This window comes from Pan paniscus, chromosome 11, assembly GCF_029289425.2.
Source record: "Pan paniscus chromosome 11, NHGRI_mPanPan1-v2.0_pri, whole genome shotgun sequence".
Classification (NCBI taxonomy): Eukaryota; Metazoa; Chordata; class Mammalia; order Primates; family Hominidae; genus Pan; species Pan paniscus.
Genome location: NC_073260.2, coordinates 85,304,743 through 85,376,831, shown reverse-complemented (window position 1 = coordinate 85,376,831; position 72,089 = coordinate 85,304,743). Strand labels below are relative to the sequence as shown.

The 72,089-nt window shown below is 41.3% G+C and overlaps 1 protein-coding gene across 3 annotated transcripts; it reads left to right on the top strand.

The window, feature by feature from the left end:
• The first annotated feature begins 15,952 nt into the window (after positions 1-15,952).
• C11H9orf153 (chromosome 11 C9orf153 homolog) lies at positions 15,953-47,761 on the top strand. Of its 3 annotated transcripts, XM_055091999.1 has the most exons (5): positions 15,953-16,193; positions 18,522-18,571; positions 37,020-37,111; positions 38,621-39,107; positions 44,921-47,761. In XM_055091999.1, the coding sequence occupies exons 3-5, from the start codon at positions 37,046-37,048 to the stop codon at positions 45,157-45,159; spliced, it is 792 nt and encodes a 263-aa protein (XP_054947974.1). In that variant the 5' UTR covers positions 15,953-16,193; positions 18,522-18,571; positions 37,020-37,045; the 3' UTR covers positions 45,160-47,761. The 3 variants fall into 3 exon arrangements, with proteins under 3 accessions (XP_054947974.1, XP_054947975.1, XP_003809218.1); XM_055092000.1 differs by lacking the exon at positions 44,921-47,761 and having other exon boundaries at positions 38,621-40,280; XM_003809170.4 differs by lacking the exons at positions 15,953-16,193; positions 18,522-18,571 and having other exon boundaries at positions 37,019-37,111; positions 38,621-38,796.
• Positions 47,762-72,089: the final 24,328 nt, after the last annotated feature.

Genomic DNA, 72,089 nt, shown 5'->3' with positions numbered 1-72,089 from the left:
AAGTGAATATAAGTTTAACCTAGACCAGAGTCACAACTCCTCAATCAATTCCCAGATTAGAGCCAGTTTATAGCCCCAGAACCCCCTGGAGGGGAGGCCAAGTACTCTTGAGGAAGGAGCACCATACACTGCAAAAAAAATTACACTGTTAAACTTCCTCACAACTTCCCCAAAAGTAAGGTACCATTTAGCAGGGTAACTATGCAACGAGGAAAAGGAAATAATCAGACCTATTAGAAACTACTGGACACTGGCCCTGAACTGACACTAATTCCAGGAGACCTAAACCCCCTCTGTGGGTCACCAGTCAAAGTAAGGACTTATGGAGATCAGGTGATTCAGGGAGTTTTATCCCATGTCTGTCTCACAGTGGTCCCAGTGAGTCCCGAAATCCATCCTGTGGTTATTTCTTGTTTTCAGAATGCATGATTAGAATAGATATACTCAGAAACTGGAAGAACCCTACATTGGTTCCTCAACTTGTGTAAGGGACAAGGGTTATTATGGTGAGATAGGCTAAATGGAAGCCGCTAGAACTGTCTCTGCCTTGGAAAGTAGTAAATCAAAGTTAGTACTGCATTCCTGGAGAGGTTGCAAACATTAATGCTACCATTAAGGATTTGAAATATGCAAGGGTGGTGATTCCCACCACATCCCCCATTCAATTCACCTATTTGAACTGTGCAGAAAACAAATGAATTTTGGAGAATGACAGATTACAGTAAGCTTAACTAGATAGTAACTCCAATTGCAGCTGCTGTATCAGATGTGGTTTCGTTGAATAAATTAACACATCCTCTGATATGCAGCCATTGACATGACAAATGCTTTTTTTCCTCTGTATCTGTTCATAAGTCTCATTACAAGCAATTTTCTTTCAGCAGACAAGGCCAGCAATCCATCTTCGCTATCCTGCCTCACAGATATGTCAACTTTCTAGGCCGATGTTAAAATTTAGTTGGCAGGGATCTTGATTACCTTTTACTTCCACAAGATATTACTGGTCCGTTACACTGATGGCATTACTGGTAAGACATACATGTCAGGGAGTGGTTAACAAATCCAACTAAAATGCTGGGGCCTTCTACCTCAGTACAATTTCGAGAGGTCCAGTGATGTTGGGCACATCAAGATATTCCTTTTAAGGTGATGTTGCTTCTGGTCTCTCCTACAACGAAAAAAAGAGACTCAACACTCTGTGGACCTCTTTGGATTTTGGAGGCATCATACTCCTCATTTGCGTGTGTTACTCTGACCCATCTACTGAGTGACCTAGAAAACTGCTGCTTTTGAGTGGGACCCAGAATAAGAGAAGGCTCTGTAGCAGTCCAGGCTGCTGTGCAAGCTTCTCTGCTGCTTGGGCCATATGATCTAGCAGATCCAATGGTGCTTGAAGTGGCAGTGGCAGATAGGATGGTGTTTGGAGACTTTGACAAGCCCTATAAGTGAGTAACAGCACAGGGCCTTAGAATATTGGAGCAAAGTCCTGCCATCTTCTGCGAATAACTCCTCTCCTTTTGAGAAACAACTCTTGGCCTGATACTAGACCTTAGTAGATACAGGACTCGTAACCCTGGGCCACCAAGTTGCCATGTGATCTGAGCTGCATGTGATGAGCTGGGTGTTATCTGATTCACCAAGCTATGAAGCTAGGCATGCAGAGGAGCACTCCAGCATTTAATGGAAGTGGTATACACATGATTAGGTCTGAGCAGGCTCTGAGGCACAAGTAAGTTACATGAAAAAGTGACCCAAAAGCCCATGGTCCCCACATCTGCTACACTGACCTTTCTCTCGCAGCCTGCACCTATGGTCCCATGGGGAGCTCCCCATTATCAGTTGACTAAAGAAGAGAAGACTTGGGCCTGGATTACAGAGGGTTTTGCATAATATTCAGGAATCATCTGAAAGTGGATAGCTGCAGCACTGTAGCCCCTCTCTGGGACATCCCTGGACAGTGGTGAAGAGAAGTTGTCCCAGTGGACTCAACTTCAAATAGTGCACCAGGTTGTTCACTTTGCTTGGAAAGAACAAATGGCATAATGTGTAAACATAATTAGAAGATTGGTGACAAGGAAACCTGGGAAAGAGGTATGTGTGGGTGGACCTCTCTGAATGAGTGACAAAACCATGGTGATATTTGTGTCCCATGTGGATGCTCACCAAAGGATGACCTCAGCAGAGAAGAATTTTAAAAATCAAGTGGATAGGATGACCCATTCTGTGGATACCTATCAGCCTCTTTCGCCAGCCACTTCTGTCATCTCCCAGTAGACTTAGGAACAAAGTATCCATAGTGGCAGGATGGAGACTTAGCCTACATGGACTCCCACTCACCAAGGCCAACCTGGCCATGGCCACTGTGAGGGTCCAGTATGCCTGCAACGCAGACCAACTCTGAATCCTTGGTATGCACCTGGGGTAATAAGCCAGCTACCTGGTGACAGATTGATTACATTGGGCCACTTTCATCATGGAAAGGGCAGTGTTTTATTCTTACTGGAATAGACACTCTGGATATAGAGTTGCCTTCCCTACATGCAATGTTTCTACCCAAGCTACCATCCATGGGCTTACGGAATGCTTTAACCACAGTCATTGTTTTCCATACAGCAGTGCTTCTGATCAGGGAATTCAGTTAACAGCAAAAGAAGTGCAGCAATGGGTCCATGTTCGTGGAATTCACCGACTTTACTATGTTTCCTACCATCCTGAAGTAGCTGGTTTGGTAGAATGATGAAATGGCCTTTGCAGACTCAGTTACAGTGTCAGCCAGGTGGCAGTACTGAGCTGGGGAAAGATTCCTCAGGAGTCTGTATGCTTTAAATCAGCATCCAAAATATGATGCTGTTTCTCCAAAAGGCAGAATTCACAGGTCCAGGAATCAAGGGAAGAAAGTGGGAGTGGTCTCACTCACTGTTATTCCTAGTGACCTACTAGCAAAATGTTTGCCTCTTGATCCTACAACTTTATGATCTGCTGGCCTAGAAGTCTGTTTCAAATGAAGGATTGCTTCCACCAAGAGACACAACAGTGCCTTTTTAGAACTGGAAATTAAAACTGTTACCCAGTGGCTTTGGATTCCTCATGCCTGTAAATCAATAGGCAAGGAAGAGAGTTACTGGGCTAGTTCTGGTTATTGATCTTAACTGGCAAGGGGAACTTGGACTCGTACTTCCAAATGGAGATAAGGAGGGGTGTGTCTGCAATATATATACCCTTAGGGTGTCCTTGGGATTATAATATTCTGTAATTATGGTCAATGGAAAATGACAACCACCTAATCCAGGCAGGACAACTAATGGCCCAGACCCTTCAGGAATGAAGCCTTGGGTCATCCCAACAAGGAAATAATCACGACCAGCTGAGGTGCTTAGTGGAAGAAGTGAGGTGCTTAGTGGAAGAAGGTAGCTATAAATACCAGCTATGACCACATGACCAGTTACAGAAATCAAGATTGAAATTATTATCAGCATTTCCTCCTTTTTTGTTATGAATACATACAAATGTGTGTGGGTGCATTAAGCAAATATTATTGTTTTTCTGCTGTCTTATTCCCTTATAAGGGATGTATTGACTATATCATTGCATTTAAGTGTTGTTGATTTTATATTATAACATTTAAGTTGCAGGATATCAAGGAGAAAACTAAACATCATTCGAGGATTATACCTCCTTTTCTGGGGAAGGGGTAGGTGTGTCTTCAGTGGTACATGGGATGATGATATATTAGACAGAAGCATGGCCTTGCTATTTTCTTTATTTGGAGATTAAGTATAGTTTAAGGAGATGTGTATGGATGCCAAGTTGACAAGAGGTGGACTTGCGATGAATAATTTCATGTGGAAATTTGACTATGTCATGAGGTGCCCAGATGTTTAATGAAACATTATCCCAGCTATGTCTGTGATGGTGCTTTTGGATGAAATTAACATTTGAATCAGTAGACTGAGTAAAGCGAGCTTCTCTCCCTAATGTGAGTAGCCCTTACTCCATCAGTTGAAGGCCTGAATAGAACTAAAATTACTCTGACCTTCCAGTAAGAAAGAGAAAACTCCTGCCTGGCTGTTTGAACTGGGTCATGACTTTTTTCTTGTCTTCAGACTAAACTGAAATATTGGCTCTTCTTGGATTTTGAGCCTGCCAGTTTTCAGACTGGAACTTCCACCATTGACTCTCGTGGTGCTCAGGCCTTCAGACTCAGACTGGAACTCTCCCGTTGGCTCTCCTGGGTCTCCAGCTTGCCAACTGCGAACTTGACTTCTCAGCCTCCAGAATTACATAAGCTAATTACCTATAGTAAGTCTTTCTCGCTCTCCCTCTGTCTCTGCTATTGGTTCTGTTTCTCAGGATATTCCAGATAGTACAGTCACCTCTGGCTGAGAATTCCAACTTCTTCACTTTATAGATTATTCTTTCTCTATGATTCAAACATCCTAACTCATAAATAAGATTTATTTTCTCCCTCAATTTTCACCAAAAAAAGACACATATACATATAACCCATTAGTTTATTTTCAATAACCTTACAGAAGATATGGAAGTGTAACAAAAATTACTGTAAACATAAGCCTTATATTCTTTCTTTTTGTTTTGTTTTTTTTGAGATGGAGTTTCACTCTTGTTGCCCAGGCTGGAGTGCAGTGGCGCAATCTTGGCTCACCACAACCTCCACCTCCCGGGTTGAAGCTATTCTCCTGCCTCAGCCTCCTGAGTAGCTGGGATTACAAGCATGTGCCATTACATCTGGCTAATTTTGTATTTTTAGTAGAGATGGGTTTCTCCACGTTGGTCAGGCTGGTCTCGAACTCCCGACCTCAGGTGATCCACCCGCCTCGGCCTCCCAAAGTGCTGGGATTACAGGTGTGAGCCACTGCACCCAGGCCAAGCCTTATATTCTTTAAAAGTTAATTCCCCACTGCTTGGCCAGCTAATTCCCTCTGAGCTTCTCTAGCATGATCCTGGCTCTCCTTCCTGCATCTCCCTCCTTCCCCTCCCTTCTCTTCTGTCTTTTCTCTTCTCAGGAGCAAAAACTAAATTGGTCTCCTTTTCTCACACAAGATAGTTTTGGTGCCCCCTTTGCTGCTTTAACTCTTGCCAATTGGCATAACTTTGAAGTTTCAATTTTATCCCAAGCAGCTCATCAAACTAGTACTTCAACATTAGGAATTCTTCTGTAATAGGAATTCTAGTGCCAGCTATTCAAGTTATAAACATCTCAATCTCTGTCACAATCAAAATAACTGCCATTGACTGAGAACTCATGCTCCAATCACTGTTATGATGTGCTTCACTGACATTCTCTCATGTTCTTACAGAAACACCACATAGTCATGCTTTTTCTAACTGTGGCAGATGCTGCTGTGTTTCTAATCAATATCCATTTTCTTCTTCTTTTAAATTAAAGGGTGCTGCTCCATTCAGTCCCACTTTACTAGGCCTCTGCATTGCACCCCCGCATACTATTGTTGGTAGCTAAGGGCTCACAAGTGCCCTGTTCTCTCCTGAGCACTTCTCCAGACTTAAGGGAGCTGCCTCGCCTGGACAACCTGTAGCCAGTGACTGACTGACACATGGTATAAAGGGCTATTCCTCTAGCCTCAACGTCAGGCCAACTCTGTAATGCAATCCATGCTCCAAAACTCTGGGTGTCAGGCTGAGCCAGTCTTGTGTTGAGATCATCCTGGCTTAGGTAGATCTCACCCTTGTCTCACCCTACTTACTATTCCCCTCTCATAAGGTTATTCTCTCAAGAAAAGTTGCTCAATAATTGCTATTGCAGGCTCTGCTTCTAGAGAACCCTACCTGACAGACTGACTGTGCTGCAGAAAAAGCAATGAAGGCCATTAACAGAAGGAAACCAATTAGGGTATCACTGGAGCCTGGGTGAGTGGCGACCTAACAAGAGCTCACTCCAAAATGGTAGCAGTGGACACAGACAGGAGTTGGATCAACCAGTTCATTTGTTTTCCATAATCATATTTTATTTTCTTTGTAGCAATTATCACTCTCTGCTATTATAGCATTTTGTGTCTTTTAAAGTTTCTTTGTTTTTTGTTTTTGAGATGGAGTCTTGCTGTGTCGACTAGGCTGGAGTGCAGTGGCATGATCTCCACTCACTGCAACCTCTGCCTCCCAGGTTCAAGTGAGTCTCCTGCCTCAGCCTCCCAAGTAGCTGGGATTACAGGCACGTGCCACCACACCCGGCTAATTTTTTTAGGGGCGGGTATTTCTAGTCCAGACAGGGTTTCACCATTTTGCCCAGGCTGGTCTCAAACTCCTGACCTCAAGCAATCCACCCACTTCTCCCTCCCAAAGTGTTAGGATTACAGGCATGAGTCACCACGCCTGGTCTCCTTTAAAGTATTTTTAAATATTTACCTTGTTAAAAGTTTTTATCTTCCTTTAAAGAGATATAAGAATGAGGGCCTTTCTTAGGTACTATCATATTCTTTCTGCCCCTAAAACAGTGCTGGCAGACAATTCATGCAAAATACATATTTGTAAATAAGTGAATGAAAAATGAATGGAAGAAGAGTGATTGAGATTAGCTTGATGCCTATGTGGGATCGAGGGAGCTGATTAGGTTATAAGTTGACAGAGATCTAGAAATATCAAAAGAACTCTGGAGAATGATCTGTTTGGTATAATAAATTATATACTGGGAACTCAGGAGAGATACTATAAGGCCTAAGACGGTATTTGGGTGACTAAGCCCTTCACTTTAAAAGCTCAGTGTAGTACTTTATGCAAAACCTTGAAACTTACCGTATTTCTTTTTGGCATTTTGGGTGATGCTTAAGAATGTTAAATAATGAAAGACTCTTTGTGTTACCTGTACTGTGTGTGTATTAGAATTGTAATCTATTTCAGTTTTCGTCTCATCACCAACAAGCTTTTCAAAGTAGTAGAAACTACTTTTTCAGAAGGTGAAGTGATGCTGTTTTGTCCAGTGGGTGATTACTTGCTGTGAATACTTAGTGATCATCTGGCTTGGAAACATGCGTAGGTGTGTATAGTAAATGAGACCGCTACTACCTGTTAATTGTACTTTATAATTGCAGTTTATCTCCTCTGTACACCTGCAGAGTCCTGGCTCATATCACAGAGAAAAGGTCGTTACTGTGGCTTGACTGAGAGAGCTCATTTATTAAAGCTCTAAGGGGTTGTATTATCAACTTCATCTCATGTCTTTCTACATTATCTAATATTCTCCATTCAGATGTACACAAAAAATATCCATCTTTTAATGCGTAACTGATGTACATATATGCTGTTATCGTTATTGTTGAAGAACTTTAGTTATTTAAAGTTAGTAAATTAAAGTTATTGTTATGGTTATGCTGTTAAGTTATTGATGGTTAAATCAATAACTTTTAGGCAACAAATTGGTTGATCGCTTATTGTTGATTTTAGGCAGTTGCCAAGCAATATTAATGTCCTAACATTAAGATTAATGGAGTGTATCATTCATTGACTTGATCATTCCCCTCCCATTTCTATTGCCCTGTGCCTTGGGGTGCTGGCATTGGGTTGGTATGTGTGCAATCGAATCTTTTCCGTGGCAGATGCTGAGGAGCAAGTCCTGACAGTGAATAGCCGTGTGTTTAGTCAGCTGTTTACACAGGCTCAAGTAAATGAGAATTTTATGGAAAGTTGATAAGACATCTCACTACTTTCAAATTCATTTTAGAAAAGTATAGTATGAGAAGAAGAGCTTCGACAAATATTGTGTCTAAAAAGCTAAAAACATCCTGATCTTCGTAACCGAGTGGCTAACAAATAAACTAAAGAAACTCACACAACGCTCAGCTAAAGGAGTCAAAATAAACTGTCATAGAATACACATCATGATGAGGTCTTATTTAGCAATATTATATTCCCTTTAATTGCATTTGTAATGTTGACTTAAATGGGAGAATACTGCATTCCTTTGCCTTTTCCTCTCTCTGAAGATTTTGAGAGAAGAAACAGAAGAAGTTGTAGAAAATCAACTCTGCTTCCTTTTACTAATTGTGAATATAAGCTCACCGTACTCTGGAGTGAAAATAAAAACAATGTTTTAGTTGATTGTATCTACCAATGCCATCTACTCCACATTCTTGCTTTAATTGATAGCTTATTTTAAGAAAACACTATGACTTCTTTGTAGAAAATGTACTTTAAGATCCCAGAAGCATTTAATTCCTCAGGAAAACTTATCAGGATGTCATATAATGATTAAAAAGACATTGAAAATCAGTAATTTTCATCAGCTGATCTGCTTTCTTGGTATTTTATACTGTAATACCCTTTACTACATGTGATCTCTGAATAGATAAGTCAACTTTCAATGCTCACAGTTTTTAACATAGAGTATTTTTTTTAAACTTTGAGTATTGTATAGATTAGGGACAGTGACTTTCACTGAATGAAACTATACTTACTTCTGGTATAAAGAGAATATATACTCATCTACACATGCTCCACTTTGCACTACAGCTGAAGGACTCTGAAAGCACACCGCTCTGGGTTTTAGCTCCAGGGCATCCCGTGGGTGGGTCACTGAGCAAAAGCATTATAGGACATCCCGTTCTACAAGGAATGAGGACAAAGCCCAGGCTTTTCTGGAAAGTTCCTCTATATATCAAGATACTGCATTCTTAGCACATTCTACAGTTATTCTAAAACTGCAAGCCAGGAAATGGGGAAGGGGAGAAGAAAGCTGGGTCCGCTGAGGCCATCTAGGGGCCAGTCCTCCTCCAGAGGCCGTTAAATTGGTCCAGGAAAGAGAAAAATATGGCTTTGATCAGGGTGGTGACGATGGAGTTCTTAATCAGTGGTAGGGTTTTTGATAGGTTTTGTAAGTGTGATAGAACCAATAAAATTTCTTTCCAGACTGGATGTAGAGTGTGAGAGAAGAAGAGTGGTGATCCCAAAGTCATTAGCTTGGGCACCAGATGGAATTGCCATCAACGGAGATTAAGGAAGAATGATTTGTCCCTTAAATTGCACAGTTGTAGCAATAGATGAGTTTACTAGGAAATAAAACATGTGTTTGCAAAGGACTGGTCTATTTCCTTAAGAAAACAGAAACTAGGCCGGGCGCGGTGGCTCACGCCTGTAATCCCAGCACTTTGGGAGGCCGAGGCGGGCGGATCACGAGGTCAGGAGATCGAGACCATCCTGACTAACACGGTGAAACCCTGTCTCTACTAAAAATACAAAAAATTAGCTGGGCGTGGTGGCGGGCACCTGTAGTCCCAGCTACTCGGGAGGCTGAGGCAGGAGAATTGCTTGAACCCAGGAGGCAGAGGTTGCAGTGAGCCGAGACTGCACCATTGCACTCCAGCCTGGGTAACAGACAGAGACTCATTCTCAAAAAATAAAATAAAATAAAACAAAACTATCAATATTTCTAGTGAAATTCATATCACTCTAATACCTTAAGATATATTATCAAAATCTCCTACTTAATCAAGCCCTGTAAACTCCCATCAGTGAAACTCATACATACGTGGGACGGGGAAAAAAACAAAAAAACACCTTTTCTTATTGCTGGAAACCTAGAGTAGTTTTGAATTAGAAATTCAGAGTTGCTTTGAGTTACTGTTATTCCATGAGAAAAACAGTATTTTATGGATATTTCTAAACTTAAAAAGATAGATCTAACCAAAGATGGCTTCTCCCAGTGATTTTTGATCTTTCTAGGGGCAGTATATAATCCATTGCAGGAAGCTGTGGTGCTATCAGAAGCTGAAACATCAAGAACCCAGATTATTCACATTCCCCTGCCTCCTATCTCCTCTGTCTCTCCTTCCCCCACTGCCCCACTCATTGATCATTTACTATTTCTTTTCACAGTGAATTATGCTTTTATCATGAATAGTATCTAGGTTTATAAGTGTACAGTAATATAAATTCTAAATTCTTCGGTTTAAATGTATTAATTTTCTCTCATACTTTACATCCTAGAACGATTATCTTGGATTATGGTGTTCCTAGACATTCTTGGAGTATTCTTTATCCCAAACTATTTCAAATTTAGAGCTTCAATCTCTAAAAGACTGTTAGTAAAATTAATTTATTATTTTACCTGCTCACCTCTTTGCTACAGTGGTTCTTTCCTATCTATGGATTCTATATCCATGGACTCAAAGAGACACAGATTTAAAATATTTGAGGAAAAACAATAAAAATAGCAATACAACAATAAAAATAATACAAAAAATACAGCATAACAACTATTTACAGAGCATTTACATTGTATTAGGCATGATAAGTAATCTAGAGTTTATTTAAATTATATAGGAGGATGTGTGTGAGTTTTATGTAAATACTATACCATTTTTTATCAGGGACTAGAGCATCTGCAGATTTCAATGTCTGAGAGGTCCTGAAACCAATACTTCACAAATACTAAAAGAAGATTGTACTTCTGTATCTATCTGTTTTTTGTACAATTGAAAGATTCAGATTCTTCCCTTTTTATCTCAGTTTATAAGCACCCCCCATAGTTTTTCTTTCATCTAAACAAATGATGGACCATTTAAAACAGAAATTTCATGCCCACATTCTTAGTGTTTAAACCTCTTCATTTATGTTCTACCTTCCATGATGATCACAAGTACTGGATCACTGTACCAATTTTTTTTCTCTTTCTGTATCTTGATATCAGAATGCCATTAGAGGAAACCACGTATTTGTGTAGATTATGACACTCTAAACCTCATCTGGTCTATATGAACTAGTTAAACATGATCTTTATCAGTCACCTTTTCCATTTCCCACATAAGTTATTCCAAATGGATACCAAGCACCTCAAGTCCCTTATATTTCCACCGCTACAAATGCAAAGGGTGAATATAATCATATGGGAAATTGTGGTTATTAGTAAGATTCCTTCAATGTCCTGTCTGTATCTCTTTATATAACAAATAAAAAGAAAAGCAACCGAATTAGAATTTTACTCATTTTCACATCTTTTTCTATAGGCCACAGGATGAGCTTTTCACCATTCCCTTTTTAGAGGGGATTTTTCCACCAGTGACTTTGATTTCTACACTTTCATTTCTACCATAACCTGAATTCTGATCTCAAGTATTTTCAACTAATGTTCAGACACGGTGGCTCTGTCATAGTTCTTACAGTCAAGTCTCTTATTTTTCTCTCACAATTTCCACCTCCGAGTAGAAACTACCCTAAATCCTCGCCTTTCATTTTCAGTCAAGTTTCTGAAAAGAATATTCTATGAAATGTTTTTCAAATCTGGCTGCACATTAGAGTCACCTTGGGGAGGTTTTGAGCCACACTGATGTCCTTTTCCCTCCTCAAGAAATTCTGATTCCGTTGGTCTAGGGTACAGTGACAGGCATAATTTTTGTTGTTGTTGTGGTTTTTTCTTTTGTTTTTTGTTTGTTTGTTTTTAAACTTCCCATGGGATTCTTTTTTTTTTTTTTTTTTTTTTTTTTGAGACGGAGTCTCGCTCTGTCGCCCAGGCTGGAGTGCTGTAGCGCGATCTCGGCTCACTGCAAGCTCCACCTCCCGGGTTCACGCCGTTCTCCTGCCTCAGCCTTCCGAGTAGGTGGGACTACAGGCGCCCGCCACTATGCCCGGCTAATTTTTTGTATTTTTTAGTAGAGACGGGTTTCACCGTGTTAGCCAGGACGGTCTCAATCTCTTGACCTCGTGATCCGCCCGCCTCGGCCTCCCAAAGTGCTGGGATTACAGGCGTGAGCCACCGTGCCCGGCCCTTCCCATGTGATTCTTATACGCAGCCGTATTTTGAAACCACTGTTGTACTAACTCAGACAATGGTTTCTCATTCCTCTCTCATGTACTCCAAATACTTTCTACTTCTACTTCTCCCCTAAAACAGTTCTTTTGAAGGGCACTAATATCTCCCTTGATTTCCAAGTCCAGTTAATTATTTTTAGTTTTTGTATTATTTTTTCATACTGAGTCTCAACTTTTCTTTAAAAGCCTTGCTTTCTATGACATCATTCTTTCCAAATCCATTTCTATATTTTTCTCAGTTTTCAGTTCTGGTTCTTTTTCTCCTTCCTTCCTCTCAAAGGCCACTGTTTCCCAACCTTCTGCTCTTCGCTCCTTTTTCGTTCTTCTTTGTAAGCACCCTCATGACTCCCTCCTCTTGCAGGGTTCCATTATTATACATTATGTTTCTGTAGCCCGTACAGACTTTTGCTGTATAACATCAGATTCATATTTAAGAACGTACTAATGGCTGGGCACGGTGGCTCACGCCTGTAATCACGCCCAGCACTTTGGGAGGCCGAGGCGGGTGGATCACGAGGTCAGGAGGTCAACACCATCCTGGCTAACACGGTGAAACCCCGTCTCTACTAAAAATACAAAAAAAAAAAAAAAAAAAAAAAAAAAAAAAAAATTAGCCGGGCGTGGTGGCGGGCGCCAGTAGTCCCAGCTACTTGGGAGGCTGAGGCAGGAGAATGGCGTGAACCCGGGAGGCGGAGCTTGCAGTGAGCCAAGATAGCGCCACTGCAGTCCAGCCTGGGCGAAAGAGCGAGACTCCGTCTCAAAGAAAAAAAAAAAAAGAACCTACTAAGTCCTTCCAGAATGGTGTTCCAGATCCACCTCAAATACCACGTTTCTGTCAAACAGCAGCTTCTCCACCTGAACTATTCTTTCTTTAGTATCATGATTCCCCAGCCCTGACACTCATGAGAATCACTTGAGGAAATTTAAAATTCTGAGACTGGGCTGGGTGCAGTGGTTCAGGCCTGTAATCCCAGCAGCACCTTTGGGAGGCCGAGACGACAGGATCACCTGAGGTCAAGAGTTTGAGACCAGCCTGGCCAGCGTGGTGAAACCCCATCTCTACTAAAAATACAAAATTAAGCCTGGCATGGTGGTGCACGCCTGTAATCCCAGCCACTAGGAAGGCTGAGGCAGGAGAATCACTTGAATCCAGGAGGCAGAGGTTGCAGTGGGCCAAGATTGTACCACAGCACTCCAGCCTGGGCAGCAGAGGAAGAAAGAGACTCTGTCTCATAAAATAAAAATATAAAAATAAAAATAAAATTATGAGTCTGACTTTCAGAAATGTTGATGTAATTGATCTGGGGTACCTAGACATTGAGATTTTAAAAATATTTCAGGTGCCCCTAAGGTTCAGGCAATCTGAAAGTTAGGAAGCACAAGAATGAATTTTAGTATCAGGGTATTCAAAGGTGGTTTCATATTAGAATCACCAGGAGAGCAATTTTTAAATACTATTGTAGACCCAAACCCATTTCAACTGAATAAGAATCTCTGAGGTTGGATTTCAGGAATTCGTATTTTTTTAAAGTTCCCCAGGTGATGCTTATGTGTAGGCAAGGTTGAAAACCATTGCTTTAGTAGTTTCATCTCAATGAATGGCACTGTTTGGTTTTTTGTTTGTTTGTTTGTTTGTTTTTTTTTGAGACGGAGTCTCGCTCTGTCGCCCAGGCTGGAGTGCAGTGGCGCGATCTCGGCTCACTGCAAGCTCCGCCTCCCGGGTTCACGCCATTCTCCTGCCTCAGCCTTCCCGAGTATGGCACTGTTTTCCACACAATTGCTCATCCAGGACCGGGAGTCATGTTAAACCCAGACTTTATCCTCACCTTTCTCTTATTCCACACTCAAATAAAATCCACATCCTATGAGTCCTACATTTATAAAATATTCCTTTTAAACATCTTCTCTTGAATGTCTAATGGCCATTTCAAGTTTTAACATACATAAAATTAAGTTTTTGACATTTCTACCCAAAACAGGACTTGCAAAGTCCAAAATATCATTTTGACATTTTTTCCTAAAATAGTACTGCAAATAAAAAATCAGTATTGCCAATTTTTTGAAGCGAACTTATTTGAATAATATAGACTTTTTAAAAAGATCTTTGGATTTTGTTTTTCTTTGTTCCTTTAGGAAAGAGTATTAAATAATAATATTTAAGATTATAGTACTTTGAGTATGTTTAGATAGAATGATAGAACAAGAAATTTAAAGAACTTCTGTTGTTGGAAGAAAAAAACTTATAAAAAGATTTCATCTCTTTGTCATGAGTTAAAAACAAACATTTTAAATGTCAATAAATTTCCAAAGGAAATTTGGCTTATAGTAAAAAAAAGGAAGAAGTAGTAGTATATTGAGAGTTAGTCTCAGCTCCTTGAACTTGAGATGTTTCTGTCTATGCCTGTTTCTTGTCTTTTTAAAAATAATTTAAATTTAGAGCAATAATCTGTTATATTATCCTCTGTTTTTAATATTGATTCATATAATTTCTTAGTGTGCTGCTTCTTTTGTTCTTTCAAGAAAAATGAAACTACCCAGAGATGGATTTCCAATCTAAGTTTTCACTACCTTTTGTGCCCCTGAGAGCCAGTAAATCCAGTCTGTTTTGATAATATTTTAGCCATGACACAGGCCAGTCATGGCAAGGAAAAAAAAAATGAATTCATAAGAAAAAAATCTGTATATTTGTGAAAAAATCAGGATCTATCATATCCCAAGTTTATTTGGTGGCATTAACATATAATAGTCCATTTGCTTACTCCCCATAAATATGTAAAAAGGCAAAGAGAAAGTAAAAAATAAAATTATTCTTCCACTCACACAAGTGGCTGAATAGGCCTAATCAATATTAACTTCATTGTTCCCCCATAATTCTATATGTTTAGCTTTTAAACATCTATCTTTTAAATATGCTATTTTTATTAATTTGAAGTTAATCAACTAAAATAGGTTCATTCCTTTCACTTTACCAGTATTACAAGTGACTGTCTAGGAGCCTGAGTTCTAATGAGGCAGCCATTCCAAACATGTACAGACAAAGCAGTGGTTTCCCTGGCAACGAGAACCATGAAAAAGCTCTTAGAATAGTTATTCCCACCCTTACACACAACTCCTTCTCATTTCAGTAAAGCTTCCTGTCAGAACACATTCATCAATGTAATTTGCCAACAAAGTTTAAGACATTAAATCCCCCTCCCCACAAGAATGTAAAAATAAAAAAACAAAATAAAACCTACAATCAAAAATCAACAGTTATGCTGAAATTGTAGTTAGGTCATCAGGTAATGCTTCAAAGGAAGTAAAGGACATCATAAGACTCCTGAATACAGTTAACACCACTTTGAACCTGAGATTAATTTTCATTTGATTTTTATCAGAGGATACAGAAGGTAGATGCATCAGGAGGAGGGGCAGGTGCCTTTAATCATTACCTCTAGAATTATCACTTACAACCTCAAAGCAGTTTTTATTTAATTTAGTAAAAGTTTATAAAAATTTAAATTATTGTATGCATCAAATTAAGATTTAAGATGTCCTTCATAAACATTAACCTTTTGTTGGTGATGTTTACCAAGAAAGGTAAACTCTGAAAACATGATGTCATCGTTTCAATTGGTGGAATTAAGTAAAAGATTTTCAAATGAGGCACTTGAACCTATTTTCTATCTATGCATGCAGTAGAAAAAAGCACACAAAACAGGCAGCATTTTGTGTCATGCGGCATTTCAAACAAGAGGGAAAACACATCTGGAAATAAAAGGTGTTTAGTTGAAAGAATTGACCTTAAATAAAACAATTGCAACACTTGATTTGGGCTTCTTACTGGAAATCAAATTCTTTGAGCTTAAAATACACCTACTAAATGTAATACAAAACCAAAATAACACACTTTCAGCATTTCTCAAAATGTTAGCACCCAGCAAATGCAGAGTTTACAGTTCTAGTGATTTTCCCTGTTCTTTTCATGGAATGCATATCTAACCTGTTTTTCAGCCAGCATGCTACAGCAAAGGAAGATTCATGTTGTCCAGGGCTATTTCTTTAAAACAGTATGGAATTTACTTTTACCATAAATTAGGTTGTGCTTCAATGCTGAGAAAGGTCTATTTTGCCTTCATTTTGACCCATGACATACTTAGCCTTATAACAGCATAATGAGCATAATGAGGTCAAAACTAACACTGCAAAATAAAACACACACACCCACACAAACACACATTATTTCTCAAGGAAGATGAAAAAAAAAAAAGGTCACATTGATTTTTTTTTTTTTTAAGTGGGACATTCTCACTACTTTTTTCACCTGAAGATTGAAAAGGAAACTCATTTCAGTTTGTAACACTGCACTGACTGTTCTAGACACAAAATGAATCAAGTCTCCTGTTGGATTATGTGGTTAGCATTTCTTCTCTTCTCTGGTGAGATAATTCGTTACTTACAGCTGTGTTATAAAAACTCAAACATTGTCTTTTGCAGAATGGATTTGAAAAGTGGGCCCTCATTCTATTTTTGTTAGAAAATAATAAAATCACAAATTTTATCATGTATCAAAAATGAAAAGTGAAATATAAATGTGAAAGGTCTGATATTTACTTAATGAATATTTACCAAATACTTAGCATTTGCACAGTAAGTACAAGCCTCAGGGAAAAAAATGTAGCCGTGTTTAAATCTCAACTTTATTTCTTCCCCTTGCTTTATTTTTTGAAAAATAAGAAATATTCACATTAAAGAAAAAAGAGAACATATTTAAAAATATTTTCATCTATATTCTAGTCTAACCAGAGTATCTATAATTTATATTAGTTACCAAATGTATTAGACAAATTAAAACACAAGAGTTTTTATTATTATAATGCTTTTTTAAAATACGGACATTCACAATTTTATGCTTACAAGAGAATATATAATTCAAGTACTCCCATGAAATAAAGTACCAGTTCTCTACAATCAAACCTACAGTGCAAAATGTCAGCTGAAAATTACTTATAAAACTTTCAATTAAACTTTTACTAGTTTAGGTATTCTCTTCATAGTTGAGAAATATAATGCAAATAGAAGTTGAGTATGCCTCCCTGCCTCCAACTAGGACATAAAGTTGATCTTCCATGTCATGTTTCTTAAAAGTAACTCTAAAATAAGTTTCTTTCAAACCTTCTAAATTATTCTCTTTCCCTAATGGCTTGTTGTATTCTTCCCCAGCAGAAATGACTAAAATAGCCCTATTGCACTTAATCTAATTAGGGATTTTTGGAGAAATGGTGGTTACATAGTTCTCATTAACTGACTAAAAAACTGTACCATCTCCAGAGGTATAGATATTAAAAAGCGGGGGAGGGGGATGATTCCTTTTAAAGCTCCAGAAATGAATGTAAGTGTTCATATTCTGGTACATTAACAGTTCGTTCCAGTACATTGATATTTTATGTGGAAGCCCTACTCTGCAATTAATATGCCTGATGCAAATTGAAAAACCCATAATCCATCCTTCTCTGTTGGAATGTAAGAGTATATTATTATTGAGAAGCTACAGGATACCAGAACCATTTTTTAAACTTGACTGCTCATTACCTTAAATCTGCGTATAAAACAGTTTTGCATTCAGATGAGGTAATACATACCGGAATATATTGTGACACATATTTTAAAAAGTGCTCCAAATAAAAATGACCTGTGGGCTTCCTTTGTAGAAGAAATTTATGCAGTTCCAGGCATTAGGGATTAATGATAGCTAAGAGCAAAAGAGAAGGAATGAGCATTAAAACATTGTGCCTAACTTTCCTGACTACCCCAAGGCTAAAAGACAAAGTGAATTGTCAAATCTCCTTAAAGGTAAGGACTATGAATTTATATTAAGTAAATATGATATTTGGGGATTGCATCTGGTTCTGTCACATTAGTATTCAGAATATTTCTTATAGCTTTAAAGGAGAAAAGACAACCTTAATGGAGGTATGAGAGAAGAAAGATTTTAAAAATCCTTTGTTTCTAACAGCTTAGAGAGCCTCTTTCCTTTGTCTTGTTTCCAAAATTATGCATACAATTCTTCACAGGACATAAAATGCTATTGTCTGCTATGACTGACAAAATCCAAGATTTTAATGAAAGTTATACTGTAACTATTTTAAAGGGAAGGGGAATCACACATCCCTAAGAGATTCAAATGTAATATATTCTCAAAAATGGAAAGATCCCAGGGATACAGATTTCTTTCTTTCACGGATTTCTCCTAAGCCTGTTCAATTCATTTGATCATCACCGCCTGTGATCTGGGTTTTATTAACATTTTAGCATTTGATTGGACCCTTCTTACCTCTCTGTCTATCCATCACTTAAGACATTTAGTGCTGCCTACTGGCAGTTATCTGTGTAATTGTTTTATTTCACTCACTAAGTGATAAGATCCTTGAGGCAAGACGCTATGCGATATGGCCTGTATCTTCCACAATAAGTAATCACATTGATTCAAAAGATTCCCTCACAATACATTTTTATTGCAAAAATGATTTTGTATTTATCCATTTTGGAAAAGAAATTTTATCTCTTGAGCCCCTAAAAATGGAATTGTACACATTAAGACCCTTACACATATCACATAATAATCTTCAGGGTCAAACATTATAGTTTTCACCTGCTGCTATTCCTTTGCAGTAGACTAGAATAGAGAATTATATAAAACTTCTATGACTGTCAAAAAAATGATATATTTTTTGAAATCATGTAAAATCAACCTCTTTATTTTACAGATATAGAAATTTAGATCTGTAAGAACCATCAGTGTGGTGAAGGTCACATGGTAAGTTAATTACAGAATCAAATTTTTCCCTTTCATTTCAATCTGTTTTTAAGTTTTACGTGATTCCACTTTCAGGAAAAAGCAATTAAAATACAGACTGGCTTTGGTAAGAGTGATATATATTTTTATGTTTCAGACCAGCATGTTGTTTCATGCTGATGTTAAAAGATAATGGTTGATATCAGATAAATACCCACACATACACACAAACACAAACTAACTTGGGGTCCAATAAAATAAGACTGGGTGGTTCACATATTTTTCCATTAGTGCAAATATTTTAAAGAGATAATTTTCTTTGATAAAAATCTGTGTTCTTAAAACTGATTAACACATAGTCCTTACTAGAAACTCTTTACAAAAAAAAAAAAACATAAAAACAAAAATGAGAGTGCAAAAATTGAGAGAGTAAGTCAAAGGAGAAAGAGAAGTTCTCCCATAACTGAAATTCATTGTACCTGTACATTAATCAAAGAACAAAATTGACTGTCATGTGATTTGACTCATGCTAAAATGTCCCTCACAATGAAAATAATCTCTTTTATTGGCCCCTCACAGTGTTTAAAATTTTTCACCATTTAAAAAAAAATTGACTTAAAATACTTCATCTTCTGACATTTTTGTTCACAAAAATAGTAAAAGTAAAGGAAAAAGGTAGATAATATACCAACTCTGCAGGGTATTGCAGGAAGTTCAGAGAGGGAAAGAAAGAGGAACTATAAATAGTTATCATAAATTACAGCTAAATATTTTAGTTTAGCATAAAGAGGGTATGATGAATGTAAACAACATCACATATAGTTCAAAGTAGACTTGTGGAATTACTTTTCCATGACAATGTTTAAGAATTGTACAGCTTTGCTGTTATCTAGTGATGTGTCCCCACCCAAATCTCACCATGAATTCCCATGTGTTGTCAGAGGGACCTGGTGGGAGGTAATTAAATCATGGGAGCAGGTCTTTCCCATGCTGTTCTCATGATAGTAAGTTTCATGTGATCTGATAATTTTATAAAGGGAAGTTTCCCTGCACAAGCTCTCTTCTCTTGTCTGCTGCCATGTGAGACATGCCTCTCGCCTTCTGCAATGATTGTGAGGCCTCCCCAGCCACATGGAACTGTAAGATCATTAAACCTCTTTCTTTTGTAAATTGCCCAGTCTTGGGTATGTCTTTATCAGCAGTATAAAAACAGACTAATACAGTAAATTGGTACCAGGAGTGGGGTGGGACTCTGCTCTAAAGATAACTGAAAATGTGGAAGCAACTTTGGAACTGGATAACAGGCAGAGGTTGGAACAGTCTGCAGGGCTCAGAAAACAACAGAAAAATGTGGGAAAGTCTGGAACTCCCTAGAGACTTGTTCTATGGCTTGACCAAAATGCTGATAGTGATATGGACAATGCAATCCAGTCTGAGGTGGTCTCAGATGGACATGAGGAACTTGTTGGAAACTGGAACAAAGGTGACTCTTGTTATGTTTTAGCAAAGAGACTTGTGGCATTTTGCCCCTGCCCTAGAGATTTGTCGAACTTTGAACTTGAGAGAGATGATTTACGGTATCTGGCAAAAGAAATGTCTAAGCAGCAAAGGATTCAAGAGGTGACTTTTTAGCCGGACATGGTAGTGTGCGCCTGTAGTCTCAGCTACTCAGGAGGCTGAGACAGGAGAATTGCTTGAACCCAGGAGGGGGAGGTTGCAGTGAGCTGAGATCATACCCCACTGCACTCCAGCCTGGGTGACAGAGTGAGACTCCCAAAAAAAAAAAAAAGATGTGACTTGTGTGGTGTTAAAAGCATTCAGTTTTAAAAGGAAAACAGATCATAAAAGTCTAGAAAATTTGCAGCCTGACAATGTGATAGAAAAGAAAATCCCATTTTCTGCGGAGAAATTCAAGCTGGCTGCAGAAATTTGCATAAGTAGCAAGGAGCTGAAAGTTAGTCACCAAGACAATGGGGAAAATGTCTACAGGGCATGTCAGAGACCTTTGTGGCAGTCCTTCTCCTCACAGGCTGGGAGGTTTTAGAGGAAAAAATGGTTTCATGAGGCAGGCTCAGGTTCCCTCTATGTGCAGTCTAGGGACCTGGTGCCCTGCATCCCAGCTGCTCTAGCCATGACTAAAAGGGGCCAAGGTACAGCTCAGGCTGTGGCTTCCAAGGGTGCTAGCCCCAAGCCTTGGCAGGTTTTACATGTTGAGCCTGAGGGTACACAGAAGTCACGAATTGATTTGGCAACCTCTGCCTAGATTTCAGAGAACGTATGGAAGCACCTGGATGTTCAGGCAGAAGTTTGCTGCAGGGGCAGGGTGCTCATGGAGAACCCCTGCTAGGATATTGTGAAATGGAAATGTGGGGTGGGCACCCCCACACAGAGTCCCCACTGGGGCACTAGTGGAGATGTGAAAAGAATGCCATCGTCCTTCAGACCCCAGAATGGTAGCTGTACCAACAGCTTGCACTGTGCACCTGGAAAAGCTGCAGACACTCAATGCCAGCCCATGAAAGCAGCTGGGAGGGAGGCTGTGTCCTGCAAAGACAGAGGTGCAGAGCTGTTCAAGACCATGGGAACCTCCTCTTGGATCAGTGTGACCCAAATATGAGACATGGGGTCAAAAGAGATCATTTTGGACCTTTAATATTTGACTGCCCTGCTGGATTTCAGAATTTCATGGGGCCTTTGTTTTAGCCATTGTTTTTTCCATTTGCAACAGCTGTACTTACCCAATGCCCGTACCCCCATTGTATGTAGGAAGTAACTAATTTTCTTCTTATTTTACTGACTCATAGGTGGAAGGGACTTGCCTTGTCTCTGATAAAACTTTGGACTGTGAACTTTTGAGTTAATGCTGAAATGAGTTAACACTTTGGAGGACTGTTTAAAAGGCGTGATTGGTTTTGAAGTGTGTGGACATAAGATGTGGGAGGGGCCAGGGTGAAATGATAAGGTTTGGCTGTGTCCCCACCCAAATCTCATCTTGAATTGCCATGTGTTGTTTGAGGGACCCAGTGGGAGGTACTGAATCATGGGGGCAGGTCTTTCCCATGCTGCTCTGGTGACAGTGAATAAGTCTCATGAGACCTGATGGTTTTATAAAGGGGACTTTCCCTGAACAAGCTCTCTTCTCTTATTTGCTGCCATGTGAGATTTGCCTTTAACCTTCCAACACAATTGTGAGGCATCCCCAGCCACCTGGAACTGTAAGTCCATTAAACCTGCTTCCTTTGTAAATTGCCTAGTCTTGGGTATATTTTTTCAGCAGCGTGAAAACAGACTAATACAGCTAGGGTGGTTAAGATAGAGATATGGGCAAGATAGAAATCCTTAACAACAAATACATACATTAAATTGTTCCTTCCATCTAGGATGGTTCTTTTAACCTACAGGTAATCACTTTGTGTGTTTCATTAAGGTATTTTCAAAATCTCTTTGAACAGCATAACTTTTAAAAGCAAGTACTAATACTTTATAAAAGTATTTCATAAAGTAGTTTACAGTAACTGAGGTTGATTTGTGCCATTAAGGAAAAAACTTTTACCTTTTTATTACTAAAAATGTATGTAAATCTCACTGGCACTGAATGCATTTTTCAAACAAATAAAGAGGCTTGAAATGGTGAACAGCTATTCTTTTCTGCCTACTAGGGATGAGAAAGTACAGGCTGTTTTCAAATTAAAACCGGAAGCATATACAATGAGAAATTACGTGGACTGTTGTGACTATTAGGGTTGTTAGATCATGTGCTGTGTTACTGTGGGATGTTTGGGAGGGTCCTTTGAATATATTTTATTATCAAAAATTTTATTTTTCTGATGTATATAATCAGAAGCTCTTGAAGTAGACAACTATATAAATATTAAATGCTCACTTCCAACATAATATTCATTTGATTAATAAAACTGGAGACAATTTATCTTAGTTGGTGGATTATACTATACTCATCCTTGGTAGATTATGCCATAAAACTGAAGTATTTCCACCTCAGGAAATATTCCCACCAGTTAAGTTGATGTGCATTGCCAGAGTATAGTTACTTTGTTGAATTTCCACATGTAAACTCTTTTATTGAATTAGATATGTAGAAAAGTCATTGTTCTATGCTTCATCACCAGTTACCAGTGGCATTTGTTCTTCTCTATATAAACTTAACATAGAAAAATTATAACCTACCTATCTGTATATTCTATACAATATAACTGCTAATTTTATCATCGGTGAGATGGTACAAAGAATTCAACTGTCAAATTAGACTCATATGAAATAGAAATGTTTAATCATTTTTAGGATATAAAAGTCTAGCATCTAGAGGCTCAGGGAGAACTAAGGTGAGAGGTTGAGTATTCACTGGATCTCTTCCTACTACAATAAATAAGTTCTGGCACATTACTTACACAAAAGATAAAAAGTATCAGTAATAAACACTTCCATTTTATAATCAAATAGGCACAAAGGATGCATAATATTTTCCAGGAAGCGATGCCCCATATATCCATAGATTCTAGGGTTGTTTTTTTTTTTTTAACACAGGAGATGCTAAACAACCAAGTACATGCTGCTAAAAACACCTTGCAGATAAAAACCCTCCCACTAGCTAACGTAACTAGCTTGTTTGCAAAAAGTCTGCTTTTAGCATGTTTACAAATGTATTAGTCTGCTAGGGCTATTATAACAAAGTATCATCAACCAGGTGGCTTAAGAGTGGGAATTTATTTTCTCACAGTTCTGGAGGCTAGAAGTCTAAGATCAAGGTGTCAACAGGTTTGGTTCCTCCTGCGGCCTCTCTCCTTTGCTTGCACATGGCTGCCTCCTTACTGTGTTCTCACATTGCCTTTTCTTGATGCAAGCACTTCACTGGTGTCTTTTCCTCTTCTTAAAAGGACACCAGTCCTATTGGACTAGGGTCCCATTCATATGACCTTAATTAACCTTAATTACCTGTTTAAAGGCCATATCTCCAAATGCAGTCACTTTGCGGGTTAGAGACTCAACATATAGGTTATAGGGGAACTTGATTTATTTCATAACAACAGGGATATGACTTTTATTTCCTTGTCCTCTATATAAAGGAAGAGCCTAGATAGCAGATCTGCTTCCCATCCTTTTCTTTCTCAACGAAGAAGGATTTATATTTTCCAAAAACAAAAAAAAAAAACAAAAAACTCTTGAATTTTATCTCACGAGAGCAAATAAATTCAATCATTCAGCCCCTAAATGCCTCAAAATTCTGTAGAATAGAGCAGCTTCAAAAGAACAAGTGGGAAGTAATGAGGAAGAGTAAGAGACAAAGCTTCACAAAGGCTGTGTTAAAGAAGAACTCTTACTCCTAGTGAATTCTGAGATGATATCACAGACTCAATTTATATGCAAACCTGAATTTAAGTGTACTAAAAATATAAAATTCACTTTGGAGCTAATGAAGTAACTTTTCGTCCAAAAAAAAATATTACTTTAGGTATTTCTCCTGTAGTAAAAGTATTTACCGTTTTTTTTTTTTTTTTTTTTTTTTTTTTTTTTTTTTTCTAGTGGTAAGTAGTTTATTTTTAAAAATTAGTTAAAGCCAGACATCATAAAAAATGATATATATTTACTTTAAACCTTGAGTTTCAACTTAAAATAGCTAAATGCACATGAATACAGGTCAATCTTTTGATGTAAGGCTGGGCCTTTTGGGTTTGCTGATTAGAATCCAAGATGGTTTCCTTCCACAAGCCATGCCAGCAATGCATAGTCAATGATTTCCTCAAAATGAAACCAGAGCTTAAAGACTCTTTTTTTTTTTTTTTTTTTTTTAAAGTAGTCTTTTTTTTTTTTTTTTTTTTTTTCTTTTTTATTGATCATTCTTGGGTGTTTCTCGCAGAGGGGGATTTGGCAGGGTCACAGGACAATAGTGGAGGGAAGGTCAGCAGATAAACAAGTGAACAAAGTTCTCTGGTTTTCCTAGGCAGAGGACCCTGCGGCCTTCCGCAGTGTTTGTGTCCCTGGGTACTTGAGATTAAGGAGTGGTGATGACTCTTAACGAACATGCTGCCTTCAAGCATCTGTTTAACAAAGCACATCTTGCACCGCCCTTAATCCATTCAACCCTGAGTGGATACAGCACATGTTTCAGAGAGCACAGGGTTGGGGGTAAGGTCACAGATCAACAGGATCCCAAGGCAGAAGAATTTTTCTTAGTACAGAACAAAATGAAAAGTCTCCCATGTCTACCTCTTTCTACACAGACACAGCAACCATCCGATTTCTCAATCTTTTCCCCACCTTTCCCCCCTTTCTATTCCACAAAACCGCCATTGTCTTCATGGCCCGTTCTCAATGAGCTGTTGAGTACACCTCCCAGATGGGGTGGTGGCCGGGCAGAGGAGCTCCTCACTTCCCAGTAGGGGCGGCCGGGCAGAAGCGCTCCTCACCTCCCGGACGGGGCGGCTGGCCGGGCGGGGGGCTGACCCCCCCCACCTCCCTCCCGGACAGGGCGGCTGGCCGGGCGGGGGGCTGACCCGCCACCTCCCTCCCGGACAGGGCGGCTGGCCGGGCAGAGGGGCTCCTCACTTCCCAGTAGGGGCGGCCGGGCAGAGGTGCCCCTCACTTCCCCGACGGGGCGGCTGGCCGGGCGGGGGGCTGATCCCCCCACCTCCCTCCCGGACGGGGCGGCTGGCCGGGCGGGGGGCTGACCCCCCCACCTCCCTCCCGGACAGGGCGGCTGGCCGGGCGGGGGGCTGACCCCCCACCTCCCTCCCGGACAGGGCGGCTGGCCGGGCAGAGGGGCTCCTCACTTCCCAGTAGGGGCGGCCGGGCAGAGGTGCCCCTCACTTCCCCGACGGGGCGGCTGGCCGGGCGGGGGGCTGATCCCCCCACCTCCCTCCCGGACGGGGCGGCTGGCCGGGCGGGGGGCTGACCCCCCCACCTCCCTCCCGGACGGGGCGGCTGGCCGGGCGGGGGGCTGACCCCCCCACCTCCCTCCCGGACGGGGCGGCTGGCCGGGCGGGGGGCTGACCCCCCCACCTCCCTCCCGGACGGGGCGGCTGGCCGGGCGGGGGGCTGACCCCCCCACCTCCCTCCCGGACGGGGCGGCTGGCCGGGCGGGGGGCTGACCCCCCACCTCCCTCCCGGACGGGGCGGCTGGCCGGGCGGGGGGCTGACCCCCCCACCTCCCTCCCGGACGGGGCGGCTGGCCGGGCGGGGGGCTGACCCCCCCACCTCCCTCCCGGACGGGGCGGCTGGCCAGGCAGAGGGGCTCCTCACTTCCCAGAAGGGGCGGCCGGGCAGAGGCGCCCCTCACCTCCCGGATGGGGCGGCTGGCCAGGCGGGGGGCTAACCCCCCCACCTCCCTCCCAGACAGAGCGGCTGGCCGGGCAGAGGGGCTCCTCACTTCCCAGTAGGGGCGGCCGGGCAGAGGCGCCCCCCCCACCTCCTGGACAGGGCGGCTGGCCGGGCAGGGGGCTGATCCCCCCACCTCCCTCCCGGACGGGGCGGCTGGCCAGGCGGGGGGCTGATCCCCCCACCTCCCTCCCGGACGGGGCGGCTGGCCGGGCGGGGGGCTGACCCCCCCACCTCCCTCCCGGACGGGGCGGCTGGCCAGGCAGAGGGGCTCCTCACTTCCCAGAAGGGGCGGCCGGGCAGAGGCGCCCCTCACCTCCCGGATGGGGCGGCTGGCCAGGCGGGGGGCTAACCCCCCCACCTCCCTCCCAGACAGAGCGGCTGGCCGGGCAGAGGGGCTCCTCACTTCCCAGTAGGGGCGGCCGGGCAGAGGCACCCCTCGCCTCCCGGACGGGGCGGCTGGCCAGGCGGGGGGCTGACCCCCCCACCTCCCTCCCGGACGAGGCGGCTGGCCGGGCAGAGGGGCTCCTCACTTCCCGGTAGGGGCAGCCGGGCAGAGGTGCCCCTCACCTCCCGGACGGGGCGGCTGGCCAGGCGGGGGGCTGACCCCCCCACCTCCCTCCCAGATGAGGAGGGAGGACGCTCCTCACTTCTCAGACGGGGTGGCTGCCGGGCGGAGGGGCTCCTCACTTCTCAGACGGGGCGGTTGCCAGGCAGAGGGTCTCCTCACTTCTCAGACAGGGCGGCCGGGCAGAGACACTCCTCACATCCCGGACGGGGCGGCAGGGCAGAGGTGCTCCCCACATCTCAGACGATGGGCGGCCGGGCAGAGATGCTCCTCACTTCCCAGATGTGATGGCGGCCGGGAAGAGGCGCTCCTCACTTCCTAGATGGGATGGCGGCCGGGCAGAGACGCTCCTCACTTTCCAGACTGGGCAGCCAGGCAGAGGGGCTCCTCACATCCCAGACGATGGGCAGTCAGGCGGAGACGCTCCTCACTTCCCAGACGGGGTGGCTGCCAGGCAGAGGCTGCAATCTCGGCACTTAGGGAGGCCAAGGCAGGCGGCTGGGAGGTGGTTGTAGCGAGCCGAGATCACGCCACTGCACTCCAGCCTGGGCGCCATTGAGCACTGAGTTAACGAGACTCCGTCTGCAATCCCGGCACCTCGGGAGGCCGAGGCTGGCGGATCACTCGCGGTTAGGAGCTGGAGACCAGCCCAGCTGACACATCGAAACCCCGTCTCCACCAAAAAAATTCGAAAACCAGTCAGGCGTGGCGGCGCACGCCTGCAATCGCAGGCACTCGGCAGGCTGAGGCAGGAGAATCGGGCAGGGAGGTTGCAGTGAACTGAGATGGCGGCAGTACCGTCCAGCTTCGGCTCGGCATCAGAGGGAGACCGTGGAAAGAGGGGAGAGGGGAGAGGGGAGAGGGGAGAGGGGAGACGGGGGAGGGGGGAGGGGAGAGGGGAGAGGGGAGAGGGGAGAGGGGAGAGGGAGCTCTCAGTATTTACTGTTTTATTCATAGCTTTGGATTGAGCAAATATATCTTAAGATATATGTGTCATAATATAGACTATAACATAAAATGTGGGTGAACACAGTAACTCACTTTTACATCATAATCAAGTCATTAGCTTCTCATTTCCACAATTAAAAGAAATATGTCTTATGAGCTATTCAAAATCTTAGGTTAGAGAAAGTTACCAAGTAATCAGCTGCCATTCTGGACACACAGAAATTAGAGTACCAAAACCAGTTCACACATAGATACATTCTTTGAGAGACAGAATAGTGGATTAACCACAAATATAAAGTAGAGAATGCAGAGAATGCCCCTGATGGAATTCTCAAGAAAACAATTTCTAGTGCACACAGTTGGCTGCCTAACCCTCTTACATTTTCCTTATCTTTCTTTTTTTTTAACAGAATCCATATTTTATTCAGATATCCATCCTATCTGTAAATAGTCCCTGTGTTTAGGGAGAGATCAGCTTTATCCATAGAAGGGACATCTGAATAAAATAAACAGAACTCCCCAGTTCCAGAGTTGGGCCTCAGTTACTCTTAGACAATGTGGGTAATTATTTTCCCATTGCTCCTGGTTGTTTCAAAAAATCAGACATACATCAATCAGTACCTGTGTTTGTAAATTGTTATCTGGGAATAAGCAGACAGTGCAAATAGTTTCTATTATAATATAAAGAAGGAAAGACTTCTATTCATAAAAGGGGAAAACTCTTTCCCTTGTATTCACTGGATTTGAATGAGAAATCCTGTACTGCTCATTGCTCTTACCAGCCATTGCATACTACAAGGGGAAGCAGAAGTAGGATGAAGCTAATAGGTGAACTGCAGGGTGGAGAGGCAGAAAGAATGTGCTTCCTTGCTGAGATCTCTGAACCATAAATCAAGCAGAGCTGAAAACTTTTCTACCTATCTACTTCTTAATATATAATATACAATCTCTTCATTGTTTAGGTGGGCTTTATTTGCAGGGTATAAGCTGTAATAAAAGAAGGGCCAAAGATGTAAATAAATGTGACTGATAGAGGACAGCATAAAAGAAAAAATAAGTTTTTTTTTTAAAGCAGGACTGTGAGAATTTTAATAGAGTCTAGATTGGTGAATAAAAAAGAATAGAATATCCCAAAAAGTGTATGTTAATGCTCAAACCAGTAAAGAAATATGAGTTACCACTTTGTGGAAAAATAACATGGGTAGATTCATATGCCCCTACTGCGTGTAAGATTATTTTTAAAGAGATTAAAGCATTAAATGTAGAAAATAAAACCACAAAGACTCTAGAAGTAAACATAGGACATTTCCTTTATAACCTTTAAGTGGTTAAGGTATAAGTAATTATAACTAAAAGTCTAGAAGCTAAAAGATTAAAAAATGGGTATATGTGAATACAGTAACAATAACTTCATGAAAAAATATTGTAAACATTCACTTCTCAGTCTTTTGGCTAAGATCAAGTGAAATATTGTAAACAAATTGAAACTACAAGTAATCAATTAAAGAATAATATTTACTTTTCATATAGTATAATTTCTTTACTATATGAAGTGTTTCTAGAAATTTATAAGCAAAAGACTCAAACTCAAAATAAATATAGGCAAGTATATAAACAATTGATAGAAAGTAAATGCAGGCCGTCGCGGTGGCTCACGCCTGTAATCCCAGCACTTTGGGAGGCTGAGGCGGTTGGATCACGAGGTCAGGAGATCGAGACCATCCTGGCTAAAGCGGTGAAACCCCGTCTCTACTAAAAAAAATTAACCGGGTTTTGTGGCGGGTGCCTGTAGTCCCAGCTACTCGGGAGGCTGAGGCAGGAGAATGGCGTGAACCCGGGAGGTGGAGCTTGCAGTGAGCCCAGAATGGCGTGAACCCAGAAGGTGGAGCTTGAAGTGAGCCGAGATTGTGCCACTGCACTCCAGCCTGGGCAACAGAGTGAGACTCCATCTCAAAAAAATAAATAAATAAAATAAAAATAAAAAATTAAGTAAATGCAAATGACTTTTAAGTATATAAAAGTGTATTCAAGTTCAACCATAATAAAACTACAAATAAAACTCTATCAATATTCTTTCACCTATTAGAATAGCATATTTAATAACACAAACTTCAGCAAACATATAGAGAAGTAGGTACTACCATTCATGCATCCACATGATTGGAGTATAAATTAGTACATATTTATCAAATAAAAAATGCATGTGTGCATGTCCAATCAATTATACTCTAGGCAGATTATCCTAAATAACTGCTTACATATAAAATGACATATATGACTATATTCATTGCAGAAAAATATATAAGAACAAGATTCTGAAAACAACAAAGTTTTTAATATAGTACGACTTAATGATGACACATCCCTTTGATGTTCTGCAACAGTAAAAATACTGAAAATTTTCTATATGTATTAACGTGGAAAGTTTTTCAAGATAAATTGCTAACGAATAAAGCAATGTGCCAAAAGGATACGTGTTATGCTGTCCAAATAAAGGAAATCAATAATGTATTTTGTTATTTCTTATATATACATAAAATACTTAAGACACCAAGAAGCTGTTGTTAAGAGGTAAGAACTGGGCAGACGATAGAAAAGGATAGAATGTGGAATTTTCCAATTCTGTATCATGTAAATGCATCACCTGTTCAAAAAATAAAATAATGTTCACAGTTCCCTACATTTTCTGAGAAATATCCAACTCTTTAGCCAGTAATTTATAGCCTTTCAAAATTGTTCCGGTAATATTTCATTTTTCTTGCTCATGCTAAACCACCTTCTCATCAAACTATTCAGTACCTTAAATTCTACTAAAATTTCTTTGTGGCATCACACACATACCCATTTCGATACACTCTTTTTCTATTATCACCTGTAGAAACCTACATAACTTCACAGCACATCTCAGATGCCAGCTCTTTCAAGATCTTCTCTGATAAACCCAAGGAGAAATAATTTTTCCCTCATCAAAATCCTTAGTGCACTTGGGATTACATCACATATTCTTCTTATAGGAGTGGTCTTTCTATTAGCATTGAAGGTCCTTAAGAGCAAGATTGCTTTTTAAACATCTGTATTTCTTAAAGTATTCTGTGCAAAATACTATGCTAAACCCTGTATTTACTCAAACATTTTAGCTTAATGAATTAAAATATGACTCAAAATGGAATGGTCAGTTGTTCCATCTTAATATATTAAGAAATATCACCAACAGCAACTACATCAAGAAACCAAGAAGATGACCTTTAATGGAATATTTGATGGACGCTGAAGTGAGTCTATTAACAAAAACAAACAAAAAGAATCAGGGACTACATTTGCCATTAATTCTAAAATTGTTGCCATTTAGGGCCTCACTGAAATATAGGGCCAAATAGCTGTTGCTCTACCAGTAGCAGTTCTCATATTAAATGATGAATTTGCAAGGCATGCCCCCTAGGATTTCATCTGTTCTCCTTGAGAAAATGTCAATAACTTCTATAAAGAAAGAGTGGCCCTAGTTAGAGTTTTTTAGTTCCAAGTCTATGTTTAACCCATTAAGAAATAATTCATACTTAGTATATATTTTTAAAAAACACTAAAATATAGTCTAAATTTTCCTGATTTTTTAAACTATGTAGGAATTATATAATAAAATGTGATTACCTAAGAGAATGTTCTGGTTTTTAGGACATATACAATAAAGTACTTAGGATTAAAATAATAAGATGGCTCCAATTTGCAAATAGTATAGAAAGAAGAGAGAGAGAGAGAGAGAGCACACTACCAATATATTCAAATGTAATTTAGAAAAAAAATCTGGATAAAAGGGTATATAGGACTTTCTTCTACTATTCTTGCAACTTCTTTCTAAGTTTAAAATTATGTCAAAATGGCTGGGCGTGGTGACTCACACCTGTAATCCCACCACTTCGGGAGGCTGAGGCAGGTGGATCACCTGAGGTCAGGAGTTCGAGACCAGCCTGGCTAACATGGTGAAACCCTGTTTCTACTAAAAATACAAAAAATTAGCCTGAATTGATGGTGAGCACCTGTAATTCCAGCTACTCGGGAAGCTGAGGCAGGAGAATCACTTGAACCCAGGTGGTGGAGGTTGCAGTGAGCTGAGATTGCGCCACTGCACTCCAGCTTGGGCAACAAGAGCAAAACTCCATCTCAAAAAAACGTAGTATATAAAAATAAGAGTTACACACACACACACACACACGTCAATGTACAACCAGGCAAACTGAGTCTATGTTAAAATTCGGTCATCACCTGTAAACTAGTTCAACCATTGTGGAAGTCAGTGTGGCGATTCCTCAAGGATCTAGAACTAGAAATACCACTTGACCCAGCCATCCCATTACTGGGTATATACCCAAAGGACTATAAATCATGCTGCTATACAGACACATGCACATGTATGTTTATTGCAGCACTATTCACAATAGCAAAGACTTGGAACCAACCCAAATGTCCAACAGTGATAGACTGGATTAAGAAAATTTGGCACATAGACACCATGGGATACTATGCAGCCATAAAAAATGATGAGTTCATGTCCTTTGTAGGGACATGGATGAAATTGGAAATCATCATTCTCAGTAAACTATTGCAAGAACAAAAAACCAAACACCGCATATTCTTACTCATAGGTGGGAACTGAACAATGAGAACACATGGACACAGGAAGGGGAACATCACACTCTGGGGACTGTTGTGGGGTGGGGGGAGGGGGGAGGGATAGCATTAGGAGATATACCTAATGCTAAATGACAAGTTAATGGGTGCAGCACACCAGCATGGTACATGTATACATATGTAACTAACCTGCACATTGTGCACATGTACCCTAACACTTAAAGTATAATAAAAAAAAAATCTCAGAAACTAGAGTCAGAAGAATAGCCAAAAAAAAAAAAAAAAATTCAGTCATCACTATCTTTAATGGATGGAATGGAGTTTAGAGTAAATAATGCAGGGAAGGTAGGGTTATGAGGTTTTAGTGTTCTCTTTCTTAATCTGCATTCTGATTACCAGATTATTGTTCACTTGATAAAATTTTATCAAATTGTGCCCTGATAATCAGAATGTAAGAATGTCACATTTTCTGTAAGATATCCTTCAATGAATTTTAACAAAAATACTATGAAAAAATAAATTTCTCTTTTTTTACTTGATTACCCTATTATAGAATGCATATGTTTAGTGTCTTTGTACAGTGATAAGAAAATACCTCAAACAGGATTTAAAAAAACATAAACAGATGTAAATGACACTTTTCTTTATTTTTTAATTTATTTATTTATTTATTTATTTATTTATTTATGATAGGATCTCACTCTGTCACCCAGGCTATAGTGCAGTAGCATGATCACAGCTAATTTCAGCCTTGACCTTCTGGTCTCAAGTAATCCTCTCAAGGCAGCCTCCCATTTAGCTGGGACCACAGACATGTGCCACTATGTCTGGCTAATTTTTTGAATTTTTGGTAGACAGGGTCTCACTTTGTTGCCTAAGGTGGTCTTGAATTGCTGGGCTCAAGCAATCCTTCAGCCTCAGCCTCCCAAAGTGCTGGGATTATACGCATGAGCCACCAGGCCCAGCCACTTTTCTTTAATTGAAGTGCTATAGCCAATACCAAAGTTGCTGGCCTCCCATCCAACTTACAATTTACAGTATAGCACCTATACATTTAGTCTGCTGCTCTAAATGTCTCCCAGTAATCAAACTGTGTGTGAAATTCATAGTATGGGGCACACTATTTTTTAATCATTCTAACTACTGTAATTATGTCCTTATCTGTATTCATGTCCTGAAAGTTTATGCAAGTAAAATTAGCATAATGACATTTAAGTTATTTCATGTTTATGTGCATGCATTTACTGGACATTGCTATTTTTTACAACTTTACATTATAAGAATTCAATTTTAGTTCATCAGCCAGGTGGAAGCTAAATGTCATTATACTGAAGATTACATGATGAAAATGTAAATATAGCAAGTTCAGAGGTAAAGAAGAGACAAGGGTCCAGGGTTAGTGGTAGGATCACAGTCAAGAGAAGTTGCATTATTACCCCAAGTGGAAAAAAATTTACATATTTGCAAAGAAAGGAAGGAGCCATTGGGGAACATGAGACTGAAGATAAGAGAATGATAGGAAGCAAGAAGGAAGAAAAGAGGAGTTGTTGTTGGAAGGGAAGGGAGGCTAACTGAGGGGAAATATTCCACAAGAGTTCCGAGGAGGGGCCGGGCGCAATGGTGCACGCTTGTAATCCCAGCACTTTGGGAGGCTGAGGTGGGTGGATCACTTGAGGTCAGGAGTTTGAGACCAGCCTGGGCAACATGGCAAAACCCTGTCTCTACTAAAAATAAAAAAATTAGCCGGGTGTGGTGGCGCTTGCCTGTAGTCCCTGCTGCTTGGGAGTCTGAGGCAGGAGAATGGCTTGAACCCGGGAACTGGAGGTTGCAGTGAGCTGAGACTGTGCCACTGTACTCCAGCCTGGGTGACAGAGTGAGACTCCATCTCAAAAAAATAAAAGAAAAGAAAAAGAATTACGAGGAGGAAAAAATATACACCCTGGGTGGGAGAGAGAAAAAATTAACATTAGATGAGCAGAGAGAACTTTTTTCCTTCTGATTTGGAGGGAAGGGTGAAAAGTTGGGGGTGAGTGCAAATGGAGAAGAGGATACCATCCCCGAGAGTTTCTGTGAGACGCCCTTGCTCTTCACAGTACAAGGAAAATTTACTGTAGGAATTTGTGGGAGTAACGATGAAGAGAAGTGCCACAGTCCCCTGCAAAAGCTTCACTTTACTCACACAAATCTGTAAACAGGCCATTGGCCATATTTCCATGACTTCACCAGGAACACTCTCCATGAGAGATTGGGTCAAAGGGCTGATCTAGATTTAGGCATTGACTTGGATCAAGCAAAAACTGAGGTTAAAAGTTTGCTAGTCAAGTCAACCTTTAAGTGTCTAAAAGCATTTTTGGCTAGTGATCTGTTTCAGCATTCGGAATCCTGACACTTCAGTGAGAGGGAAATGCACCCAACAGTAGTTTAGCAAAGAGAATGAGCAAGAATCTAAACTTATCTGTGCTCCATTCCTTGTCATCATCAATACTATTGTAATAACATGAGGACATATTTCTTAGCTATTGCTTTGACTCCATGTATAGAGAGTTGGAGATTGGCCATTGAAGTTGGATATTGGCACTGCTGATTAAAATTGGGAGGTGGCAGGGAGAGAGAGAGAAAAGGGGAGAGAGGCGAGAGGTTACATCTTTCCCTCCTCTGAGGGAAGGGAGGAGAAAATGTATTAACCCTTGGTGATGGGAGGAGGCAGCGTTCCTATGGTGGACAACTCTGAAGCTGTCTGAAAGACAATAGCAATGGTTGACTGGAAGACATTGACAGGTTTTAGGTAAAGCACATTAGAGAAATATTTTCCTTTGCAGAAAAAATTTCCTTCCTTTGCAGGAGGAAAGCACAATCAAGTCTCATTTTAATTGCTTAGAGATAAACAGGTCTGTGGCAGGCATGCTGCACTGTATTGCTTTTCTAGTCCTGTATATCAATATAGTGATCTCAGTAGTGACAAATAGTGACAAAAATGTATTTGAGATTTTATATATATGTATATATGCATATACATACATGTATATATATATATCCATGTTTGTGTATGTGTGTGTGTTTGTGTGTGTGTGTGTGTGTGTATCCATTCTGGGTTTTTCTACTTTACTCAGGAAGGAGGAGAAACATAATTGTTTTCACTTCATCCCAAATACCAAGTGAGTGTTTTTGGTTCATCTCAGACACTCATCCCAGTGACCACAGCTGCCAGTCATGATACAGTGGTACCCTGTACCTAGAAATATATTTTCCATCCATATATTCTCTTACCTACCAATAAGGGTTTCACTGGAATAAATTAAGCCAAGAATGTGAAGTTTTATGGGGTTTATCTGTATTTATTGCTATATAACAATTCATGCAAAGCTTAGTGGTTTGAAACAGTAATGATTTACTCTTTGTCAAAATTTTAGAGTTGCCTTGCTCAGCTGGGAGGTAGTTCTTCTCCATCTGGGATTGGCTGAGGTTGCTTATGCTGCTGTAGTCATCTGGAGGCTCTTCTGGGGCTGGGTGAACCAAGATGGCTTTATCTACATGTCTAGTGGTCAATACTGGCTGCTGAGTCTGCATGGTCTCTCCAGATAGGCAGCCAGATCTCTCTTTACATGGTGGCTCAGGCTCCCAAGAATGTGTAGGAAAGCCACAAAGCCTCTTAAGGTCTGGGTTCTGGCACTCACACTATGTCACTGACACAATGCCACAAGCTATTGATCAAAGCCAAGCATAGGCCAGCCCAGTAAAATGTGGGAGAGAACTTAACTGCCACTTATCAATGAGATGAATTGTGGAGATTCCATGGCAATTTTTAACGTCTTGCAGAAAAATTAAACACAATTCCATCTGCAAAATGCCTTATAGTGTATCTGACACAAAGTAAATTATTTTCAAAATGTTTATTGTTTTTATTATTATCATTACATATGAGCCTTTTCCGCCTGAATAAAAAACACTTTTTGAGTGTAAGGAAGTGGGTGAGTTTTCTTTAGATGAACTGAAAGTTGATCAGAATATGTAAGACAAGAAAATAAAACTATCCAGCTGGGCGTGGTGGCCCACACCTATAATCCCAGCATTTTGGGAGGCCGAGGCAGGTGGATCACCTGAGGTCAGGAGTTCAAGACCAGCCTGACCAACACGGTGAAACCCTGTCTCTACTAAAAATACAAAATCAGCCAGGTGTGGTGGCACATGCCTGTAATCCCAGCTACTTGGGAGGCTAAGGTAGGAGAATTGCTTGAACCTGGGATGCAGAGGTTGCAGTGAGCCGAGATCATGCCATTGCACTCCAGCATGGGCAACAAGAGTGAAACTTCATCTCAAAAAATTAAATACATAAAATAAAAAATAAAACCATCCATATAGAATTTGTTACACTAGTATTAAAACTAAATACACATGTTGTAGAAGAATTTGGGTATTTCAGCGAAATGCTCAGTTGAAGCGTGACAAATTTGGCAGACCTAAACTACGAAAAAGCAAATGAAAAATTTAAATTGTATTGATATGCTTTGGATTTGTGTCCCCACCCAAATCTCACATCAAATTGTTATCCCCAGTGTTGGAGGTGGGGCCTGGTGGGAGGTGACTGGATCACGGGGGAGGATTTTCCCCTTGCTGTTCTCATGATTGTGAGTTCTCATGAGACCCGGTTGTTTAAAAGTGTATAGCACTTCCCCCTTTGCTCTTTCTTTCTCCTGTCCTGGCCATGTAAGACGTGCTCTGCTTCTCCTTTGCCTTCCCCCAATAATTGTAAGTTTCCTGAGGCCTCCCCAACCATGCTTCCTGGACTGCGTGCAGAACCATGAGCCAATTAAACCTATTTTCTTATAAATTACCCAGTTTCAGATAGTTCTTTAGAGCAATTCAAGAATGGACTAATACAGGTATAAAATTTTCAAAATGTCCCACTCACAAATTTCTTAAGATTTAAGAAGTCTCACCTCCCCCTTTGTATTCTGATTTTTAATCTTTGATTTTTGTCTTTTCTCATATTGCTTTTTTTAGGAATTAGAGAATAAAATCCCAGCACGATGTTCCTCACTGGAGACACCAGTCCAGCTGAGGACAATAGAGAAGCCACCCTTCCTCAATGTTCAGTATGTACTTAACATTGTACAATTAGGTGTACACAGGGAGCTTTACATTCAAGAATCATAAACATTCAAACTATTGAACGCACAGTGACACACTTGGGAGCCATGGGAAACTCCAAAATGTCACTTTAATGACTTAACATTCTTAGTCACAGAGAAGTGTAGCTCTTCCCAGGGCAGGTGGGCAGAAGTGCTGAGCTGTTTTCGTGATAGTGTGGTTGTATAATTCGTTATAAAGAGCCATTCACCAATGTTAGCACACTTTCTTTTTTTTTTCTTTAGGAAAAGATGTATTAACCAGAGAACAATCCAGCCCAATTTCCAGGCTAAAGATTTCATGATATCAGTCCAAACATCACACTATTTAACTCCCCAAAAAAACACTGGAAAAAAAGACTATCAGTGCTAACACATTTACTTATAAAATCTCCACCTATTTACCAATTTCTAAAACAGTTACAAGACAGATACACAATTTGGGGTAAACTAACAAAACAGACTATTATAAAATATTAAAAGCAATCCTCCTGGTCCACGGGCCCTTGTCGCCTCTTACTTGAAGTTGGCATAACTGAGAATGCATCCATATATTCCTGCACCACCTTGTAGCAGAGCTCATACTGGTTCCAGGGTCTGGACCACTTGTGTAGCCTCTGTAGCCGCAGACTCTTGACATTCTGGAAGACGTCCAAAATCCCTTCTACTTTCCCACGCGTTAGCTCACTTTCTATTTGTTGCCCTTGCAATAAAATTGACTAGGATTGAAAGAAAACTCTGCATTGGGCTAAAGAACCTAAATTTTGGCCCTAACCTGAGACTATGACCTCTTTGGCCTTCCAGTGTAATGGCCTAAGAAACCTCTTAGAAATGATAGGATTTGTAGGAAGTATAGGATTTTAGATGGGGACAGGTCCTCTCAGGGATCTCTTCCTGTTTTTTTCTGCCAATAACTATTCCCAGATACTGAATGTATGTCACCATTTGCTCTGGTCAAATATCCCAGTGAGCAATGACTGTTATCGCCTCCTCAGCATTGGATTCCTGAACATTATGGGCTCTTTGGACAACAGGATGAAGCTTTGATATCTAGGTGATCTGGCTCGCTTTCTTCCTTCAAAGACATAATAGCATTGTTCGAAACAAGCAAAGGCCACAGTCTCCCACAGCTATTTCTCTCCGTGGTCACTCATAGAATTTCAGAGTTGGAAAGATCTTCAAGACTTCTTAGTTCAATTCTAACTGCCTAATTTTATAACAAGCATTTATTAGACGTGTCTAAATAATACATCTTTAGGGGAGTGAATCGGAGATTTGACCTCTCTGTTCTCTATTCCACATTGCCACAATTGACTTGGTTTAGGCAAAGTCATCTTCCAAAGATAAAAATGCTTTTGTCTTTATGGTTATTTATTGTCCTGTGGTTATTTGTTATTTTTTCTAGGGTTTGTGGATCTGCCAGAATATTACATTTTTGTCAGTCTCGTGACTTACCACTTCTTTTTTTGTCCACAGCTTCCAGAATTATATGCATGTATTGAGAATTTTAATAAGGAGAGCAAGAAATCAAATCTTCTAAAAATGCATGGTATTTCACTTAACGAAGCACAGGAAGTACTTGCTAGAAACCTGAATGTCATGTCATTCACCAGGGGCACTGATGTGAGAGGAGATCTCCGATCTGTTATCAGGTGCACAGTGGTTAAAAAAGAGAAGCAAGCATCCATGACTGAGCTCCTCCACCGCAGCTTACTGGCAAGCTCACTCTCTCCCGTGGAGAGGCTCTCCAGGTCCCAGCAGAGGCTGTTACAGTGTGGGATCTCCCCTCCCAAGCACACTTTTCCTTATGAAATTCTCACCGATCACTCGAATGCCTTGGCCCAAGTTACCGTACAGAAGGTTCCAAGCGCCAAAATCTTATGCAGCTTAGGCATTTCCAGTGCCACCCCAGAAAAGTTCATTTCTGAAGATAAACTTTGTAGATCCTTCTTAGTTGACCCAGGTAACTTAAACAGATGAGGCCATGTGGGAGAAAAGGAATGGAAATCTCATTGCAAATTTACTAGAGCAGAAATGGTCCAATACTGACCTACAGCAATTTTGTAGTTCTGAGGTTCATGGCTGCTATTAATATGTTTGCTTTATACAGTGTCAATAAAATGAACAAGTCTGGAAAACATAGAAAGACCCCATCTCCAAAAATAAATAAATAAATAAATAAATAAATAAATAAATAAAAATTAGCTGAGCTTGGTGGCATGTGCCTGTAATCTCGGCTACCCGAGAGGTTTAGGTGGGAGGATCACTTGAGCACGTGTGTTCGAGGTGGCAGTGAACTATGATCACACCACTGCATTTCAGCCTCGGCAACAGAGCAAGACCCTGTCTCTAAAAAATGAATAAGTAAAAATAAAAATAAAATGCAGAACAGAGAATCCAGAATTCCAGGATCGAGTCTCAGATTCACTCTTAAAAAGATATATTGTTGGGCCAGGCATGGTGGCTCACGCCTGTAATCCCAGCACTTTGGGAGACTGAGGCGGGCAGATCACCTGAGGTCAGGAGTTCGGGACCAGCCTGGCCAACATGGTGAAACCTGGTCTCTACTAAAAATACAAAAAATTAGCTGGGCATGGTGGTGGGCGCCTATAATCCCGGCTACTTGGGAGGCTGAGGCAGGAGAATTGCTTGAACCCAGGAGGTGGAGATTGCAGTGAGCCGAGATCGCACCATTGCGCTCCAGCCTGGGCAATGAGGACAAAACTCTGTCTCAAAAAACAGACAAACAAACAAAAAAAACCATGAAACTTATGATGCTGAATTTTAATGAGAAGGGAGTGTCTTACACTTTAAGTCTCCATCTTATATAATTTGAGAGAGGTAGTATTTTGTCACTTTTTAATAGATTACATCAATTTGTGATAACCCTCTGAAGCAGTTTCTTGATTCAAGATAAGACCATTTTCACAGCAAATATTTTGACACCACCATTTTTATATTAAAAGTAGTGGGACGGGGCAATATGGCAAAACCCCAACTCTACAAAAAAATTTTAAAAATTAGCCAGGTGTGGTAGCATGCACCGGTAGTCCCAGCTACTCGGGAGGCTGAGGTGAGAGGATAGCTTGAACCCAGGAGGCAGAGGTTGCAGTGAGTCAAGATTGTGCCACTGTACTCCAGCCTGGGGAACAGAGCAAAACTCTGTCTCAAAGAAGAAGAAAAAAAAGCAATGGGAGAGGCAGAAGGAGCAAATTTAAAGGAATAGATTGATTACTGTGAGTATATTTGGTCCAAAGAGTTGGAAGAGTTTTTGCTGTAACTCCCTACATTGACATCTTAACAGAGCCAAATGCAGGCTTCGAAATCCTTTCATAGAGTCCTACTTTGTGGGCTCTGGAGCCTAGGTGGCAGTGCAATTAAAGCAATGATGGGACTGGCCTAGATAATTCGCAAAGTACACAAGTAAAGCCTGGGACCAGAGAGGAAAAATCATGAAAAGTGTTGAGACTCAGTAAGAAGAACTAGTCAAAAACCTACTGAAGAAGGGTTTTGGATGTTTGATAAGGTCTTGAACATTTATGACTTTGCCATGCATAGGGGCCAAGTTTTTCTTTCTTCCTAATGCATGAATTACCTGCTGGTTACCTAACTTCTGGAGGTCTCTGATGTGGTCTCACAAACTGTGTTGGAGTCTCTTCTCTGCCTCCGTATCTTCATTTCCTGAGATCCCAGAGGTAAATTTCTGGTACATGTCATGTCTATTCAAGAAATATGCTGGCTGGGCATGGTGGCTCACGCCTATAATCCCAGCACTTTGGGAGGCCAAGGCAGGTGGATCACCTGAGGTCAGGAGTTCAAGACCAGCCTGGACAACATGGTGAAACCCTGTCTGGACAACATGGTGAAACCCCGTCTCTACTAAAAAATACAAAAAAATTAGCTGGGCGTTGCGGCGGGCACCTGTAATCCCAGCTACTTGGGAGGCTGAGGCAGGAGAATCGCTTGAACCTGGGAGGCAGAGGTTGTGGTGGGCCAAGATCGCACCACTACACTCCAGCCTGGGCAACAGAGTGAGACTCCGTCTCAAAAAAGAAAGAAAGAAAGAGAGAAAGAGAGAGAAAGGAAGGAAGGAAGGAAAGAGAGAGAGAAAGAAAGAAACAAAGAAAGAAGGAAAGAAAGGAAAGAAAGAAGGAAGGAAGAAAAGAAAGAAAGGAAAGAAAGAAAGAAAAAGAAAGATGCATGGAGTCAGGCAGGAATCTAAGTGAAGGGTATCCAGTAATCCCTTAGGGGTAATTGGTATTGCAACAATTCATCTTCTACTCTGCTACTCAGTCCAGAAGAACTTTAGGATCCTGGTATTCCAAAGTATACTAAAGAACATATTCCTACTGGCACCAAGCACCGGGGGAGGAAAAGAGAGTGGGTGTTGCCGTTTTGCTCTTCTATCGTATGAGCTCCTCTTGTTCAGGCTAAATCCCATAGAATCATGTAGCTTAGGAATCAAAAACAACAGAAAACCAAATAGTGGTTATTTTTCTTACATAATTAGAAGTCTAGGGGTATGCAGACAAGGGCCGGAACAATGCTTTTTTTTTTTTTTTTTTTTGAGACGGAGTCTCGCTCTGTTGCCCAGGCTGGAGTGCAGTGGCGCGATCTTGGCTCACTGCTACCTCTGCCTCCCAGGTTCAAGCAATTCTCCTGCCTCAGCCTCTCCCATGTAGCTGGGACTACAGGTGCCTACCACCAAGCCCAGCTAATTTTTTTTTTTTTTGTATTTTTAGTAGAGACGGGGTTTTACCGTGTTAGCCAGGATAGTCTCAATCTCCTGACCTCATGATCCGCCTGCCTCAGCCTCCCAGTGCTTTTTATGTCTCTATTTATTTAATGAACACATTGTCATTGTACATATATATGGAGTACAATATATGTTTCAATAGTGTTATATAGTGATCGAATCTGTGTATTTATCCTGACCTCATGCACTTACCATTTCTTTGTGGTGATGACTTTGAAAAGCCTTCCTTCTAGCTATTTTGTAAGATACCATATCTTATTGTTAACTATCCTCACCTTACTGTGCAATAGAACACCAGAATTTATTCCTCTTATCTAACTGTAACTTTGTTCTCAATTATTTATTTACTTTAATTTTAATTTTTTTTTTGAGACACTCTGTCACCCAGGTTGGAGTGCAGTGGCACAATCTCAGCTCACTGCAGCCTCAACCTTCTGGGCTCAAGCAATCCTCCTATCTCAGCCTCTCAAGTAGCTGGGACCTCAGGTGCATGCCACCACAACTGGCTAATTTTTGTATTTTTTGTAGAGATGGGGTTTCATCATATTGCCCAGGCTGGTCTTGAACTTCTGAGCTCAAGCGATCTGCCTGCCTTGGCCTCCCAAAGTGCTGGGATTACAGGCGTGAGCCACCGGTCCTGGCCCATTTTACATTTTTTTGAGATGGTATCTTGCTATGTTGCCCAGGTTGGCCTCAAACTCCCGAGCTCAAGGAATCTTCCTCCTTCAGCCTCCCCAGTAGCTGGGACTACAGGTGCATGCCACTATGCAGGGCTTCTAATTATAACTCTGAACCCACTGACTTATCTCTCTCCATCCTCCCCTCCCACTCCCTACTCTGTCTCTGGTGACCGTGATTCCACTCTCTGTGGAGCGATGCTTTCAAATGTCTCCAAGGACCCGGGCTCTGCCATTTTTTTGTGTGTAGCTTTTGTTTTCATGTCCAAAAGACATCTCCTTCACCCTCGGAGGCTGTGGCCACATTCCAGTCAGGAAAAGGTGGGATAGGATGAAGAGCCACATTGACACTTCTGTCCTCTTTTAATACTGAAGCAACGATTTTCCAGAACACCTCTCCTTAAGTGATTTATTTCTACATCTTCTTGGCCAGAATTGTGTCCAATCATCACCCCTTCCTGTAGGGAAGGCTGGTGAATAAGAGTTCTTAGCTCCCCCCTCTATAGCAGAGGAAGGCAGAAGAGGATTGCAATGCGTGTGGAGTAAGCCAACCTAAAGTGTCTGTCAGAGATCATGACATGAAGCTTCTTTTTTTATTATTATTTTTTTTTGACAGAGTCTTGCTCTGTCGCCCAGGCTGGAGTGCAGCAGCACGATCTCGGCTCACTGCAACCTCCGCCTCCCAGGTTCAAGTGATTCTCCTGCATCAGCCTCCGGAGTAGCTGTGATGACAGGTGCCCGCCACCAAGCCCGGCTAATTTTTTGTATTTTTAGTAGGACCAGGTTTCTCCCTGTTGGCCAGGCTGGTCATTTTGGGAGGCCGAGGTAGGTGGGTCACCTGAGGTCAGGAGTTTGGGACATGAGGCTCTTTAGTCATCAAAATCATCAGCTCTAAACCTTCTCTTGTTAAAGATCCCCTTCCTTCATTTTGCCACCACTTCTTGCTGTGCCAGGCCTCCAAAGATCTTGTCAAACTCCCTGAAACTTGGCAACTGGCCTTATGAATGGACTGCTGAACACCATGGCAGTATCTGTTCTACTTGGGGAGGTATGAGCCCAACGAAGAGTCTCTGGCACCTGTCTTCTACTTCAGACATGTACAAAGTCTATATAAAGACTTCCCACCAGGCAGGCCCAGGCCCTCCCAGTACAGGGATGGAGGACTGATTGGAGTGGAGTGGTGCCTGCTTAGTCTTTGGACTTCAGGTGACATGCTCAAATGTCACCACATGTGGGACAGTAAGGTCACCCACCAGAAATAGACCAGTCATCCTGCTTGTCTGCTGTGACCATAATTCTCCTTATACTTGTTCCCGTGGCCTGTTGGCTCCTGGTTTTACACTCCAACCCATGCCTTCAGCCTTGATTTGTTGTTGTTTTCAGGGTTATTTAGCCATGAAAAGGGTGGAAGGGAAGGGAGAGGGGAATCGCTGCTGGTGGGGAGAACATGTGCTGTGTCTTTGCTTGATTCTTTCTCCTTGGCTCATTGGCTACTTGAAGGAATTGTAACTGCTAATGACACCTCAAGCTTGTGGTTTCTGAATGAGTATGGAGAATGGCCAGATTCTAGCTCAGCCACTGCCCTTTTATACTTAGGGCTTACATTAGCATCTTGGAAGAAATGACACTAACAATCTGTGCACTTCTAACCCATCTTCCTCCCTGTTTTAGGATCCTTTTCTCTTCCCTGCTGCTTTTGGTGCTCTGCAGAGCTCTCCATTTGCACATTCTGTTAGGATCCAAGCACAGAATGAGATACCCCCTCCACCTGCCGGGGCTCTGCAGGGTCCACTCAAGCCCAGTTAGCCAGACCCACTCAATTGCTGTTTAGGAGCAGGCTTTACATGAAACTGACATCACAGGGTCTCCCTTAAGTTTATAAAGCTTTAGGCCGGGTACAGTGGATCACTCCTGTAATCCCAGTATTTTGGGAGTCTGAGGTGGGTGGATCACCTGAGGTCAGGAGTTTGAGACTAGCCTGGCCAACATGGTGAAACTCCGTCTCTACTAAAAATACAAAAAAAGTAACTGGGTGTGGTGGCGGGTGCCTCTCATCCCAGCTACTCAGGAGGCTGAGGCAGGAGAATCATTTGAACCCGGGAGGCGGAGGTTGTGGTGAGCCGATATCGCGCCATTGCACTCCAGCCTGGGCAACAAGAGCAAAACTCCGTCTCAAAATAAATAAATAAATAAAAATTAAAAATAAAGCTTTAGAAATGGCTTTCTGCCAGAAAGAGGGGACTCGAGTTCATCAAAGGTTTACCCTGTCCATGAAGCATCTCTGAGTAATGAAAGGCTGAGTAACAACACCATGTGATTCTTTGAAAATATGATTCTTTTCAGGAAAACAATTCATGAATCTAAGGGATCTGGAATGGAGATATTTTAAGGGGCTTGCGAAGTGGAGGCGCATTACTGCAATTTCATTCGGAGACATAAAATACAACACTGAGAAGAGATTTGTAGAGAGCCAGGACATGCCTGATGTTATTTTCCCCCCTATAGTTCGCAAGTCTTCGGTCATTTATCCTCAAATTGATTATCAAAATGAAGGAAGTTATTCTCTTAAATGGAATATGTAGTGTATTAAAATATTTTGGACATAGATGTTTGCTTTTGAGAGCATAGATTTAATACACAAAAAGTAAAGAAGCCAAGTACCCAATAGAACATCTGAAGTGAGTGCGTACAACACACATGAAGGTATATTGTAAAATTAAGCCATTAATACGGAGCAAAAGGTCCGATTTAATCTGCTAACGTGAGAAGTGGTTTGGACGGTGCAACTCATTTAGACCATGCAACCCATTTGGACCAGGGCTAAAGCAAATATAGGTCATATGAAAAGAAAAGGTGTAACCGAAGAACACTCAAGCAAGCATAGCTTTTTAAGGAATTTTAAGCACACAAGGAAGTTCATCATCATAAAGTATTTGGTAAATTCAACAAACAAATTAACATCTGAGCATATAGAGATCAATATGAGAACTTAAATATAATCTATTAACTGTTCAGTGACAAAGAAGGAAACAGCATCCATGAAATAAGAACAGAAAGATTTGTAAAAGAACAAATTGGAAATCTTGGAAATGAAAGATATAGTCATTGAAAATTATAATAATAACCCTTGATAATTATCCCAGTGGTAGCCTGGATATATCTGAAGAGAGAGGGCTAACAAGTTGGAAGACAGCATTGAAAAGCTTATAGATCATAGCACTATAAGACAGAAAAATAAGAGTATTGGAGGGTAGAATGAGAAGTTCAGAAATGTATACAATGGAATTAGCAGAAAAAAATAGAATGGAAATTAAGTGATATGTGAAAATAAAATGACAGAAAAATCTCAAGAAACACATGAGACCTTGAACTGAAAAAATCTCAGACTGATTAGCAAGATATTGAAAATAAATCTATACCCAGAAATACTGTAGCAAAACTATGGACCACTAAGCAGTAAAGGAAAATATAATCTACGGAAGAGAGATGGATTACATACAAAGAAATGACAAATTGACAATAGAATGCTCATTAACAATAGAGGTCAGAGGACAATAGTGTCATATACTTACAATGCTGAAGGAAAATAGCTGTCTGTAATTCTATAAGCAACCAAACTCTCTCTGAGGAGTAGGGGGTAAAATAAATATGTTAAAAAATACATGAGCCTAAAAATGTTTACTATCCATAATCCCTTGCTTAAAAAAAACTACTAATAAAGTATGTATTTTAGTAAGAACCCAGAGGGAATGCAAGAAATAATGGCAAGCAAATTGTTAACAATATGTGTGTATGATTGTGTAGATATTAAAATACATTTCCTGATTCTGTTTCCTAATATGCTATTTTTAAAAGTTGTCTCCATATAAATGAAATTATTCTGTAGTCTCCACTTTTTGCACTATTTTTTAAAACCAGATTTTGGTATTAAAGTTTATGCTGTGGCTCATACCTGTAATCCCTGCACTTTGGGAGGCCAAGGCAGGCAGATCACTTGAGGTCAGGAGTTCGAGACCAGCCTGACCAACATGGGGAAACCCTATCTCTACTAAAAATACAAAAATTAGCTGGGTGTGGTGGCGTGTGCTTGTAATCCCAGCTACTCAGAAAGCTGAGGCAGGAGAATCGCTTGAACTCTGGAGGCAGAGGTTGCAGTGAGCCCAGATCATAACATTGCACTCCAGCCTTGGCGATAGAGTGAGACTCCAGCTAAAAAAAAAAAAAAAAAAAAAAAAAATTATGCTGGCTTCAGCACAGTGACTATCTTCAGCAGAAGATACTGTCTAAAATGAGCATGGGGTGGGTATCTGGGGTGCACACAGTGTTCTAGTTTTTAATCTTTTTGCACAGATGTGTTCAGTATGCAAAAGTTATTCAAGCTACACACAACTATTAATTTTTCTCCATGCATATTATATTTCAAAAAAAAAAAAAAGGTTTTAGAACCAAGCACAGTGGTTCACTCCTGTAATCCCAGCTATTGAGGAGGCAAAGGCAAGAGGATCACTTGAGACCAGGAGTTCAAGAACAGCCTGAGCAATGTGGTGAGACCCTGCCTCTAAAAAAATAATGTTATGGCTGGGCGTGGTGGCTCACGCCTGTAATCCCAGCACTTTGGGAGGCCAAGGCAGGTGGATCACAAGGTCAGGAGATCGAGACCAGCCTGGCCAATGTGGTGAAACCCCATCTCTACTAAAATACAAAAAAAAAATTAGCCGGGCATGGTGGCATGTGCCTGTAGTCCCAGCTACTCGGGGGGCTGAGACAGGAGGATTGCTTGAACCTGGGAGGTGGAGGTTGCAGTGAGCAGAGATCGTGCCACTGCACTCCAGCCTGGTAACAGAGCAAGACTCCATCTCAAAAAAAAAGAAAAAAAAGTTACAAAAATTAGTTGGGGGTGGTGGTGTGCACCTGTAGTCCCAGCTACTTGAGAGGCTGAGGCAGGAGAATTTCTTGAGCCCAGAAGATTGAGGCTACAATGAGCTATGATCATGCCACTGTACTTCGATCTAGGCAACAAAGTGAGACCCTGTCTCTTAAACAAAGCAAAACAAAACACAAAAAAGTTTATTAAAAGTTATGCTAGCTTTATAAAATGAATTGGGGAGTTTTTCATCTTTTTTAAGATCACAGATATTTAAACAATATTAGAAATATTGAAGTCTAGCTAGAATTCAGGTATAAAACCATCCACTCCTGCTATCTTTTCTTGTTTTTTTGAAAATGTTTAAACACTCATAAAAATGAATAGGATTCTACAATGAATTTGCATATATCCATAATCTAGATTCAACAGTTATTAAGATTTTACCACATCTGTTTTATCTGTTCCTTTTTTTGTGTTTGTTGTGTCTGCTGAAGTACTTTAAAGCAAATCTTAGACCCCATGTCTCAGTTGTTACTTTTGTTTGCATCTCAGAAAAATATGGACATATTCTTTCATAGCTACAATGCATTATTTACTAAAAGATAATAATTCCTTAGTACCATCTTTGTATCTATATTCAAAGTCACCTTATTATAAAATTATCTTCTTCTAATTGGTTTGTTTGAATCAGTATCCAAGCAAGATCTAAAGATTGCATTTGATTGTTAAGTCTCTTAAGACTCTTTTAGTCTAGAGCAAGTCCTCATTTTTTTCATGCAATTGACTTACTGAAGAAATAGGTCCATTGACATGTAGAAGGTCCCACCTTCTAGATTTGTATCCTCATGGTGTCCTTTAACTTGTTCTTCTATCATATATATTTATTTAGAAATAAACTGATAGATTTATTTCTTATAAAATGGATGTCTGTTAAAGACTTGATTGGTTTTGAGCTCACCTCTTTTTGGAAAAAGTACCTCATTAGGTGGTGCTATGTACTTCAGATTGCTTCACAGTACAAGGCAAATAATGTCTATTGTTCTTTTAGTGAGTTTAAGATTGAGTAAAGGATTCAGGGGATGACAGTCTGATGCCTCTGTTTTATAAAGTCCCCATCAACTTTTCATCTAATAGCTCCCATCCTTTGATGATGATGATAGGCAATGTTGAAGTCAAATAAAATATAGAAACAAATATCTAAATTTAAGACATTTTATTTGGGAAGCAAGAATTGCAATTTGAGTCATACACACACACACCAGGTGGTCTTCAGTATGTCCAAAGAACAAAGAGAAGGTTGCAGATTTTATAAAAAGAAGAAATGTTACATATTGTTCTAAAAGAAAGTTCACTGGCACTAGCAAAGTTCTGGGGAACTGGCAAGCTCTAATTGGTGAGTGACCATGGTGGCTAAAACTAGTCTTAGAGTCTAAGCAGGTTGTTCCAGTAGCCATTAGATACAACTGGTTTTAGGTTATAGCAGGTCGTTTCAGCATCCAGGCTTGCAGAGAATGATATTCTTGGAGCAATGTTATGTGTCTTGGTGCTTTTTCTCCTGGCCCCTCAACTCTCATTTAGTTCGGTATGACAAGAACAATCCAATTTGTATGATCAACTTTTATAGCAGCCTCTAAGAGGTTCCCTGTGATCGCCGCCTTCTGGTATTGACTTTCTGTGTAATCTCCTTATCTTGACTCTAGTCTGGACTTAAGACTTCCAGAATAGAGTGCAGCAGAGGTGATGCGATGTCACTTCAATAATAAGCTACGAAAAAACTGTGGATTCCACCTTGGGCATCTTCTCTTGCTCTCTTCTTCACTGCTAGCTCTTAGAGAAGCCAGCTGCCATCTTGGGAGATGCCCTATGGAGAAGCCCATGTGGCAAGTACCTGCTGTTTCTGGCTAACAGCCAGCAAGAACTTGAAATCTGCCAGCAACCCCATGAGTAAGCTTGTAGGTGAATCCTCCCCAACTCAAGTCTTGAGATGACCGCAGCCCTCGTTGACATTTGGTTGTAGTGTTGAAAGACTGAACCAGGACACCATGTTAAGCCATGCCCTGATTCCTAACCCACAAAAACTGTGAGATGATAAATGTTTGTTGTTTTAAGCTGCAACATTCTGAAGTAATCTGTTACACAGCAATAGATAACTCATATTATGACCTTTGCCTGAATTATTTCATTAGTGGTTACTCGTTGGTGATTATCTAATTCTGCCATTAATTCCACGTTTATTAGTTGGAAATTATTTGTAAAGAAAAACTTTTCCTCATCAACTAAAGTTATTTACTTACACTGAAATACAATCTACAAGAAAGCAGGTTAACTGCTTATGTTTTTCCTGTTGTCAATTTTTAAATTAAGGAGTTGATGTTCTAGTTACTTCAAAAGGTTGCCAAATAAGTATTTCTTTCCTTCTCTCTTTTAAAATAGCACTGTGGCTGGGCATGGTGGCTCACACCTGTAATCCCAGCACTTTGGGAGGCCAAGGCGTGTAGATTGCTTGAGGGCAGGAGTTCAATACCAGCCCGGCCCACATGGCAGAAACCCCGTCTCTACTAAAATAAAAAAATAAAAATAAAAATAAAAAATTAGCCAGATGTGGTGGTGTGCTGCCTATTAATCCCAGCTACTCGGGAGGCTGAGGCAGGACTGATCGCTTGAACCCAGGAGGCAGAGTTAGCAGTGAGCCAAGATCGCATCACTGCACTCCAGCCTGAGCAACAGAATGAGACTTTGCCTCAAAAAAAAAAAAAAAAAAAGTATTGTGAACTTGTAGGTGTTTGCTTCATTTTTAAATAACTTTTTTGAAGTATAATGTTATACAGCAAATCACAAGCTTGATGAATTATAACAAGCTGAACGCACCTATGGAATCGCTACCCAGGGCATGAATCAGAATTCTGCCAGTACGCCCCTCTCTGGCCCTCTCTTAATCATTACTCCATCCCTCCCTTCCAAAGATAATCAATATTTACCATAGATTAGTTTTGCCTATTTTTATACAAATGGAATCATACAGTATGGATTCTTTTGTAAGATTCATCCATGTTTTGTTCCTGGAGAAGGAACGTGTGTCTAATAGATTCCTTACAGGGAGAGAGCAGTCAAAGCCTGGGCCTGGTGCCCTGGGCCCCTTGCTACTATCTGTGATACACATCCTTACCTTAATGCTTTTGCTCTATTGAATCCTTTTGTTATTGATTTCTAACTTAATTCCACTGTGGTCAGGGAACATATTTTGCATAATTTCCATCCGATGAAGTATGCTTTATGGTCTGATATATAGTTAATTTTGGTAAAATTTCAAGTGTACTTGAATAGAATGTATATGTCACAATTACTGATTATAGGTGTTTGTTTGTTTGTTTTGAGAGTTTCACTCTTGTAGCCCAGGCTGGAGTGCAATGACACGATCATGGCTCACTGCAACCTCTACCTCCCGGGTTCAAGTAATTCTCCTGCCTCAGCCGCCCGAGTAGGTGGGATTACAGGCATGTGCCACCACATCCGGCTAATTTTGTATTTTTAGTAGAGACGGGGTTTCACCATGTTGGCCAGGCTGGTCTCAAACTCCTGACCTCAGGTGATCTGCCCGCCTCGGCCTCCCAAAGTGCTGGGATTACAGGCATGAGTCACCATGCCCAGATGAGTATAGCTTTTTTATCTATATCAATTATGTCAAATTTGTTAATCACGTTGTTCAAATCTTCAACAGGTCTACTGATTTTTGTTTATCAGTTATCAGACAAGGAGTGTGTTAAAAAGTCCCCATTCTCATTCAAGGAGCCTCTACTTTTACTTTCATTTCTATTAATTTTATTGTGTCATTTATAAGACTCTGGAAATGTTATAGCTTCTGGATGAATGAAAACTTTTATGATTAATAAATAATCTTTACCTCTAATGATACTTCTTAACATTGACTTTGTTTATATTAATACGGGCATATCAACTTTATCTTAGTTAATGTTTATATGCTGTACCTTTTCTATTCCTTTACATTGAACTTTTTTGTATTCTTATATTGAGGTAATGTCTCTGGTAAACAGCATGTTGTTGTTGTTTTTCTTTTCTTTTTTTCCGTTTTTTTTTTGAGATGGAGTCTCACTCTGTCACCCAGGCTGGATTGCAGTGACGTGATCTTGGCTCACTGCAACCTCCTCCTCCCGGGTTCAAGCGATTCTCCTGCCTCAGCCTCCTGAGTAGCTGGGATCACAGGAGCACACCACCCCACCCAGCTAATTTTTATATTTTTAGTAGAGACAGGGTTTCACCATGTTGGTCAGGCTGGTCTCAAACTCCTGACCTCATTATCCACCCCCTGCCTCAGCCTCCCAAAGTGCTGGGATTATAGGCATGAGCCACCACGCCCAGCCTGTTGGAGATTTTTTAATCCAGACTTAGAACCTTTGGCTTTTTTTTTTTTTTAAGACGGAGATGAAGTCCTACTCTGTCACCCAGGCTGGAGTGCAGTGGCGCAACCATAGCTCACTCAGCCTTGAACTCCTGGGCTCAAGTGATCCTCCTGCCTCAAATTCCTGAGTAGCTGGGACTACAGGTGCATGCCACTGTGCCCAGCTAATTTTTTTTAATTTTTCATAGAGATAAGGTTTCACTATGTTGCCCAGGCTGGTCTCAAACTCCTGGCCTTAAGCAATCCTGCTCCCTCAGCCTTCCAAAATGCTGAGATTACAGGTGTGAGCCACCACTCCTGGCCATTTTTTGGCTTCTAACTGAGGCATTTATTCCATTTGCACTTAATTTAGTTATTGATATACACCATTTAAACATCTTATTACTTGCTTTCTGTTTTTCTCGCCTTAACTATCTCAATTTTTCTTGCCAGTTTTTGGATTTGTTTACTTTTTAATTTATTTTCCTTCTTCAATGCTTGTTAACCTATTATCAGCCTATTATTTTAGTGGATACCTTAGATATTACAACAAACATCTTTTTTTTTTTTCACTGTTGATGCCCAGGTTGGAGTGTGATGGCGCAATCTTGGCTCACTGCAACCTCCGCCTCCCAGGTTCAAGCGAATTTCCTGTCTCAGCCTCCTAAGTAGCTGGGATTACAGGCATGTGCCACTAGGTCCAGCTAATTTTGTATTTTTAGTAGAGACAGGGTTTCTCCATGTTGGTCAGGCTGGTCTTGAACTCCTGACCTCAGGTGATCCTCCCCCCCAGCCTCCCAAAGTGTTGGTATTACAGGCATGAGCCACCGTGTCCAGCCTCAAACATCTTTAACTTAGAAAAAAACAATGTATACTAGTGCTTTTACCTCATCTCAGACATGCTACTGCCTTAGGACCCTTTAACTCCATTTATCACCATTCCAATTTATGGACTATTGTTTGTGTATATGTGTGTGTGTGTGTGTGTGTGTGCACGCACATATATATATATATATATTTTTTTTTTTTTTTTTTGAGATGGAGTCTCACTCTGTCACTCATGCTGGAGTGCAGTGGCGCAATCTCAGCTCACTGCAACTTCCGTCTCCCAGGTTCAAGCGGTTCTTCTGTCTCAGCCTCCCAAGTAGCTAGGACTACAGGCGCGTGCCACCACACCTGGCTAATTTTTGTATTTTTAGTAGAGATGGGGTTTCACCATATTGGCCGGGCTGGTCTCAAACTCCTGACCTCATGATCCGTCTGCCTCAACCTTCCAAAGTGCTGGGATTACAGGCGTGAGCCACTGTGCCTGGCTGTTTTTGTATATTTTAATTCTATGTAGAGAGACCTGCCCCTTAACCAATTTTGGAGCTCAGACAAAGAGTACAGATGGAGACCTACACACCATATATCTAGATAGTTTAAAGAATAAACCAAGCTAACAAACTATTGAATAAAATGGGTGCTATTTTCTACATTTACCAATAATCCTTCATGACAACTTGAAGGGCCAAATTCAAATTCTAAATTCTAATTTAGAGCTCTCTGTAGTTCTGTGCTAAAATGGTATGGCACGAGAGAGATAGCCTCTGGTACCTGATGCTCAGTCATCCTTCTTCTCTTCCCACTTCCAGCTCTAACACTGTGAGGGCCTCATGCATGTGCGTATGGACAACCCAACTCTGCAGACACTGGCTACAAACAGCCTCCACGTGTCCACTCCTAGGTGCTAGGTACTGGCAGTGTGGTTTGCCCTTGGAAGGAAGGAGCCAGGGAAAGGGCCCACACAAGCCAGGAAGAATAATCAGATCATTTTGAGTGGGAAATTCTGAGGTCTCAGATACCTAACTGTGCTCCAGATGGAGTGATAAAGGCTCCAGGTGGGCATGTTCCCTGGGCCCCCTGGATTCCTCATCCTATAAGGTAGGGCATGGCTGAAATAAGGCCAGAGTTCAGGGCCCAGGGAAAAGTACCTCTTGCCAATGTCTAAGCTTAATGACTATATGTATAATATATATTTGCTAATATGTAATAATATTATATATCCCTACAAGCAACTATAGTGACTGTATGTATCTGAATATGTATTTTCTAATATATAATAATAAGTATCCCCACAAGACATTATTTACACTGTTGTATAAGGTTTTATATAGTTACTATTCATTTAGATTTACCTACATATTCTTTCTTTCTTTCTTTCTTTCTTTCTTTCTTTCTTTCTTTCTTTCTTTTTTCTTTCTTTCTTTCTTCTCTTTGATGGAGTCTCGCTCTGTCACCCAGGCTGGAGTGCAGTGGCGAGATCTCAGCTCACTGCCACATCTGTCTCCTGGGTTCAAACAATTCTCCTGCTTCAGCCTCCCAAGTAGCTGGGATTACAGGCGCCCACCACCAAGCCCGGCTAATTTTTTGTATTTTTAGTAGAGATGGGGTTTCGCCATGTTGGCCAGGCTGGTTTCGAACTCCTGACCTTAGGTGATCCGCCCACCTCAGCCTCCCAAAGTGCTAGGATTATAGGCGTGAGCCACCACGCCCGGCCTTGTTCTTAATTTCTTTCTACATCTCTAAGCAAGTTTTTATCTGGCTTAATTTTCCCTCTGCCTGGAGGACAATCTTTAATATTTCCTTTAGAGTGGGTAGCCTGGCAATGAATTTTTCAATTTTTTGTTCATTCAAAAATGTTTGGGCCGGGTGTGGTGGCTCACACCTGTAATCCCAGCACTTTGGGTGGCCAAGGCAGGTGGATCACAAAGTCAGGAGATCAAGACCATCCTGGCTAACATGGTGAAAGTCCATCTCTACTAAAAAAGCAAAAAATTAGCCAGGCGTGGTGGCATGTGCCTGTAGTCCCAGCTACTTAGGAGGCTGAGGCAGGAGAATCGCTTGAACCTGGGAGGCAGAGGTTGTGCCACCATACTCCAGGCTGGCCAACAGAGTGAGACTCCCTCTCAAAAAAAAAAAAAAGTTTGTATATCACTTTCATGTGGGAAGGATATTTTCCTTGGATCCAGAATTCTAGGTTAGAAGTTATTTTCTGTCTGCTCTTTGAAGATGCCATGCCATTGCTTCCTTCTGCTTTGTTTCTTTGGACTGTTCAGCAATGTTACTGTTTTTTGGGTTGTGTTTTGTTTCGTTTTGTTTTGTTTGAGACCGAGTCTCAGTCTCCCAGTCTGTCGCCCAGGTTGGAGTGCAGTGGCAGGATCTCTGCTCACTGCAACATCCGCCTCCCGGGTTCAAGCGATTCTCCTACCTCAGCCCCCCCGAGTAGCTGGGATTACAGGCACCCGCCACCACTCTCTGCTAATTTTTGTATTTTTAGTAGTGACGGGATTTCACCATGCTGGCCAAGCTGGTCTCGAACTCCTGACCTCAAATGATCCACTCACCTCAGCCTCCCAAAGTGCTGGGATTACAGGCATAAGCCACCACGCCTGGCAGCAATGTTACTGTTTTAACTGTAAAAAGCAAATAGATACTTGATATTAGGATGATAATCAACCAATTTTTAAAAATAGACAGAAGATTTGAGCAGAATTTTTACCAAAGATGAAGTGATATTATATCGCATATTAAGAGAATTTCATAAAATTTGGTTCACACAGCAGGCCTTGTAGTCAGGCATCCTAGGTTGAAATTTTGGCTCTTTGATCCTCACAAATCACTTAAGCTCTCTCTATCTCAATATCTTCATTTGTGAAATAAAGATGATAATTGTGAAGGTTGCTCTTAGGATTCAATAATTTAAGATGTGGAGTGGTTAGGAGAGTGCCTGGTACATGGTAAGCACTTTAAAAATGTAAGCTGGCTTTGCTGCTAGTGTGTATTATTATCTTTATTAGTAGTAGTAAAATTAATAGTAGTACGAGTAGTTGCATTGAGAAAGTTCCTCTTGGTTTTGGTTTCTATACTCCTTGAGGTCAAATTTCAGAAAGATAAGACTACCTTTGCCTTCTTCTGGGTTACTATTATCCCTGGATTATTTTAACCAATATTTTCCCCAGTTCCTTAAACAGTTATTTTTTTCTATTCTGTGTTGTATGGTTTAGCATGGTGCTTGGTTACAAGTATGAGAATGCATGGATGCCAGCACCTAAAATACACATTAGTTTATTGTGTCCAGCAAATGTGCAGAGGTCAGCAGGGCTGTGCAGTGCGGTAGGCTCAGAATACCACCAGTCTCCCAGACTCCTGTCTTTCTCTCATCTCATTTTTTTATTTGTGGTTTTCATTGGCATAGTTATAAGGTGGCTGCTATCCCCACAGACATTGCATCAGTGCGCCAGACAGGAAGAATGAAAAAGCATGAAAAGCCATCTTCTCGAAGTTCCCTGTTTTATTCTGGAAGGGAGGACCTTCTCATCAGCATTCTGGATACATATCATATCCAGAACCATGTAGTGTGACCACCCCCAGCTGTAAGGGACTCTGGAATTACAGGTGTTTGTTTGTTTGTTTGAGACAGAGTCTTGCTCCGTTGCCCAGGTGGAGTGCAGTGGCGCCATCTTGGCTCACTGCAACCTCTGTGTCCTGGGTTCAAATTATTCTCCTGCCTCAGCCTCCCATGTAGCTTAGGACTATAGGCATGTGCCACCACGCCTGGCTAATTTTTGTATTTTTAGTAGAGATGGGGTTTTGCCATGTTGGCCAGGCTGGTCTTGAACTCGTGACAAGTGATCTGCCTGCGTCGGCCTCCCAAAGTGCTAGGATTACAGCAATGAGCCACCGTGCCTGGCCTGGAATTGGGTGTTTTTAATTGGGTACTATGCAACTCCAAACTAAATTGGAGCTCTATGCAACTCCAAACTAAATTGGAGCTCTTGAGAAAGGGAAGAAATGGGAATGGATGGTTACAGGGGAGGTACCCAGCACTGTCTGCCACACAGGGGTACATTTAAAACTTCCGGCCAGGTGTGGTGGCTCACACCTGTAATCCCAGCACTTTGGGAGGCTGAGGCGGGGGGGATCACGAGGTCAGGCGTTCAAGGCCAGCCTGGCCAACATGGTGAAACCCCATCTCTACTAAAAATACAAAAATTAGCCCAGTATGGTGGCGCACATCTGTAATCCCAGCTACTTGGGAGGCTGAGGCAGGAGAATTGCTTGAACCCGGGAGGCGGAGGTTGCAGTGAACCAAGATCATGCCATCGCACTCCAGCCTGGGCAACAAGAGCAAGACTCCATCTCAAAAAACAAAAAACAAACGAACAAAACTCCTCAAATCCTGTTTAACAATGCGGTATTTAGTAGAAGTTCACAAAACTCTAGTTTTCTAGTCTGTCCACACCCGCTAGCTTCACCCTGTGCCCAGTGCCCTCAACCATTACCATCCAGCCACACCAGCTTCCTTGTAACTCACTAAGCTTGGGACCTTTCCCATATGGCTGCTTCCTTCTCTCTCTTCACAGCTCAGATTCTTTACTTTTTATGTTTTGTTTATTTCACACTTTACTCTCATTGTGTTGGGTTAGGCAAAGAGTCATGCACCAATGTATAGAACATATTATTCCGTTGATTTCAGACAGAATTGGGATCCAGGTTCTAGTTGTTGCTAAGTTCACAATCTGGATCAGAATCAGAAGAGGTGGACCACTGCTTCAGAGGGCTTGAGGGCTGGCTGCTGGGGAAAACCAAACAGGCAGGGGGCTTACCATGGAGGGTTCCTGTTCCAGGTTTCCCATCTGGGTACCTGAGGATCCTCCGTGGAGCTCATGCCTGGAGGAGCCCACAGCAACCCCTCAAAGTGAAACAGGGATGCCACAGGCCTGGGGCTGGAACTCAGGAGGTAGAAGGATGACCAAAACCGCACAGGGAGAACCTGAAAAGACACTGTCTTTCCATCCTTATCCCAAAATCCTGTGCAGGGCCCCTCCATAAGGACAGGGCCAGGGTGGCTCGTTGGCGTCTGTGTGGCCTCATGAGTGGCCCAGAAAAAGCCCTGCAAACGTCTCATCATCTGGAGACATTCTTGCCAGCTCCTCTTCATGCCCTTCTACTTGAGACGCTGGGCAATTGCTTTAGACTGTTCATGATTCTTCTCCCTCAACTCTTCAAAGCCAAGAAATTTCCATATCCTTGGAAGCTCTAGATCTCTTTGTCACTCCAAGGCTTAATTAACTGATAGGATTTTTTTTTCTGGTTTCTTTTTCCTTCTTTACTTCCTGGGGATTTCTAATAATTTTACTTTAAAGTCTTACTTTCTCCATTTTTATTCCTGAATCTCTCCTGGGATTTTAAGATTTATTATTATTATTTTAATGAGGAAGCCTCTGGAGCCAGAATGCGTTCAGCATGAGTCCCTCTTCTGGGATTCTTTTCGCTGCAGCCACAGGGCTGAATTCTGGGTTGGCAGAGAACGAGCGCTTACTCTGTCCTAATGGAATCAAGGAGTCAGCAGGTGCCCAACTGCAGAAATGCATTTGTTTCTTTCTGTTTCTGGTGGTCTCTACCTCTCAGATTCTAATGCCCCATCTCAGAGGACTCTCTGGCCAGCTAGTCTCAAGAGGCCACTCAATTACTCTCTAAAATACCATCTTATTTTAAATCTCCACTTTATACACATATGATTGTGTAATCATACAAGTATCATATATGATTATACAGATGGTATATCATTTCTGTCTTTTTTTTTTTTTTTGAGATGGAGTCTCCCTCTGTTGCCCAGGCTGGAGTGCAGTGGCGTGATCTCAGCTCACTGCAACCTCTGCCTTCTGGGTTCAAGCTATTTTCCTGCCTCAGCCTCCCAAATAGCTGGGATTACAGGTGTGCACCACCACACCCAGCTAATTTTTGTATTTTTAGTATAGATGGGGTTTCACCATGTTGGTCAGGCTAGTCTCAAACTCCTGACCTCGTGATCCACCTGCCTCAGCCTCCCAAAGTGCTGGGATTACAGGCGTGAGCCACTGCGCCCAGCCCTATAATTTTTTTCTTGTTCACTATATAATATCAGTTGGTCTGTCTTTCCCAATAGGAATCTTGTCATTCTGTTTGTCATTGTATCTCCAGTGCCAAGGACACTCCTTGACACATATACTCAATGATTATTTGTGGAATGAATCATCATAGATATTTACTGAGTGAACAGGAGTATCCATTTGGAACTACAGTTTTTCCCTCCATGATGTAATACATTTTCTCTCTTCATATTCATTTTCCCAGAAATTTGCCAGAGAAGGTAAAATTTCTGCAGCTATTGAAGTGCCCACAGATAGTATCTGGACCTAGTGACAGATATAATGATTCGTGTACTGAATTCTATTAAGGGTGGTGAATAGATGGGTTTTCTTTGTACTAGGCCTTAAAGATAAAATAATATTTCTTCAAGAGCTCTCATTTAGTTACGTGATCATTGCCGCTACCTAAACTTTTTCCACTTGTGATAAATTGCCCCCAAATTTAATGCATCATGAAATTGAGAAACTATTGTGCCAATTCTGTTTCTAATTTTCCTCTAATTTGTATCTGTTTCCAGGATGGTAATAAAATTAAACCTAAATCATATGAAAAAAATGAAATTAGGGGCTGCAGATACACATGGAGTTTCATTAGAGTATGTAACGCAATCAAGATTCTGAGATAACAAAATGTAACGATCTGCAAAATTATCATGGGAAAACTAATGTTTGAAAGATGCAGTCGTATGATGAACATAGGAGGCATAATAACTGAATTTGTGTGGTTTCTTATGATTAAAGGGTAAATGGGTCAATTTAAAAGTAACTGTTGAGGTCTCTTACCAGGCCCCAAAACAAAACAAATAATCAAATTACTGCCATGTCTGAAAATAGAATTAGAAACTGTGATTTTGAGAAAGAGATATATGATGTCAGTTGAAGCAGAGGGTGATAATAAAACAGACCTTTTGGTGACACCAATTAACGCGTTTGGAAGACACATGAATAGAAGATACGAAAAAGATAAGCCAAAAAAAAAACAGGAAAAAGAAAGGCAACAAAAACCTATTGTAATGAACTAAGTCTTTAGGCTTTTAAAACACAAAACCACCTCATACATTGGGATTCAACTTATGATATGACTTTTATTTAGATAACCCCTCCAAAATTATAATAATATATTTAAGTACCTATTTATCTCCATCAAACAGCATATCCTTTTTGATGTGCCTTTATGCTCTCTAAGTAGTAGTGAGGATGAAGATTCTTTATTTAGAGTTTTACCACTTAACAAAACAATCTCGATTTATTGTTTCACTCGAGATGCTATACTGAGATAGCTTTGCTGCGTAATCAAGCAAATACACTAGGAGATGGACACCGTATTTTATTCACTTATATTTTCCCACTCCCTGTAACTAAGAGAGGACTGCCAACATCCAGGGATTTTCCAGAGCAAAAGGGAAATCTCCTCCCTCGGCAACAAGAAAACAACCCTATTTAAAAATGGGCTTAGGATTTTCTTGGCAACGTGGGCTTTTTTTTGGTTCCATATGAACCAAAAAAAAGTAGTTTTTTCCAATTCCATGAAGAAAGTCATTGGTAGCTTGATGGGGATGGCATTGAATCTATAAATTACCTTGGGAAGTATGGCCAATTTCACGGTATTGATTCTTCCTACCCATGAGCATGGAATGTTCTTCCATTTGTTTGTATCCTCTTTTATTTCATTGAGCAGTGGTTTGTAGTTCTCCTTGAAGAGGTCCTTCATATCCCTTGTAAGTTGGATTCCTAGGTATTTTATTCTCTTTGAAGCAATTGTTAATGGGAGTTCACTCATGATTTGGCTCTCTGTTTGTCTGTTATTGGTGTATAGGAACGCTTGTGATTTTTGCACATTGGTTTTGTATCCTGAGACTTTGCTGAAGTTGCTTATCAGCTTAAGGAGATTTTGGGCTGAGCCGATGGGGTTTTCTAAATATACAATCATGTCATCTGCAAACAGGGACAATTTGACTTCCTCTTTTCCTAATTGAATACCCTCTATTTCTTTCTCCTGCCTGATTGTCCTGGCCAGAACTTCCAACACTATGTTGAATAGGAGTGGTGAGAGAGGGCATCCCTGTCTTGTGCCCGTTTTCAAAGGGAATGCTTCCAGTTTTTGCCCATTCAGTATGATATTGGCTGTGGGTTTGTCATAAATAGCTCTTATTATTTTGAGATACGTCCCATCAATACCTAGTTTATTGAGAGTTTTTAGCATGAAGGGCTGCTGAATTTTATCGAAGGCCTTTTCTGCATCTATTGAGATAATCATGTGGTTTTTGTCTTTGGTTTGGTTTATGTGATAGATTATGTTTATTGGTTTGTGTATGTTGAACTAGCCTTGCATCCCAGGGATGAAGCCCACTTGATCGTGATGGATAAGCTTTTTGATGTGCTGCTGGATTTGGTTTGCCAGTATTTTATTGAGGATTTTCACATTGATGTTCATCAAGGATATTGGTCTAAAATTCTCTTTTTTTGTTGTGTCTCTGCCAGCCTTTGGTATCAGGATGATGCTGGCCTCATAAAATGAGTTAGGGAGGATTCCCTCTTTTTCTATTGATTGGAATAGTTTCAGAAGGAATGGTACCAGCTCCTCCTTGTACCTCTGGTAGAATTCGGCTGTGAATCCATCTGGTCCTGGACTTTTTTTGGTTGGTAGGCTATTAATTATTGCCTCAATTTCAGAGCCTGTCATTGGTCTATTCAGGGATTTAACTTCTTCCTGGTTTAGTCTTGGGAGGGTGTACGTGTCCAGGAATTTATCCATTTCTTCTAGATTTTCTAGTTTATTTGCCTAGAGGTGTTTATAGCATTCTCTGATGGTAGTTTGTATTTCTGTGGGATTGGTGGTGATATCTCCTTTATCATTTTTTATTGCATCTATTTGATTCTTCTCTCTTTTCTTCTTTATTAGTCTTGCTAGCAGTCTATCTATTTTGTTGATCTTTTCAAAAAACCAGCTCCTAGATTCATTGATTTTTTTGAAGGGGTTTTTTTTGTGTTTCTATCTCCTTCAGTTCTGCTCTGATCTTAGTTATTTCTTGCCTTCTGCTAGCTTTTGAATGTGTTTGCTCTTGCTTCTCTAGTTCTTTTAATTGTGATGTTAGGCTGTTAATTTTAGATCTTTCCTGCTTTCTCTTGTAAGCATTTAGTGCAATAAATTTCCCTCTACACACTGCTTTAAATGTGTCCCAGAGATTCTGGTATGTTGTGTCTTTGTTCTCACTGGTTTCAAAGAACATCTTTATTTCTGCCTTCACTTCATTATGTACCCAGTAGTCATTCAGGAGCAGGTTGTTCAGTTTCCATGTATTTGTGCAGTTTTGAGTGAGTTTCTTAATCCTGAGTTCTAATAAAAATGGGTAAGGGACCTGATGAGACATTTCTCAAAAGAAGACATGGAGATGGCCAACAGGTAGATGAAAAACTGCACCAAATCACTAATTATCAGGGAAATGCAAATCAAAACCACAATGCAATATCACCTTGCTCCTGTTAGACTGGATACTATATATAATAAAGATAAAATATAACAAGTATCGGTGAGGATGCTGATAAAATGCACCCCTGTACACTGTTGGTGGGAATGTAAATTAGCACAGCCACTTTGGAAAACAGTATGGAGTTTCCTCAAAAAAATTAAAAACAGAATGATCATGTTATCCAGCAATCCCAGGAGCTCTGGGTAACCCTTTCAACAAGATGCACAGAGGCGAAGTACACACTGTTCACAGCAAGAGAGTAACATAGGAAGGGTCAGACAAGAAACAATCTGACTTGAGAAAATAACCAAGAGAATGGATACTTGGTCTTCAGTAGCTTCCCAGTTCCTCAATCTATGCTTTTTCTGGCTACGGCCCTACTTTCCAGCTCCATGAGACACACCTGTGTAGGGGCCAAAGATGAGCTGATGAATCAACTCACAAAAGGCAGATTAATTAGAGAAAAGGAATGCAAATTTATTTAACATGTATTCCTTGGGAGCCTTCAGAATGAAGACCCAAACATACAGGGGAGGGCCGTGCACAGTGGCTCACGCCTGTAATCCCAGCACTTTGGGAGGCCAAGGCAGGTGGATCACCTGAGGTCAGGAGTTCGAGACCAGCCTGGCCAACATGGTGAAACTCCGTCTCTACTAAAAATACAAAAAATTAGCCAGGCATGGTGGCAGGAGCCTGCAGTCCCAGCTACTCGGGAAGCTGAGGCAGGAGAATTGCTTGAACCCGGGAGATGAAGGCTGCAGTGAGCTGAGATCACGCCATTGCACTCCAGCCTGGTTAACAGGGCAACAAGAGTGAAACTCTTTCTCAAAAAAAGAAAAAAAAAAAAGATACAGGAGAAATTGTCCATTTTTATGCTTGGGTTCAACAAAGTACGGACAGCCGTGTAGAAATGTGATTGGACAAAATATGATTTTATGCTAACAGACAGAGGCGGGTAACCCTGCAAGGCCTGTCTGCCTAGATTCTTCTTGGCCTTTCTGAGCAGCATTCCTTCCTTCAGGGTGTGGGGCAGGGCCCTCTCTGGAATGGGGGTCTTATGACTTACAGTCAAACAGCGTTGGTCAGATAATTTCTTCACAGCTAGTTTTTGCACAGAAAGGTAGAGGGAAGGTTAGAGTAATATTTTTAGGTTTATGGCTGGCTTTGGGGAAAAGGGATTCTGGTTTCTCTGACTCACCCTGGGGAAGGGGAATCCTAGTTTCTATGGCTAGCCTGGGGCAGAATGGGACTGAGAGACAGCAGGGCAGGAGGTTGGAGAAACACTTTTGCTTCTGAGGCCTTCATTTTGGAGTACTGTTTTCTGAGCCTCAACATGTGAAATATTATCATAAACTCCCCTATTTTGCTTTAAGCTGGATTGAGTTGGTAGCTGTTATTTCCCACCCAAAGAGTCTTAATTAAGATAATATCAAATAGGAGAAAAAAATCAAAGAGACTGAGGACAGTAGAGAAGTTAGGAGAAATAAAATGCTTGGAAGGGTTCTGGAATAAAGGCATTGTTTACACTCTGTTTTTCTGTAAAATAAATTCAGGTATTTGAAATAGACACATTTTACTTGTTCTTTTATTTGCTTTATAGTAATATAGAAATATGGAAATGAATCCCAACAAATCAAAGAGTAGTGATCACAACATAATAGAACATACATGATCACAAAGAGTAGTGATCACAACATAATAGAACGCATGCTATTAATCTAATAAGAATTTTAATATCATTATTTTGTACATTTTTATATATCCCTGACAAGTGGTAAGTAAATGCAGTTTTGAAAAAAAAAAAGTGAATCTTTTTTTAACATACTCAAGTTTGCTTTTTAAAGGAATCCATGATGCTGTGAACATCTCTGCCCCGAATAAAAATTTATTTAACTTGAACATTTGAAGATTTTGAAGCTTACATATCTCTAAAATTAATCATATTAAGGGTCAAAGTTGAGTAGCATCCTCAGCATGCTATTGCCCCCTAGTGGCTAATAGTAAGAACATGGATTTGAGTCAGGCACTGCCCCAGCATGCGGCTCAACCAGCTATCCAAAACTACCCACTTCAGCTTAGCCATCTCACCCTGTACTAAGGAGATAAACTCGACCAACTGACTGTTGTTGGTTTCCATCCCCTAACCCCATCAGTAGTTTCTGAAGGGATTCCGTCTTTCCCTAGAAAAATCTTGCTCCCAAAATTCTGACCTATTTCTGAGTTTTCCACTGTCTGCCTCTCAGGACTGGGAGCTCTAAGTCGTGAGCAAGCCAGGGAAGCTTGGGAAGTCACGCAGAGAAAGCACCCCAATAGTATGTTATCTGGCTGCCATGCCATGGGACACATCTTGAAAACAGCAAAAGCAAAGTGAAATGCTTTCCACTCCACCTTGCAAAATGCTACATAGAGTGAAAACTACTGAGATTCATGGACTCGTGAATAAGGCCACAGGCAAGCTCTCACCTTGTTAAAAAGAGAGGCTGTCCTGTGTGTGCAAAAATACTTGGTGTCCACACTTCTTGATGACTTACCTTGGGAGAATTCCTCAATTTATCTGGGTCGGGTTTCACTTGTGAAATCCTACCCTGACAAATTTGCCCCACCTGCCAAGGCACAAATAATCACTTACACTTCTGTGCACCCAGAGGTCTTTAAGTCTTTTCTTTTTCTTTTTCTTTCTTTCTTTTTCTTTTTCTCTCTTTCTTTCTTCCTTTCTTTTTTCTTATTTCTTTCTTTCTTTTCTTTCTTTCCTTCTTTTTTCTTTCTTTCTTTCTTTTTCTTTTGAGGCAGAGTCTTGCTCTGTCACCCAGGCTGGAGTGCAATGGCGCGATCTCAGCTCACTGCAACCTCCAGGTTCAAGTGATCCTCCTGCCTTAGCCTCCCGAATACCTGGGATTACAGGCGCCTGCCACCACACCCGGCTAATTTGTGTATTTTTTAGTAGAGATGGGGTTTCGCCACATTGGCCAGGCTGGTCTCGATCTCCTGACCTCAAGTGATCCACCCACCTCGGCCTCCCAAAGTGCTGGGATTACAAGTGTGAGCCACCGCACCCGGTCTAAGCCGTTTCTATTTCAGTTCTTGCACATTGTATGAATTCTGTTTCCTCCACCAGGCTTTAAGCTTTTGAGGGAAAAATATTGTATCTCAATCACTTTGGTCACTTTGTGGGCAGTCCTTGTGCATTATAAAAACTGAGGCTGTCACCTCTGTCTGAAATCTTTGGGCAGTTCCTTATCTATTTGCCCTCAAAAGAAAAGTACCTAGCCAATGAGACTGTATCCTATAACCAGGGCAAAAGAAGCTGTTCTCGGAACAAGGAGTCTTTACTTTGCTGCTAACTAGCTCTAAGACCCTGAATAGCAGTTTTCTCACCAGTTAAATAAACAAGTTGGATGACAATGTGTGACAGGTTCTCCAAGATTACTTTCAGTTCTGTAATAAGTGAATATATTTTCCTCTAATTCTATATGACCTAATTCTGCCCTGATCATTTCCTTTTCTCACTCTCTCACTTGCGATCTTTCATTTCTGAAGAATCACCCTCATGAAGGCTAGAATGAATTAAGTGGTACTAGAGTAGAATCAGAGACATCATTATGAACTCACACACACACACACACACACACAAATAATTACAGATAAGCAGGGTTAGCATGCATACATATGTTTCCTAGCTCTGTCCACTGAAAGGTTCTAGAAGCAATGACACCCCAGTAGCAACAACACACCCAGTGCACAAATCTTGATTTCTAATAAAATTCTACAATCAAAAGAATCAGGGTTCCTTGAGAAGAAGCTGATGCTAGGGTTAGAGCAGTGTCTTCGTCCATTTTCTGCTGCTATAACAGAATACCACAGACTGGGTTATTTATAAAGAACAAAAGTTTATTTGGCTCACAGTTCTGGGACATGGTGGCTCATGCCTGTAATCCCAGCTACTGGGAAGCTGAGGCAGGAAGATCCTTTGAGCCAGGAGTTCAAGATCAGCCTGGGCAACGTAGCAAGATCCTGTGTCAAAAGGAATAATAATCTCTCCTTTTTGTTGTAAAAATAAATTTATTTTGTAGTAAAAATATAAATAAGTAAAGCAGATTTTGAATTGGCACAAGAAAAAAAAACAACTCTCCAACATAATTTCATATTATATTCAGATATAAAACAAAATGTACAAGTATGTAAATGTATTCATATAGTCAATTAGTGCAGGTACATTGAAAAAGTATATATAATCTTGAGCTCCCCAAAACAAGTTCCAGAAAGGGCCCCTCACACTCCTCCTATACCAGATCTCTGTGTAAGTGGTAACACATCCAAGCTGAGGAATGGCTGAGCAAGTGACAGGGAGAAAGAACCAATGGATGGAGAAAACCAGAATCAAGCCCAGAAGACAATAGAGCTGTGTGTGTGCCTATACTAGGCAACTGGAGGGGCATCACCTTCTATCCCTAGGAAGGAGAGTCCATATGAACCTCTCAATCCTTGCCTCTTCTGGGCCTCCCTAGGCTAGTCAGTTCCATGACATTGAAGGAGACTCTAATCACTCCTTATTTAGGGAGCCCCTTCTCATAAGTAGTCTCTCTTTGCTAACCAGAGCAATTCATCCCCAAAAGCCCCGATAGCACTTAGCCTTCTAAGTGAAAAATAGAATTACTATTCATTGTAATGAAAAAAATCCATTCATGCTAAAACAACATCAAATGCCATCAAAATGAATAATGCATCAACAGTGAACATCAAGTTATCACACTTGATGTTCACTTTTGATGTTCACTTTTCTGTTGAAAAGGCAGGTGTCCTGTTATCTGTAACAAGCCACGGGCTTGCTCAAAGTGCTTTCCAGTCTGTGGCATCATATAAAGCAAAGACCATGGGCCCCAACACCACCAGGTATTCATGGAGTTGTGCAACTAAACCCTCATGCTGGTTAGAAATGAACAGAAAAGAGAGGACTAAATAAATGGATGACAGACTGCAAGTAATGGGCAGATGGATTGTCACTGCTAGACACTACTAAGCTGGGGTGACCACTGGGGGAATCATCAAGTGTGAAGCTGTATCTGGGAGAAAGGTTTTATGTTTAAGGTTATTGGATTGAGGTAACAGAGGGACCAGCTTCTACAGGGAGCTGGCAAAATATTCTGAAATACTTGTCTAAGAATTAAGGGGTTTTTGTTGTTGTTGTTGTTGTTTAGACAGAGTTTTGCTCTTGTCGCCCAGGCTAGAGTGCAATGGCACGATCTTGGCTTCCTGCAACTTCCACCTCCCGGGTTTAAGTGATTCTTCTGCCTCAGCCTCCTGAGTAGCTGGGATTACAGGTGCCCACCACCATGCCCAGCTAATTTTCATATTTTTAGTAAAGACAGGGTTTCACCATCTTGGCCAGGCTTGTCTCGAACTCCTGACCTTAGGTGATCTGCCCCTCTCAGCCTCCCAAAGTGCTGGAATTACAGGCATGAGCCACTGCACCTGGCTAGAATTAACTTTTTCAAGAGATTCACATAACCAAAGCAATAGAAAATTCTCCTTGATTACTTTACCAAAAAGCAACAGCGATCTGAAAATAGGATCTTCGTACATTCCAGTTGGCCTGGGACAATCCCTGTTTATGCCTGTTGTCTGGACTTATTAATAATGTTTCCTTTTCTCTCCAAAGTGACCTGGTTTGCTAAGTTACATTATTAGTCTACCTAAAAAATGATTCCTAGAGTTGTTTGAAGAATAGTATAAAGTTTTCATTGTTCCTGTTTTGATTTTTGTTTGTTTGTTTTATTATTATAGAACTTGGCATATATAGGTTTGTGTTAGTCCATTTTGTGTTGCTATAAAGGAATACCTGAGCCTGGGTAATTTACAAAGAAAAGAGGTTGATTTGGCTCACTGTCCTGCAGCTGTACAGGAAGCATGGCACCAGCATCCGCTTCTAGTGATGCCTCAGGAAGCTTCCACTCATGGCAAAAGGTGAAGGGGGAGCAGGCATGTCACGTGGCAAGAGACAGAGCAAGAGAGAGAGAGAAGGAAGTGCTAGACTCCTTTAAACAACCGGCTGTCTTGTGAACTAATAGGGTTAAGACTCACTTATCACGGAGGAGATGGCACTTAGCCATTTACAAGGGATCTGCCTCCATGATCCAAACACCTCCCTCCAAGCCTCACCTCCAACTTTTGGGATCACATTTCAACATGAGATTTGGGGGAGACAAACATCCAAATCATATCAATGTCCACTTCCTATCATGACCTCTCTCCAGCCTGTCCAGTCCAGGTAGTCCCCCTTGTGTTCCTGTGCCCCTGACTCCATCATTCATGCTTGGAGACCTGGATTCACCTGTCATGCTCCCCTGTTATACAATTCCCCTTCCTATAGCCTTTAAACATGCCCAAATCCTGCCCCTCTGCATTCTAGAGCCTATGTCTTCCCCTATCATCTAACCATCTTAAAACATTTTTTCCTTTTGTATCATCTTATCTTTTGCAAAAGATCCATACTTTTCACTCTGCACACTCACCTGGGTGATCACATCCCTCCTCATGGTTCCAGACATCACCAATATTCTGCTGAATCTCAAATCCATTATCTGCAGCCACTTCTGCTCACCTGCATTTCAGGCATGTAGATTCGGCTGCCTACTGAACATCTTCTGCCACAGGCACTTCAGACTACATTCACCACCTTCTCCTCTCCACTGCAGCTCCTACTCCATTCCCTAGCTCAGTTAATAGGCCCATCATCCAAAAACAGAACCAGTAGGCATGTGCATGTGCGTGTGTGTGTGTGTAAAGTGGGGGAGTTAAAAAGAATTGGCTCACATAACTATGGAGTCTGAGAAGTCTCAAGATCCGTAGTTGGCAAGCTGGAGACACAGGAGAGTAGATGGTGTAGTTCCAGTCTGAGGGCAAGAAATGACTGCTTGACCTAGCTCAAGTAGTACCAGTCAGGCCAGAGGAGCTCCCTCCTTTTTGTCCTATTCCGGTCTTCAACTGATTGATTGGACAAGGCCCACCCACATTAGAGAAGGCAATCTGCCTTCTTCAGTTTACCAATTCAAACTTTAATCTCATCCAGAAATACCCTCAGGGACACTCCCAGAATAGTGTTTGGCCGAAAGTCTGCACCTCATGGCCCAGTGAAGTTAACACATAAAAGTAACCATCACATAACCCTAGACTACTGCTCTCCCACACCATCCACATCTACGTGACACAAAATCCAGTTGGTTTCACCTTCTAAATATTTCTCTTGTCTGTCATGTCTGCATGATCAATAACTCTGTCCAGTTTACCCTCCCCCATAATTCTTACATCCTTCCTAGTACTGCCTCCGAAGGACAGCCTTCCTGCCTCCATTCTTGTCCACTTCAAATCCATGCTACACAGGGTAAGTAGGGAGTAGACAATCTAAAAGACAAACTTGGCTGGGTGTGGTGGCACACACCTGTAATCTCAGCTACTTAGGAGGCTGAAGCATGATAATTGCTTGAACCTGACAAGCAGAGGTTGCAGTGAGCCAAGGTGGTGCCACTGCACTCCAGCCTGGGCAACACAGTGAGACTCTGTCTCAAAAAAAAAAAAAAAAAAAAAGACAAACTTAATTGCCTCACTCAATACTAAAACCTACAACTACAGGAGAAAATACCAGTTATTCACAGTAGAGCTTAAGGCCTCCCCTCCCTCCTATTTGCCATCTTCCCTGCCTCACACATTACCTCCAACCATACTGGACTACTGGGGGCCTCTACCAGCTGTATCTACCTTGGCCTGTGTCCACTGCCTGGAAGCTTCATTACGCAAACATTTAGCCTGGCTAATTCTAATCATTAAATCCCCTCCAGAAAACTTTTCTCATCACTTCTCCCCCTCGTCTCCTGGGTCCAGACTGGGTTAGGACCCCCTCCTCCCTGCTTTCAGAATTCCCTGGCCATGTCTCCATTATGACAATTCACTCATTTATTTACTCACCCAACAAATACTTCATGTACAAGGCATAAGAGCTAGGGCAGAAGCCAGACAGCAGAGCGAGGGTTGGGTGGCCCAGTGAAGAAAGTTGATGCCAACAGAGGCCATATGAAGTGTGGACTCCATGCATCCCCTGCATATATCCAAAAGGAGGCCTTCTCTGTTTCCTGTCTGCTTCACCACTGGGCTGTGAGCCTTAAAGGTCAAAGTTTTCTTCTATCTGACAATCTACCTTCCCAGCTTAGCACGGGATATGGCCTAGAGTACTCTTCATAGTGCATGGTGGATGAAGAGAAAGAGAACAGCTAACTCAGAGCTCACTCTGCTCTGGCTTGCTCTCTTGACTCTTTAGAACTGGAAAGGATCTGGCCGGGCATGGTGATTACAGGTGTGAGCCTGTAATCTCAGTACTTTGGGAGGGAGAGGTGGGTGGATCACCTGAGGTCAGGAGTTCAAGACCAGCCTGGGTAACATGGTGAAACCCCATCTCTACTAAAATTACAAAAATTAGCCAGGCGTGGTGGCACACACCTGTAATCCCAGCTACTTGGGAGGCCAAGGCACGAGGATCTCTTGAACCTGGGAGGCAGAGGTTGCAGTGAGCCAAGGTCATGCCACTGTACTTCAGCCTGCCTGGGCGACAGAGCGAAACTCTGTCTCAAAAAAAAAAAAAAAAAAAAAAAAGGACTGGAAAGGATCTTACAGATGAGGTCCAATCCCTTATCTGTTAACAGATTAAAAAAACTCAAAAAGTAGCAAGGTGAGCAGAGAGGAAAGTCAAGTGTCAAAACCAAAACTTCTGCTTTCATAGCTTAGTACCTTTTTTTTCTAAACTGTGCTGCCTCTAATTTGAGTTGAACAAAATGTGTACTTCAGTAAAATTTCAGTTATTAATATTTAAAATCACTTATTATATAATAACTTGAACATTCTGTTTGTTTGTTTGTTTGAGATGGAGTCTCACTTTGTCACCCAGGCTGGAGTGCAATGGTGCAATCTCAGCTCACTGCCACCTCCACCTCCCAGGTTCAAGTGATTCTCCTGCTTCAGCCTCCCGAGTAGCTGGGATTACAGGTGCCCGCCACCATGCCCAGCTAATTTTTGTATTTTTAGTAGAGATGGAGTTTCACCATGTTGGTCAGGCTGGTCTTGAACTCCTGCCCTCAAGTAATCCACCCACCTAGGCCTCCCAAAGTGTTGGGATTACAGGCGTGAACCACCATGCCCAGCCAACTTGAACATTCTTAATGTTCGTGCTCCTTCCTTCCTTCTATCCTTCCTGCCTTGCTTGCTTCCTTCATTTTTTTCTTTTTCTCTTCAAATCACATAGTCACTTTGTTCCCAAAAGGATTTTAGAGTGAAGTGCCTACCATGAGAGAGGCATTCTAATGGATGCTTGGATGTGAAATGAACAAAGCAGGTACCTGGGGGACAGCTGTCTATGGGGGACATAAAGATGGGTAGTCCAGTGTAAATGCAATCTTTGAGTTGGGGCTGGCGTAAATGCAATCACTGAGGGATAATTAAGGTAGGAGCCAACGTAAATGCAATCATTGAAGTTCTCCAGGTTTGGGTGGATCAAGAGAGGCTTTACAAGGTGGACATGTTTAAGCTTCATCTCAAAAAATGAATGGGGGTTGTCTAAGTATTTGAGGTCCCAGGAAAGAGGGTGTTCTTATCGGAAGTACAGCAGGTATGAGACAGGAACAGTAGATACTTTAGTCCTTACGTTGATGTTTGCTATGCTCTTTAGACTTAAAAAAAAAAATCTATTTCTAACTGTATTAGTCCATTCTTGAATTGCTATAAAGAAATACCTGGGGCTGGGTAATTTATAAAGAAAACAGAATTAATTGGCTAATGGTTCTGC

Excerpts from the sequence above, each read along its gene's own strand:
- C11H9orf153 (XM_055091999.1), top strand. The coding sequence starts at position 37,046 with ATGTTCCTCACTGGAGACACCAGTCCAGCTGAGGACAATAGAGAAGCC. Across the intron at positions 37,112-38,620 it reads CCACCCTTCCTCAATGTTCA|CTTCCAGAATTATATGCATG; the intron begins GTATGTACTTAA and ends TTTTGTCCACAG. Across the intron at positions 39,108-44,920 it reads ATCCTTCTTAGTTGACCCAG|GAAAACAATTCATGAATCTA; the intron begins GTAACTTAAACA and ends GATTCTTTTCAG.